Raw genomic sequence first — 71,769 nt, 5'->3', positions numbered from 1 at the left:
GAGCCACTCTAGCGCCTGGGGCAGAGGCCAAGGAGCCATCCCCTGCACCCAGGCCATCTTTTGCTCCAATGGAGCCTCGGCTGCGGGAGGGGAAGAGAGAGACAAAGAGGAAGGAGAGGGGGAGGGGTGGAGAAGCAGATGGGCACCTCTCCTGTGTGCCCTGGCCGGGAATCGAACCCGGGACTTCCGCACGCCAGGCCGACGCTCTACCACTGAGCCAACCAGCCAGGGCCCCATGTTCTTATATATTGGTAACTGAGGTCACAAGGAGGGCATGTGTGTGAACTGAAGTTGACTGCCTTGGGACCAGTGTACCTGAACTGCTTTAAAAAGAACGTCTTTATTGAGATAATTAACATACCATCCAAGTCACCCACTTAACATGTACAAGGCAATGGTTTTTCTAAGTATATTTACAGAGTTGTGCAAGCATCACCACAATCAATTTTACAGCATTTGTATCACCCTAGAAAGGAACCTCACACCAGTTTCTTTTTGAATAATGAAAAAAATTTGATATGATATGGTGATAGTTGCTCAACCTATCTGTACTTCATTTCTTTTTATTATGAACTAATCTATTATGTGGTTAAATCATATTTTATTCATTCGTCAGTTGATGGATATTTGTGTGCTTTTACGTTTTGGCAATTAGAATAATGAGTGCTACTGTGAACATTTGTGTAGACACATTCTCAGTTCTCTTAGGTAATATACCTAGGAATGGAATTGCTGGGTCATGTCACTATTTGAGGAACTAACTGCCAGACTATTTTCCAAAGTGGTTTACCATTTTACATTCCCACTAGTGATGTTTTCAGGTTTTTCCACGTGAGCCCCCCCCCCCCCCCCTTTTTTTGACAGAGAGAGATGAGAAGTATCAATTCTTGGTTGTGGCACGTTAGCTGTTCATTGATTGCTTTCTCATATGTGCCTTGACCGGGTGTGAGGGGGGCTACAGCAGAGTGAGTGACCCCTTGCTCAAGCTAGCGACCTTGGGCTTCAAGCCAGTGAACTTTGGGCTCAAGCCAGTGACCCTGCGCTCAAGCTGGCAACTTCCGGATTTTGAACCTGGGTCCTCTGTGTCCCAGTCCAATGCTATATCCACTGCGCCACCTCCTGGTTAGGCCGCAATGAGCCCTTTTGAATGAAGGCTTAATTAAATCATTCCCCCAGCCCTGACTGGATTGCTCCATTGGTTGGAGTGCCGTCCTGATGGGTAAAGGTTGCCAGTTTAGATCCCTGGTCTGGGCACATTGATGTTTCTGTCTCTTTCTCTCCCCTCCTTTCTCTTAAAAAAAAAAATCAAAAAATAAAATAAAGGAATAAATAATCCCCCCAAATAATTAAGTCATGGACTTTTCTGGAGTATAGGGAACTGTGAGAGACCAGATTTCCAGCTCTGCTACTTCCCAAATTAATTTAGGACAAGTGCTTGGCTTGGTCATCATTAGAGGGAAGTTTGGACTAAAATCTAGTCCTTGTGGGGAGATCCAGGGTGCTGTTAGCATACCATTTCCTGTTGCCACATAATTAAGTGTAAGTAGGAGTTAAACTAGCATGGAAATACTAATTTTGAGTTCTCAGATACCTTATTCTCTGAATGAAGGTTCAGGTGAAGCCTAGCTTCTCTTGGCATTAATCTTAGGAGCCAGCAGATGAGGAAGAAGTTTCTTAGCCAACTTCCTACATGGCTCACACTCCTGCCTGCTCCTCCCCTCCCCCTTATTTATTCTTCTACATTCAGTAGAAGAATGTAGCCAGCAGCCTGCTGAGCTTTATTTCCCTGTCTACACTTTTTTTTTTTTTTTTTTTGTGGCAGAGACAGAGAGTCAGAGAGAGGGACAGACAGGAAGGGAGAGAGATGAGAAGCATCAATTCTTCGTTGCAGCTCCTTAGTTGTTCATTGATTGATTTCTCATATGTGCCTTGACCGGAGGGCTACAGCAGACCCAGCGATCCCTTGCTTGAGCCAGCGACCTTGGGTTCAAGCTGGTGAGCCTTGCTCAAACTAGATGAGCCCGCACTCAAGCTGGCCTCCTCGGGGTCTCGAATTTGGGTCCTCCACGTCCCAGTCCGATGCTCTGTCCACTGCGCCACCACCTGGTCAGGCTCCCTATCTACACTTTTAACATTTTCCCCATTTGTGATTCTTCCAGTTACTGTTGCCAATACCTATGCCTGTATGGGGCTAGACAGGATTGAGGAGAAACTGCCCATTCTGAATCAGCCAACAAACCAGGTGAGCTTGGGACAAGATTGCTGAGGCTTCCCCCCTTCCTCATTTTCATGTTCCATCTGTTTAGCATAACTGGTTCCCACGTGGTGTTCACTAAATGCAGAGGTGGTATACAGAACCTTTCCCTACTTGGTGTCTGAGAACACATCCAGGAAGATGGAGGAACATACATGTCTGCTTATAACAGCCTGACAGATTTAATATCTGTTTACCTCATTTGCTCCTCCATCAACCCTTGAGTGGTAGCAGATGGGGCAAATATACTTGATAAGGAAATTGAGCCTCATCAATTCTTAGTGACTTGCCCAGGACCTAAAGCTATAGAGTGAAAGGGCTAGAGAGTGAAAGAAGAATTCTTTAACTTTTCAATCATGCTGCCTTAGTTAAAACCTTAAATATGTATTTATGCCTTTATTTCTCACCAGCCAAGTGGTCTGCTTTTCTACTTGTAGGTTGTTGCCAATGCCAAAGGTGCTGTGACTGGGGCAAAAGATGCTGTGGCGACCACTGTGACTGGGGCCAAGGATTCTGTGGCCAGCACGATCACCGGGGTGATGGATAAAACCAAAGGAGCAGTGACTGGCAGTGTGGAGAAGACCAAGACCGTGGTCAATGGCAGCATTAACACAGTCATGGGGAGTCGGGTGATGCAGCTGGTGAGCAGTGGAGTAGACAATGCGCTCACCACATCAGAGCTGCTGGTAGACCAGTACCTCCCTCTCACTGAGAAAGAACTTGGTAAGTGGATGTTTGTCTTGAAATAATGTTGCATATCTTTTTTTTTTTTTTTTTGAAAGATTTTATTTATTTATTATAGAGGGGGGGGGGAGAGAGAATGAGGAGAGAGAGAGAGAAGGGGGAGGAGCAGGAAGCATCAACTCCCACATGTGCCTTGACCAGGCAAGCCCAGGGTTTCGAACCGGCGACCTCAGCGTTTCCAGGTTGACGCTTTATCCACTGCGCCACCACAGATCAGGCCAATGTTGCATATCTTAAAGCAACTTTGTGTGTGTGTATATGTGTGAGTGACAGAGACAGAGTGAGACAGAGAGAGGGCCAGATAGGGACAGACAGATCGGAAGGGAGAGAGATGAGAAGCATCAATTCTTCGTTGTGGCACCTTAGTTTCTCATTGATTGCTTTCTCATATGTGCCTTGACCAGGGGGCTACAGCAGACCAAGTGACCCCTTGCTCAAGCCAGCGACCTTGGGCTCAAGCTGGTAAGCCACACTCTAACCAGATGAACCCACACTCAAGCTCCGTGTCCCAGTCTAATGCTCTTTCCACTGTGCCACTGCCTGGTCAGGTTTAAAGCAACCTTTTAAATCAGCTTTCATTGGCCTGACCTGTGGTGGTGCAGTGGGATAAAGCGTCGACCTGGAACACTGAGGTTGCCGGTTCGAAACCTTGGGCTTGCCTGGTCAAGGCACATATGGGAGTTGATGCTTCCTGCTCCTCCCCCTTCTCTCTCTCTCTCTCTCTCTCTCACTCCTCTCTCTCTAAAAAATCAATAAATAAAATATTTTAAATCAGCTTTCATTGAGATATACCTTATTGATTAAAAAATTCACCATTTTCATACTAAATTTACAGTTGCACAACCATCACCTTAGTCCTGTTTTTGGATATGTCTGTCACCCTAAGAGATCCTTCATGCCTGAATCTCCATTATGTCTCTCAGACAATCATTAATCTTTTTATCTTTATAGAGTTTCTTTCTTAAAACAATCTTAAGTTTCACATTGAATTATACACAGTAAGTTTTGAAACTTAAGGAGAAATTAGCCTAGAGAAATATTTTCTACAAATGGATAGTCCTCAGTGGGCTGCTTTACAGAAGCATTAAACATTTAGGGGCTGCTATATTCCAGTACTGTGTTTCCCAAGAAGCTCGCTCGAGTGGGAAGCGACATGTGTAGGTGAACCTGTCAGATGCAGTGATATGTTCTGGGTAGTCAAGCCGTGCAGTAGACATGAGCTGTCTTAGGGAAATGAGTGCATAATTAATTGGTAGGTGGGTGAGTACAATCGACAAAATCAAGATCCAAGTTAGAGTCCAGGGCTTGTTACTTATATCTCTGATCCCTTATGTTTTGGGGTTTTTTTTTGTCCCTTATTTCTAACTTCAGAAAAAGAAGCAAAAAAAGTTGAAGGATTTGACACTGTTCAGAAGCCAAGTTATTATATTAGGCTGGGATCTCTGTCTACCAAGCTCCGCTCCCGTGCCTACCAGCAGGCTCTCAACAGGGTGAAGGAAACTAAGCAAAAAAGCCAAGAGACCATTTCCCAGCTCCATTCCACTGTTAGCCTGGTGAGTGAAAGTTCATTTAAAGGTATCTGAAGTGTGTTCATTTACCACAAGGGATGTGAGTAAATGTGATTATAAAATCCAAGAACTGTAATTTTACTTTATGAACAACTCAATAGGAAAATGAGCAAAGAATATACAGACAGCTCACAGAAAAGGAAGTGTAAATAGCTGCAATATATGAAGTGATGTTAATCTTACTCTGAGGGGTCAAATTACAGATGCCTCTCTTTTTCTAATGCATTGAGCAAGTGTGATGCTGTGGGCAGTGGTGGAGAGGAAGGTGTACTTGGACTTCTGGAAGATGTGAGGGACGATTCTAAGGTTATAAGCATACCTATTCCTTGGCAGTTTTAGAAATTTATCCCACAGATATGTGTGGTTGTTTAGAGTTGCAAAAGACTCTAAACAGTGCATATCAACTAATAGGGAATGAATTAAATTGATGTATCACAAAAGGCTATTGTGTAGCCATTAAAGATTGCCAAGTTACAGAACTGAAAGTACTCTACTGCCATTCCTGGAAGGGGAAATGGGCAGCTGACAACAGGGAAGAGGAATTTTTTTTTTTTTTTTCATTTTTCTGAAGCTGGAAACAGGGAGAGACAGTCAGACAGACTCCCGCATGCGCCCGACCGGGATCCACCCGGCACGCCCACCATGGGGCGGCGCTCTGCCCACCAGGGGGCGATGCTCTGCCCATCCTGGGCGTCGCCATATTGCGACCAGAGCCACTCTAGCGCCTGGGGCAGAGGCCGAGGAGCCATCCCCAGTGCCCGGGCCATCTTTGCTCCAATGGAGCCTTGCCTGCGGGAGGGGAAGAGAGAGACAGAGAGGAAAGCGCGGCGGAGGGGTGGAGAAGCAAATGGGCGCTTCTCCTGTGTGCCCTGGCCGGGAATCGAACCCGGGTCCTCCGCACGCTAGGCCGACGCTCTACCGCTGAGCCAACCGGCCAGGGCCGGGAAGAGGAATTTTTAATTTCTTTCTTTGTAATTTTTTTTTTTTAACTTTAGTAAGAGGAGTGGAGGCAGAGAGACAGACTCCTGCATGCACTCTGACCAGGATCTACCCGACAGGCCCACTGGGGCAATGCTCTGCCCTTCTGGGGCTGTTGCTCTGTTGCTCAGCAACTGAGTCATTTTTTTAGTGCCTGAGGTAGAGGCCATGGAGCCATCATCAGCGCCCTAGGCCAACTCGCTCGAACCAATCGAGCCATGGCTGTAGGAGGAGAAGAGAGAGAGACAAAGAAGAGGGAGGGGGAGGAGAGGGGAAAAGGAAGGGGTGGAGAAGCAGGTGGTCACTTCTCCTATGTGCCCTGGCCGAGAATCCAACCTAGGACAGCCACATGCTGGGCCAACACCCTACCACTGAGCCAACCAGCCAGGGTGTAATTTTTTCTTATATTTTACATATAAATATTAAATTTCAATTGCCTTACTTAAGCTAAACTGAAGGTAAATTTGGAGGAGACAGTGGTTTGATAGTTCAATAGAGGCAGTGAAGAACTAGGATTACTTGATAATAATAATGACAGCAGGGATTGCTCTCCTTAAGCTCTTGAGGATATTCTTGGCTTTTATGATCTATGACTTACATCATAGATCTGAGAACAGGCTGACACAAATGTCTGACTAGTTCCCTTGTTTTGTTTCAATGTGCTCTAGATTGAATATGCCAGGGAGAATGTGCACAGCGCCAACCAGAGACTTCAGGATGCTCAGGATAAGCTGTATCTCTCCTGGCTGGAGTGGAAGAGAAGCATTGGCTATGATGACACTGATGAATCCCACTGTGCTGAGGTAAGACGGCCGGGTTGCAGCCATCCACAGCCGTTTCTGAACAAGCCAGCCAGCCTTTTATTTCAATTTTCCTGTTATTCCTCTTAAAATACTCTTCAGCGAAAGTTTGAACAGAAAAGCAAAACTGCAGTCACTTTAACAACCTATTTGTTTGACCTGCGATGGCGCAGTGGGTAAAAGCATCAACCTGGAATGCTGAGGTCGCCGGTTCGAATCCCCAGGCTTGCCTGGTCAAGGCACATATGGGTGGTGATGCTTACTGCTCCTCCTCCCCTTCTCTCTGCCTCTCCTCTCTCTAAAATGAATAAATCTAAAAATAATAATAATAATAAAACAAATAAAACAATAACCTACTGATATGCATATTGCCCCTAATAGGATACTGTAATGAGAATCATGGGCCTTTCAGTACAGATTAACAGGGACATAGGCGTTTTTATTGTCATGGTGTTTTTGACAGCGTAAAAAATGAGTTACGAGACTATAGGAAAAGTACCTAACTTGGTCTTGGGGTGAGGGTGGGTGAGTCAGATGACTTCCTGGAGGAGATGAGTGTTAAAGTGGGACTGAATGGGAGAATAAACTAGATGAAAGGTCAGTAAGGGCACTAACATTCCAGACAGAAGAAATTGCATGTTGTAGTCCTTGAAAGTGATTCTTTAGGTTCCAAAAGCTAGTATACATGTCAATGAAATGTGAATAAAAATACTGCTGTGCTCAGGGTTGTTACGAGGATTTTTAAAAGTTGGAAGAACCCATATATATGGTGGACACATAACCAGCTTATTGTAATTGAAGTAATTCATACATAGCATTGTTGGGTTCACTCCTAATTTTAAACTTGTTTTATTTTTAGCACATTGAGTCACGTACTCTTGCTATTGCCCGAAACCTGACTCAGCAGCTGCAGACCACGTGCTCCACCCTCCTGTCCAACATCCAAGGGTTACCGCAGAACATTCAAGATCAGGCCAGTCACTTGGCGGTGACGGCTGGAGACATCTATTCAGTGTTCCGCAATGCTGCCTCCTTTAAAGAAGTGTCTGATGGCTTCCTCACTTCTAGCAAGGGACAGCTGCAGAAAATGAAGGAATCTTTAGATGATGTGATGGATTATCTTGTTAACAACACACCCCTCAACTGGCTGGTAGGTCCCTTTTATCCTCAGATAACCGAGTCTCAGAATACTCAGGACCGAGGTACAGAGGACACAACCAGCCAGGAGGCCCAGAAATCTGAGCACAAAACATACTAGTGTTGTCCCTGTCACCAGTACATGGTGCAGCCAGCCAGATGACAGCCACCTTCTGTTACGTTGAAATTAACCTGCTAGACAACTCTGGGGAAACAGCTAGTTAGGAAGAAGTTCCCTTCATTATTGTCATTTCCAACTGGATTAAAATCTTTAAAGATTAGCAGATGAGTTCTTTTGTTTACCTGGCTGGTAAGAAAAGAATGATATGCCAGAGCCTAGTTAGAGGTCACAAAAAGTTACATTGCATTGATGTCTCATTCTGTTGCCGCTGTTGCTGTCTGTCTGTATTAAATAAAAACCCCTTCATGTGGGCTGTCACATGAGCTGGTGTCGGCTCCAGTTTGGTCTGAGCAGGCCTCATCATTGGTTTGTCTCATAATGCATGCTTGTACAACTTTCATTTCATTTTTTTTTTTAATTCCCATAAAGGAATGCCTCCTGTGAGTTCAATAAAATTCACTGCATAATAGATCGGTTTTATGCTGTGTATTCCATGTGCTTTGTGTGTTGCTTTCATAGAGCTGCTTGACCTGTGTGACAAGGTTATTATTAATACACATACATGAATTCCGGTTGGCTTGTTAGAGGGAATTTGACAGTGTAGTAACATCGGAAGACTAATGTCAAAAATGGAATGTTTGATGATAGGGTCAGGTTTTAAATAACTGAAAAGCTAATGTGCATATAAAGATTTTTTTTTTTTATTGTATTTTTCTGAAGCTGGAAACGGGGAGAGACAGTCAGACAGACTCCTGCATGCGCCCGACCGGGATCCACCCGGCACGCCCACCAGGGGCGACACTCTGCCCATCAGGGGGTGATGCTCTGCCCCTCCGGGGCGTCGCTCTGCCGTGACCAGAGCCACTCTAGCGCCTGGGGCAAAGGCCAAGGAGCCATCCCCAGAGCCCGGGCCATCTTTGCTCCAATGGAGCCTTGGCTGTGGGAGGGGAAGAGAGAGACAGAGAGGAAGGAGGGGGGGGGGGTTGGAGAAGCAAATGGGCGCTTCTCCTATGTGCCCTGGCCGGGAATCGAACCCGGGTCCCCCGCACGCCAGGCCGACGCTCTACCGCTGAGCCAACCGGCCAGGGCCTGTGCATATAAAGATTTTACTGGGTGAGAGTTGCCTTCATGTGCCCATTTACTGGCCTCCTTGAAAAGTGGGTTTTCAAGGCAGTAGAGGACATGACTGATTACCTTGCTGAAAAGGAATCAAAGCTGAAGGTGAGCAAGTAAGTGACTGTCTGCATTAGTCTCACTAAAGGCAGGTGGCATGTCTCGCCAGCCGGCTGTTTAAACCGTGACCCCTGGAGTGAGGATGTTCAGTGTCCAGGTTCAGGTGGACTAACTTACTGTGTTGTCACTGACTTTGGCGAGAAAGTCACTAACAGTTGTTGGTAAGAAACCTTTAGAATATCTCATGAGAATAATCAAAAGTAAGACTTTGGACCCCTTGTAGAAAAGGGTTCGTCTTACCTCTGGCCTGAGGTGTTCAAACTTTTAGTCCCTTCAATGTTGGTCATTTACTTCGGAAATATCATAAATCTTATTTAAAAAGCTTTAGTATGTTAAACTGTTTCAAAAACAATCTTAGAATTTGTGAAATAGAACCACATGCCTCTGCCTGTCCTTACTAAAAGGTTAGCAAGGCTGCCCTTCAGCAGAACCAAAGTCTAAATCTAAGTTGTCTCTTCTCTATCCCAGTTCACCTCTTTGTCCCATGAAAACAAGGAAGCATATACCTTTACATGCACTGGTGTGAGTCTTATCAAAACTAAGTTATAGCCTGACCAGGCGGTGGCACAGTGGATAGAGCGTCGAACTGGGATGTCAAGGACCCAGGTTCGAGACCCCGAGGTCACCAGCTTGAGCGCGGGCTCATTTGATTTGAGCAGAAGCTCACCAGCTTGGACCCAAGGTCGCTGACTCGAGCAAAGGGTAACTTGGTCTGCTGAAGGCCCGCGGTCAAGGCACATATGCAAAAGCAGTGAACAACTAAGGCTTTGCAATGTGCAACGAAAAACTAGTGATTGATGCTTCTCACCTCTTCGTTCCTGTCTGTCTGTCCCTGTCTATCCCCCCACCCCCGTCTCTAAAAAAAACAAAACTAAGTTATAGAGCTAAGTTATAGAGCTAACTTTCCCCCTTGAGGTAACTCCAGGACTCAGTAAACAGGTGAGTTGAATTGAAGGGAAGGGACTCACTGAGATTCTAAGGAGCTTCTGGTTTCTGGGAAGGTGGGACTATAAACTGTCCTGATGTATGGGCTTCAGGAATAGAGCCTGCTCATTTGCTTGCCTGGCTGCCTGCACCCAGGGATGGCGTTTTCTAGAGCCTCTAAAACTTTTTTTTGTGTGTGTATTTTTCTGAAGTTGGAAACGGGGAGGCAGTCAGACAGACTCCCGCATGAGCCCGACCGGGATCCACCCGGCATGCGCACCAGTGGGCGATGCTCTGCCCATCTGGGGCGTTGTTCTGTCGCAACCAGAGCCATTCTAGTGCCTGAGGCAGAGGCCATGAGCCATCCTCAGTGCCCGGGCCAACTTTGCTCAATGGAGACTTGGCTGCGGGAGGGGAAGAGAGAGACAGAGAGGAAGGAGAGGGGGAGGAGTGGAGAAGCAGATGGGCGCTTCTCCTGTGTGCCCTGGCGGGGAATCGAACCCAGGACTCCTGCACGCCAGGCCGACGCTCTACCACTGAGCCAACCCGCCAGGGCTAGAGCCTCTAAGACTTTTTACTTTAGTTCAAATTGAACAGCACCCTGCTCCTCTGCCTCAAAATTCCAAGGCTGGTATTCTGTGGTTTATTTTAATTGGTTGAAAAATTAATATACTATAGCATTCTTTTTTTAATTAATTTTTTATTGAATTTATCAGGGTGACATTAATAAAATTATATAGGTTTCAGGTGTACAATTCTATTATAGCTTTCTCACTTGAACATAACCTTTTGCATTTCCCCATCATAAAAGTTATAGTGCCAACTGAATTGTTTGTGAAAAGATGTTTCAAAGCTATTCTTTGTGAGCAAGACAGTATAAAGGAAAGCTCTCAGCATCTGAAAAAACACCACTAGTCTTTGCTTTTTGCTGTGAGCTACACACACTGGTGGTGGTTTTGTCTGTCTTTGTGTCTCAAGTTTGTGCCTAAATGCGTTTCACTCTATTGTCAACATGTCTCAAAATTTGTGGTGGTCTTGCAACTTAAATTTTATTGTATAAACTGGCAATTTTGGTTTAACAGACTTTTTCCCAAGAAGGACAATATTTTTGAGGAAACAAGCTAAGCCTAGCACAGTAACTACGGCAGGTTTTAAACATTTAGCTGGTGTGTTGTGTCAGAATGTTTGAGGATGTGTTTTCCTTTGCATGTAATAATAATGTGGCCTTTATGGTTAATTCTGGGTGAAAAAAATCAAAGGAATGTGTTGTACTAGCCATTAATCTCTTAGCCTTAGTTTTCTCATCTATCATAAAATTAGTGATGCCTCAACAGATGGAAGTGATATGTTTCAGGATGGGCTGTCTTTTTCTATTTTTGCAGTAGAGGCATGGGGACACCATCTGGGAGACAGTGACGAGTATCTTTAACTTCCTAGTTCAGGTGTATGTACTATAAGGTCATGATTAGTAAAATATTTCCAGGGCATTATCAGTATTGAAAACCAAAAAAATAAAATAAAAAAGGAAAAACTAAAATTTGGTTTGCCTGAGATATATCTTTTAGAATATCATTTAGCTCATGGAAGTGATAGTGAGGGAAGGAGAAAGAAGGAGCAGGGTAGATATTTGTGCGTGTATCTCTCAGGTCTGGAGGGATGGAGAGGAGGGCCTCTTGCCAACCTGACCTTCCTGAGCTCTCATGGACTTGGGGGACTGGGTCAGTTGGGCCTTGGTTCTGATCCAGTTTCAGGAGTGAGCAAGCACTGAGGCCTGCAAGGATGATGGTCTTGTAAGATGTCCCTGCTCTATAACCAAAGTATTGCTTATATCTCAAAATGTGGCACCTTCATGCCATAGGTATCCACCACCCCAGAAGGTATCCGATATGTCCACAGTAACCATTTGGTAAGGAAAAGATACTGAATCATCCCACTGTTGAGTATTTAAGTTTCTAGTCTAACCTGTAGCAGCCCACTTCATCTGAATGATGATAAAAACTGGAAAGGTAATAGCATCAAACTATTCAGAAAGAAGAAGTTTTGTCAGGCATAAGGTCAGCTTAAGCCCAAGACATATTTTCTCATGTCTTCCCTGTTCTTCTTGCTTACCTTTTGAGATTCTGATGCCATTCGCCCATGTTTTAGAAGTTACTGATTCCTCAAAGAAATGGTGTCAACTGGACCCTCACTGGGATAGGCCCAGGTTATAATTTTAGTGCTGGTGAGGGTTGAAGCCTTCTTTTCTTTCTTTTTAAATTATTTTTTTCCTTTTTTAATTTATTTTTCTTGGGTGAAGCCTTCTTGATCACCGTCCAGCTGGGGCTGAGCTGAGCTGGGAGGTAGGGGTGGGGTACTCAAGTGGAAAAGGCTGGAAAGGAAACATCCTCAGTTGGTGCTGAGGTGGTGAGAAGCCAGCAGCCTATTGAGTTTGACTGTGAGATTGCCAAATAATATAATACATCTTTAGATTGATTGTCAGTAGGATGACTAAATGAAATGATAGGAAGGCAGTGTGAAAGGAAATGTTTGGAGGAGGGGGTACAGAATTGCCTGGGATTCTTCCATGCTTGATGTCCTTAAACTAGGCTTACAGAAATAAAATAATAAAGTGGGCTTGCAAATTAGAGAGAAATGGATTATAATGTGATGAAAGACTTTGAATCTCATAGGGGAGTCTAGTCTTGATGAAGAATGAACGTTCTAGGTTATTTATCTTGGTGATGGTTTTATGAAAGTGCTGTTTTAGAGAGCCATATCAAAGATACTAAAGCCATATCATAATATGTACATTTTGGGCTAACACTGAAAATATCTAGTTGGTGCATTCACTTGTTAGAGACAATGTGAATACGTAGGTAGTTACATTACTATATATACCTGCATTAAAAAATGATTCAGTTCAATATTTGAGTTTATAATAGTATAAGGCATTACTCTGCCTTGCTGAGAATGTAAATACTAGACACTGTCCTCAAAAGACTTATAAAAGTCTTAGGGGAAAATTATTGAACACTCAAGAAATATCCTGGTATAGAAATCTATTTGTCCTTTACTTTTAACAGCCCCAGGTAGCTAATTTTTAAATTCCCTGACTTTATTACAAAACCAGCTTGCAAAATATAACATTTTAGTAATAGGCTGTACAGACCAACAATTTGAGTTTTAAGTTTTATTGACTTAAGTGAAAGAGAACACTAACAAGTTTTTATCTCCTCTGAGGGGGAATAAAGTTCTGATGTCTTCTAGAACTTAATAAAGTAGTGAATTGACTTTTCATTATTAATTGACATTTTACCAAAGTAATAAATAGATTAAATGGTACTTTTGTGTAAGTATTAGTGATGAAAAATAGTTACCATTTAAATTGTTTTTATTTTTCTTGGGTATTGATGTATATACCTAGGAGTGGATTGCTCATGGGTCATATGGTCACTCTATTTTTAAATATATTTATTTATTGACTTGAGAGAGAGAGAGGAACATCAATTTGTTGTTCTACTTAATTATGCACTCATTGGTTGCTTCTTGTATGTGCCTGACTGGGGATTGAACCCACAACTTTGGCCTATCAGGCTGATTACCTAACCAGCTGAACTAAGCAGCCAGGGTTGTTGATTACTCTGTGTTTATTTGAGGAACTGCTAGACTATTTTCCAAAGAGGCTGCAGCATTTATATTCCCACCAGGGTATGAGGATTTTTATTTCTCCATATCTTCATCAACACTTGTTATTTGACTTTTTGATTCTAGCTAACCTTTGAAATTATAAATGAAAAAGAGTAGATATTGAGGCCCTGACCAGTTAACTCAGTGGGTTAGAACGCCATCCCGAAACACCAAGGTCGCAGGTTCGACCCCCAGTCAGGGCACATATGGGAAGTGACCAGTGTGTGTACAACTAGGGGAACAGCAATGAATGCTTCTCTCTCTCTCTCCCTTCCTCTCTCCCACTTCCTCTCTGTCTCTCTAAAGTCAATCAATAAAGAGTAGATGTTGAATAGTGAGAATCAAGCACCTTTCTTTTTTTTTATTGTCTACACAGGTTAGAGCAGAGGAAAACTCAGCTAAGAGTAGCTAGTGTATCAGATTGACTCCCTTATATAAAGTGGTTTGATCAGCATGGATAAAACCATATCATCTTCCCCAGCCCTCTCTGTCCATGCCAGGGATTATTAACTGAAAAGACTAACAAAACGCAGATTCCTGGGTTCTACCACCAGAGCTTCTGGTTAGTAGGTCTGGAGATAGTACCAGGCTTCTGCACTTTTAAAAAGCACTACTCCCACCCTCACGAAAAAAAAAAGTCCCTAGTGATTCTATTGCAGGTGACCCACTCTCCACACTTTGAGAAACAAAGAAAATAGGAAACAAATGCTGTGAACTTGAAACAAAAATAGGGATTCCTTCTCTCCAAACAAGACCCTCTGTGTGGGCTCCATAAAATGTCTCATTTTATAAAGACCTGCTCTTAATATATCTGCTTAATTGAATCAAATACACAGGAGTTAGTGTTGATTAATTGAATGTTGTGCAATGAGTACCAAGAATCACTTTAATTTTGTTGTGATAATGCCAACCCATTTCCTAGGCTAACAGTTCTAACCACCTCCACAGACTTTCTAGCTAAGGACAAAACATTGTTGCAAGAGAGTGTTCCTATTGTAGGGTAGAAGGTGTGCCCCACTCAAATTGTATCAAATTGTTCAGGTAAAGGATAAAGAGAGAGTAAAGCAGAACCAATATGCTACCAACCCTCTAACTTGCAAGCACATAATCGAGCTGCATATGCAAACTATTATGAATGGCGAGAGGTTTTTGTTAAAATCAAACCCTCAATGGGGTTAGTCTTATGTATTTCATGTTAGAGTTAATCATTACCTCTTGCATGATCCTTTCTTTTATGGCGCTATTCATAAGAATACCTTTTATATAAACAAACTAAAATTTTAGTGTTTTTTTTTTATTATTTCTTCAATAATTTTACCTTCTATTTCAAAATAAACCAGTTGTCATGATTCTATGTCAAGTTTACCAGCATTGCATACATACTCATCTTTACTAGGCAAGTCAAATTCCCACAGATTAATGTTTTTATTTCTGTAGTAGTAGCTTCAACTATCCAGGCACCACGACCACCACCAGCCTACTTGATGCAAATTTGAAAATGCCACCTTATCCTTAATGTGTCATGCCAACTTCTGGAAAGTCATAATAAATATGCAAATCAATGAAGTCTGATAGTAAAGGTGCCCATTGTGATTGCATGGTGAAAACCCTACGAAATATACACAGGGTCCAGGGAATCCTAGCATGGTCACTTGGTTCTCTTGAAAAGAATGTGTTGCTGGTTTCCTGTTTTTTTCAGGGAGACACTGCAGTTATTGCATTAGTTGCATTGTAAACATCTGATTCTGAGTTTGGCCTCCATCACTAATGGGCATTCACAGCAAGGGACTTCTACATTCATTCAATAGTTGTTCTGATCAATGAAAAAGGATTTATATTATAAATTTGTGAAATGATTTCTGCCACATTTCTAGATTGTCAGGCACAACAACTACATTTAAAACTCACCATGGAAACTTGATAGACTGGCTACCTGCTAGCTGCCCCACCCTCACCTAGTTCCTTTACTGCCCACAGGTAGGCTCTGAATTTAATAGAAATTAGACCCTCTGAATCATTTTGAACATATGGAAGGTGAATTATCATATGGCTCTCCTAAGTCATCTTGGGGACTAGAGCTACTTTTTTTGGTGGTCGAGGTAAAGGAAACTTTAGTGTGAAAATTTCAACCTCTGCAAAGAACTCTACTTTAGGCCAACAGTTGCCTGGTACATAGGGAGCTTTAAAAGTTTTGGGGTGTGGTGGTATTTAAGGAACTAATGAGAAAAGCTGTTGTTTATTGAGCACCTCTTACAAACTAGGTTCATCCTACCCTTATTCTTCACCTGCAACCAAATCAGTTAGGTATTTTCTTCACTTGAGAGGTGAGAGAAAAGGTAGAAAAGAGATAGGTGACAGAGTAGGGATTTAGCGCAATGTCTTACTGATGTCAGAGTTTGTATCTTTTCTCTATTCGAGCACTCCAGGCCTTTGCTAGAACAACACTGTAGCTTGTTTTTTTGTTTGAGGCCCAGAAAATCCTACTGCCCATATCTTCTGGTATTGTAGCTTCTTGCTCTATTTTACATTTATTTAAAAACAAATAAAGTGGTATTGGATGTTAAAATATACATTTACTAGAAATAGTTCAGGATAGAGAGCTAAGCAAGGTAAACTTTTAACTTAAAAAGTCTAAAATTAGCCTGACCTGTGGTGGCGCAGTGGATAAAGCGTTGGCCTGGAAATGCTGAGGTCGCCGGTTCAAAACCCTGGGCTTGCCTGGTCAAGGCACATATGGGAGTTGATGCTTCCAGCTCCTCCCCCTTCTCTCTCTCTGTCTCTCCTCTCTATGTCTCTCCCTCTCCTCTCTAAAATGAATAAATAAAAATTTAAAAAAATAATTCTCTCCATACTAAAAAAAAAAAAAGTCTAAAATTACAATTGTTGACTTGCCTGGCTGATGTTCTAAATTCACATATATAAATATTGCTGGCTTTTGTGGATGCCGGGCTGTATATTATCTTTGCAAAGTAAACATTCATGAGTAGCTAGAATGCAGTTTGATCTCCCCAAACTTAAAGGCACAGGAACAAATGGTGGAAATTTGTGCCTCAAACCAGACAATCCTCTGGGCACCTGGTTCTTAGGAAAAAGTGCAGTGAAGGCTACAGTCAGGTAGGGGATCCCAATGACCAACACAAAATTCTTGTCTGTTTTTTGTTTGTTCATTTGTTTGTTTTATACTATTTCAAAAATTGAGGTAAAATATGGATAGCATCAAATTTACCATTTTAGGCATTCTTAAGTAGACAATTCAGTGTCGTTAACTATATTCACAATGTTGTACAACCATCAGCACTATGCATTTTCAGAACTTTATCCTCACCCCAAGTAATAAAGTTTATACCCATTCAACAATAACTCCTCATTTTCCCTCTCCCTCTGTTTTATGATGGATTTTCTTAGTTAGTTGTTTTGCCTCTGTTAAGCAGTAAGATAATTTTTTCCCTCTGCTTTCAAGATTCCAGACCTTAGAAATTTATTATACCTTACTGGCCTGACCTGTGGTGGCACAGTGAATAAAGCATCAACCTGGAATGCTGACATTGCCAGTTCAAAACCCTGGGCTTGCCCTGTCAAGGCACATATGGGAGTTGATGCTTCCAGTTCCTCCCCCCTTCTCTCTCTCCCTCTTTCTCTTCTCTCTAAAATGAATAAAATCTTAAAAAGAAAAGAAATTTATTATACCCTACTTATTTTCTGCTTCTAATCTGCTTTTGGCTAAGAAATGTTACTTCAGTTATCACAATTGTATGTAAAGTAAGAATTAATAAAATGTCTTTTTTTTTTTTTTTTTTGAGGTTGTCAATAGTTTTTTTTATAAATAAATTTTTATTAATTTTAATGGGGTGACATCAATAAATCAGGGTACATATATTGAAAGAAAACATGTCCAGGTTATCTTGTCATTCAATTCTGTTGCATACCCATCACCCAAAGTCAGATTGTCCTCCGTCACCTTCTATCTAGTTTTCTTTGTGCCCCTCCCTAATAGAACTTCTTATCCCTAAAAACTTTCCAATGAAGAAAAGAGCTAAGATTTTGATGGCTATTTCACCTATTAAAGGAACTTTTGCTTCCTAAGTTCCTAGACATTTCCAAGGGGTTTACATTATTAGAAGTCAGGCTTATAAAAAAAGTGGGTCATTATTATTTTTAAGAGAATAATAGATTAATAGATACATGAACAACCAGAAATGCTTTATATCTTGTATTTTCAAAAGATTTAATTTAATATGTCCACCACTAGTCAGTTTCCATTTAAAGAGAAGTTTCCTTAGTGCTTTTATTGTATGAATGAATGTGAGGAATAAGACTATAAGTGCCTTGTCAGAGAACACTAGTGTGGACAAAGTAAGGTTCACCCTCATGCAATAGGTAATGTCTCTCTCTATGAGCTCACCTGACCCGAGAGCTTACTTTATTAGTGTTTGTTTTAATATCCAAGATTCTTCTTTTACAGGTATTTGATTTCACTGTCATAGACTTGACATCTGAGACTGATGAAATTCCAGATATTATAGCTTTGGAAGAAGAGGATGGATCAGATCATTCACATGCTAATAACCCTGAGTCTTCTCAGGGTGAAATGTTGAAAAACTAACAAGAAAATACTTCTTTGGCTGAATACAAAATTTGAGTCACATTAAACTTCATGTTTGCACATGTGTTTAATCTTGTGCCTTTGGAGATTAATCTATTGAGGGTTAGTCTATTTTTTGATTACTTGGTCTTAATAGTAATGAAACATTGTTCTAAACTTTGAGATCCTAGTTTTTTGTCTTATATCACTTAATATAATCCTTCAAAGTTTAATCATTGAAATGCCTATAATAAAAATTGGTCTGTATAATCTTGAATCATTGTGCCTGTGTTTGTACTGATATAGCAAACAATGTGTGTGTATGTGTGTTTTGTTTTGTTTTACCTCACAGGATACATTTCTACTTCTTCTGGTAACAGAACCTTTGTGACTTTTTTGGCGGGATTGGGAGAGTTGTCTCAGTGGATATGCTGGTCAAGGTGTTTTTGCTTTCCCCTAGTCTAGGAGTGGGTATATGATTAAAAACAGATCAACCAGGAGGAAGAATATCATGATGGGTAGAAGCTTAGACTCTGTGTTCTAACCTTGGCTCTGCCACTTACCATCTGTGTGTCCTTAAACAAGTTACTTAATTTCTGTGTACTTCAATTTCTTCAACTGTAAAATGGGGTAATAGTAGGTTTTTCATGAAGAAACAATGAATTAACATATGTGAAAAGCCTAGAGCAATGCCTGGCACAGAGCAGCATTACTTATGTATTAGTTAAGTAAGTTGTAGAAACAATGGCCAGCCCAGTAGTGATAAGTATTTCTAGTGTCAGATTGTAGTTTTGAAATACCTTTTCCCATTAAAAGAAATTAGGGCTTCTTGGAGAAATGGCTGGTTTCAGGTCTGAGGAAATGTACAAAATGAGCTTTGAACTTCTTTGTATTCCAGGTAGCAAGGAAACCAATTTGAAGAGGTTCCCATTGACCCAAGATGGGACTTCAATTAGGATAATTTCAATAGATTAAACCCCATCAAATGTGAACCTCATAAAATATTCAAATATATCATTTTATTATTTTATTTATATTTTTAAGTGAGAGGAGGGGAGATAATGAGACAGACTCCCACATGTCCCTACTGGGATCCATGTGGCAACCCTGTCTGGGGCAAATGCTCTGCCCATCTGGGGCCATGCTTTCAATGAAACTATTTTTAGCTACTGAGGCGAAGGCTCCATGGAGCCATCCTCAGCACCAGGACCAACACACATGAATCAATATCAATCAAGCCATGGCTGTGGGAGGAGAAGAGAGAGTGAAAGAAGGGGTAGCAGAAGGGGAGAAGCAGAGGGTCGCTTTTCCTGTGGGCCCTGACTGGGAATTGAACCTGGGACTTCCACACACTGGGTTGATGCTCTACCACTGAGACAACCAGCCAGGGCCTCAAATATGGTCACTTTCAGGGAATGATAGCAAACCAAATCAATTCTTTATCTTGAAAACTGGTAAATAAAGGGATAGAATCAAGAATTTAGCCTTCCTTATGTCTTTACCACTAAATAAACAAATAGTAAATGAGGGAAAGCTTCTCTCATAAAAGTATTCCCACTAACAAATAAAAAGTAAATGATACCTTAGTCAGTTTGAGCTACTATAATAAAGTACTTTAGATTGAGTGGTTTAAACAACAAACTTTCACAGTTCTGGAGGCTGAAAGTTTGAAATCAGGGTGCCAGAATGTTCTGTTGGGTTTTGGTGAGGGTCTCCTTCCAGGGTGCAGAAAGTCAGCTTCCCTTTGTTTCCTCCCACGGTGAAAAGAGCAGAGAAATGAGGGACAGTCTCTTGTGACTTTTTTTTTTAATTTTTATTTATTTTTTACAGAGACAGAGTGAGTTAGAGAGAGGGATAGACAGGAACGGAGAGAGATGAGAAGCATCGATCATTAGTTTTTCATTGCGCGTTGCAACACCTTAGTTGTTCATTGATTGCTGTCTCATATGTGCCTTGACCACGGGCCTTCAGCAGACTGAGTAGCCCCTTGCTGGAGCCAGCAACCTTGGGTTCAAGCTGGTGGGCTTTTCCTCAAACCAGATGAGCCCGCACTCCAGCTGGAGACGTTGGGGTCTCGAACCCGGGTCCTCTGCATCCCAGTCCAACGCTCTATCCACTGCGCCACCGCCTGGTCAGGCTCTTGTGACTTTTATAAGGGCAGTAATCTCATTAAGCAGGGTTCCATCCTTATGACCTCATATAATCCTAATTACTTCCCACAGGCCCCACCTTTTAATTATCATCACATTGAGGAGTGGGTTTTTTTTTTGTTTTTTTTTTCATTTTTCTGAAGCTAGAAACAGGGAGAGACAGTCAGACAGACTCCCGCATGCGCCCGACCGGGATCCACCCGGCACGCCCACCAGGGGCGACGCTCTGCCCACCAGGGGGCGATGCTCTGCCCATCCTGGGCGTCGCCATGTTGCGACCAGAGCCACCCTAGCGCCTGGGGCAGAGGCCACAGAGCCATCCCCAGCGCCCGGGCCATCTTTGCTCCAATGGAGCCTTGGCTGCGGGAGGGGAAGAGAGAGACAGAGAGGGAAAGCGCGGCGGAGGGGAGGAGAAGCAAATGGGCGCCTCTCCTGTGTGCCCTGGCCGGGAATCGAACCCGGGTCCTCCACACGCTAGGCCGACGCTCTACCGCTGAGCCAACCGGCCAGGGCCGGGTTTTTTTTTTTATAAATACATTTTTATTTTAATGGGGTGACATCAATAAATCAGGGTACATATATTCAAACATGTCCAGGTTATCTTGTCATTCAATTCTGTTGCATGCCCATCACCCAAAGAGAGATTGTCCTCCATCACCTTCTATCTAGTTTTCCTTGTGCCCCTCCCCCCCCCTCTCCCTCCTTCCCTCCCCCCGCCCCTATAACCACCACACTCTTGTCCATGTCTCTTAGTCTCGTTTTTATGTCCCACCAATGTATGGAATCCTGCAGTTCTTGTTTTTTTTTCTGATTTACTTATTTCACTCCGTATAATGTTATCAAGATCCCACCATTTTGTTGTAAGTGATCCGATGTCATCATTTCTTATGGCTGAATAGTATACCATGGTGTATATGTGAGGAGGATTGGGGTTTTAACATAAAGATCTGGAGGGGGAGTGGGCACAATCACAAAATTTATAACAAATGATAAACTAGATTTTTAGCATTTTGCAATTCCCACGGAATCAATGAATCTAGGTATTTAGCATTAATAACTGCCAATGGCATAAACAGAAATATGTTCTGTCTGACAAAGAGCATACACTAACCATTACCTAATCTTTAAAAAAATTTAAATTACATTTACTAGAGTGACACTAGAGTGGTAAAAAAGATCATACAGGTTTCAAGTGACCATTTCTATGATACATGATCTGTACATTGCATTGTGTGCTCACCACCCAAAGTTAAATCATCTTCCATCACCATATATTTGACCCCTTTACCCTTTATTACCTTCCACTTTCTTCTGTCTGGTAACTACTACACTCTTGTCCTTGCCTATCAATTTCAGTTTTTTTAAAAAGTGTTTATTTTATTGATTTTAGAGAGAGAGGTAGGGAAAAAGAGAGAGAGACAGAAATATTGATATATTCCTGTATGTGCCCTGACCAGGGATTGAACTGACAACCTCTGCGCTTCGAGAGGATGCTGCAACAAAGCTATCCAGCCAGTGAACTTTATATCCCATATATGGGTGAAATCATATGGTTCTTAGCTTCTTCTGACTCCTTTTAATTAACAGAATATTCTCAAGGTCCATTCATTTTGTCGCAAATGGCAGTATTTCATCTTTTCTTATGGCTGAGTAGTATTCCATTGTATATATGTCCCACATCTTCTTAATCCAATCATCTATCAAAGGACACTTCAGTTGTCTCCATCTTTTGGCCACTGTGAATAACGCTGTGATGAACATGAGGTGCATATATCTTTGTGAATATATGATTTCAAAAATTTCAGGTAGATATGCAGAAGAGGAATTGCTGGGGCATATGGTGACTCTATTCTTCATTTTTAAAATTGACTTTATTGAGATGACATTGGTTAACAAAATTATATACATTGGTTCCAGGTGTACCATTCCATAACACATCATTTGTACATCGCACTGTGCATTCACCACCCTAATATTCTTAATTTTTGAGGAACCTCTACTGTTTTCCACAGCGGTTGTACCACTTTACATTCATGTTCCCACCAGCAGTGAATGAGGGTCTCTTTTTCTCCAAAACCTCTCCAACACTTGTTATTGCTTGCCTTGTTGACAGTAGCCATTTTAACAGGTGTGAGGTGGTATTTCATTGTAGTTTTGATTTGCATGTCCCTAATACCTAGTGAAGGTGATATCTTTTTACATATACATACTTGTGGGTCATTTGTATATTTTCTTGGGAGAAGTGTCTGTTCAAGTTTTTTATTTTATTTTTTTTTAGTCTTCGTGTATATGAATGAGGGACAGAAGGGAGAGAAATAAGAAGGATCTTTGTTGTGACACCTTAGTTGTTCATTGATTGCCTTTGCATATGTGCCAGTGACCCCTTGCTCAAGCCAGAAACCTTGGGCTCAAGCCAGTGACCTGAGGCTTCAAGCCAGCGACCTTGGGCTTCAAGCCAGCAACCTTGGGCCTCAAAACAGCAACCAAAGGGTCATGTCTATGATCCCACCCTCAAGCCAGCAACCTCGTGCTCATGCTGGTGAGCCCATGCTCAAGCCAGCAACCTCGAGGTTTTGAACCTGGGTCCTTTGCATCCTAGGACAACACTCTAACCCAGTCGTCCCCAAACTACGGCCCACGGGCCGCATGCAGCCCCCTAAGGCCATTTATCCGGGCCCCGCTGCACTTCCAGAAGGGGCACCTCTTTCATTGGTGGTCAGTGAGAGGAGCACTGTATGTGGTGGCCCTCCAGCGGTCTGAGGGACAGTGAACTGGCCTCCTGTGTAAAAAGTTTGGGGACCTCTGCTCTAACCATTGCTCCACTGCCTAGTCAGGCAGCAAAGATAATCTTTTACAAGGTAAGTTATAGACCTGAGGTCTGACTACCTACCATGACCTTCCCCATTAGGAATTTATGATCAAGTCACCCTGTGAAGATACTTTTGGTTAGATTTATTACAGAGCCCCCTTTGTACCCACACTTTCCTGTCCTGAGTGGTAGTTGTAAGGACATATATGTATAATACTATTTCAAGTTATTTAAAAGAAACAAATTGGACAACCTGGGATATAAATCTTGAGTGGAGTGGCAAATGGACCTATCATTCCCTGATCTTTATTCTCTGGCCTTTTCATTTTTTATGCTACTCAATATCCATCTAAAAAAACTCTGTTGAAGTAAGTTTTGCTGTTTACAACCAAAGAATGTTAACTGATACACATGGCCTTGGCAAGTTACCATTATCCTTGAGATGGGTATGGATATATATTTTTCATGATGGAAGGTATTTTTGTTTGTATACCGATAACAAGAATTGATAGGACAGAGTACAGCAGTGGTTTTCAACTTTTTACACTTGGGGATTGATGAAAATAATAGAATTATTTTGGGGACCAGTAAGACATACGCAAATTCAACTAAGATCATTGGGTCTATAATCTTCATATAACATCAAGGTGGTTAACTCTTTCACGGACCCACATTATTTCTGGTGGCCATCCACAGACAAAAGGTTGAAAAATCCGGGAGTAGAGAGTAAACACTGGAGCAAACTCCTTGAGTAGGAGAAAAGGAGTATTATCCATCAAATAAGTGAAAGGACTGGCCTTATGCCTTTGGAAAAAATATTTAGGCAGATTTGGTAAATTGTTGATGGAACTTAATTTTTGGGGGCATCTATTAACTAAGAACAAAGGACATCATTGAGAGTGAGGAGAGAAAGGTAGGTTTTGGAAGTTTGGGGAGAAAGAAGATATGAATAATTGTGTGGAAAGGAGATTTGGGAAAAATAGTAGGGTGGATAGGCCTAAGAGCCCACTTGAGTTATCATAAATTTTGAGTGATGCCAGGAATCACAATTGTGGTTAGCTGCTAAGCTGCAAGTGTAGAATAGGCTGAGAACTGAATTTAATAGATTTGGGTTCTGCAAGACAAATTTAGCAAAGAGAAAAAGGGGTCAGGATGCTGAGAAAGTCAAGGAACTGAGACTAAGGCATTGGAAAGGTCAACTACATAGATATTGAAATCACCAAAAATTATCCCAGGAGTAATGTTGGAGGATCAGAATTAAGCACTAAACCTTCTCAGAATGAAGTCCAGTACCCCAAAGATCTTACACATGACTGTCACAAAGGAAGAGTTGAAGGTGATGGCATCAAGGAGCTAGTGGTTTTAGTGAGGCAGTAAGTTGTCAGAGGTGGCAATGAGAAATACGTAGGATACCCACCCCATTTTGAGGCTGTGCTGTATATGAGATGTGTTAGAGAAAAGTCATTGTTTTAGAGGGCTGCTTAGGGGAGAGCTAGATTTCTTAGAGAGAGATGAAAGAAACATTCAGCATTTGAGGATATACAGTATAATAATACACTGTAGCAGGAAGCGGCCCGACTGAGGATAGACACTCAGATAACTTTATTAGAGGAAAAGAGAATTTATTAAAAGCCAGCAGAGCATGCAGGATTAGTAGCTCAGAGACACGTGCTCCCGAAGTTGACTTTATTACAGGTTATATACCTTTACAGTATCTAAGCAATGGCATGTGATTTCTTCGTTTAAAGCAGGGGTCCCCAAACTTTTTACACAGGGGTCCAGTTCACTGTCCCTCAGACCGTTGGAGGGCCGGACTATAAAATAACTATGAACAAATTCCTATGCACACTGCACATATTTTAAAGTAAAAAAACAAAACGGGAACAAATACAATATTTAAAATAAAGAATAAGTAAATTTAAATCAGCAAACTGACCAGTATTTCAATGGGAACTATGCACCTCTCACTGAGCATCAATGAAAGAGGTGCCCCTTCCCGAAGTGCAGTGGGCAGACAAATGGCCTCAGGGGGCTGCATGCGGCCCCAGGCCCATAGTTTGGAGACCCCTGGTTTAAGGGTTTCCAGGACTCAAGGAGCAGGGAGGGAAAGTTTCAGTAGGGTCAGCAAGTGGGTAGGGGTTTCCAGATCACTGGTCAGAGTTACATACAGATCCTGCTATTCTCGCTTTGTATCTATTATAAGTGACTCCAAGCACCCATTTAGAGGACTATGGGATTTAGCTAATTCGGTTACCCCTGCTGGCTCCTTTCCCTTTAATTCTTTTCCTTTCTTCCTTCTCAGGAAAGAGGGGGCCTGCCCCTCCTTCCTCAACACATGAGACTCAGAGGTTAGGTGATTTCTTCACCATCACACAGCTAGTGAGGCTAGCTAAGGATGGATCCTGGTGCTTTTTCTACTACACGGAGCCACAGTCCTCTACTTTACCTTTAATCTGACATAACAGATCTATAGGAATAAAAAGGAACACGGAAGCCTTCATACAGAAAGCGCAAAGGAATAACAGCTGAAGCTACGGCTTGCCATCACGCAAGCGCAAGAAAGATCGCTGGTCACGTAATGCGCTGTGGGTCTTGTAGTTTCTTGGCTGGGCAGGGCGGGAAGGGACGGAGGGAAGAGCGCATTGCATGGCGGGAGTTATAGTCGCCAGTGGAATTCCCTCCTCTTCCGGAAGCCAGGCGGCGCGCGCATACGCTCTGCGGGAAGCGCGGGAGGCTCGGTTTGAGGAGGCTAAGGTGGCTGTTATGTTATGATACTGTTAGAGGCCCCATTTCCTTGAGACTTGGAGGCCATTCGAGGCGAAATGGCTCCGGGCTAGAGAGGACCAGGCATTGGCAACGCAGGGGCCACGGCGACCTCAGGCTGCCTGCACGAAAGGAGCCTGAGGGTCCTCTGAGTGTTTGGGCCTTTGTTTTCTTCTGCAGTGACACTGCCTGCCGCGGAGATGAGCTTCTCCTGGGTCACTTCCTTCGAGAAGGAGCATCTTTGGATGTACCTGCAGACGCTCGGCTTCGAGCCAGCTCCAGCCATCACTGCCTGCGGGAAGATCGTGTCACACACGCACCTCGGAGTGTAAGGCGGCTCCCGGGGCGGGTAGGCTGAGCCTGGGGACGCGCGGATGACCCGCCCTTTTTGCGGACCTGGCAAGTTCATGAATCGAGAAATCGAGTGGCACTGCAGCCCAGGCACTTGCTGCAGAGCCTCTGCTCCCGGTGGCTGCCAGCCTGATGGCACAGACTAACAGTTACGGGACCATGCCGGCAGCGCTGTAGGGAAGTCGAGTCTGCATTTGGAGCAAAATTGGAGGGGCAGTTTAATCCGCTTTGGTGGTAAAGCTGCGTGGTCTGTTTGAAATCGAAGGAGGCGTGCAAGTCGGTAGCGGGGGGACGTGAGAACAGTATATGCAAATGCCTTTAGTTTATAATTTTAAACTTTTTGAATTAGCACATTTAGCAAAAAAAAAAAAAAAAAAAAACCAAAAAAAACACCCAACCCAGAAGGGTGTTAAGGTGAAAAGTAAAAGCCCCGGGCCATTTGGTACCGGTCCGCAGAGAAAGAATAAATAACTTACATTATTTCTGTCTTATTTATATTTAAGTCTGAACGATGTTTTCTTTTTTAAAAAAATGACCAGGTTCCCTCTGTTACATCCGTCTAAGACTCACTCTTGACGCTTGTCTTGGTCACGTGATACATTTATCCCTCCCACCCTAAAGGCCGGTCTGTGAAAATACTTTCTGACATTAAACCGGTCCGTAGCCCAAAAAAGGTTGGGGACCACTGCCCCACAGCACAGTCTTATTTTCTCTGTTCTGTCAAAGACATTTAAAGCTTCTTCAGGCTTCCACTGAGAATGGTTCCCATTGCCACTGCATCCTCCTCTCTGGTGTTTTACAAATCATAGTTATCACAGTTTTTTTCTGTTCTGGTTTGTTCAATTGTAATCTGGCTTTTGTCTTTGAAAATTAGTAAAGTCTGTTAAGTTCTGGTCCAGTGATGACTTTTTCTTCTTCTTATTTTTCCAATGCTATCATTGTTCCTCCCCCCAGTCTTCAGAGTAATTTCAGTGAGTTATTATTTTTTTTTATTTTTATTTTTTTTGTATTTTTCTGAAGTTGGAAATGGGGAGGCAGTCAGACAGATTCCGGCACCTCGGACTGGGATCCACCTGGCACGCCCACCAGGGGGCGATGCTCTGCCCACCAGGGGGCGATGCTCTGCCCATCCAGGGTGTTGCTCTGTTGCAACCAGAGCCATTCTAGCGCCTGAGGCAGAGGTCATAGAGCCATCCTCAGAGCCTGGGCCATCAGTGAGTTATTTGGAAACAGATGTCCCTTTTGAAATGCATTAAGCATGAATGTGGCAACAAATTTATTTTGAAAAATATTTTAATTTTTCATTCATTTATGTCATATATGGTAACTGTCATTCTTTTGGTGTGTAGTTTCATGATTTTCTAGTTTCTGGGAGCATGTGTTGTGTAATCTCTTTCTTTTAAACATACACTTAATATATGATCAAGAAATTTTATTCCTATGCATTTGTCCAAAGGACTTGCATTACAGAGAATTGATTAGAGGGAGACTCAGGGCATTGGAGTTTGGTAGGCCTAAACTAAGGTGGCAGTGGGAATGAAGAGAAGGTCATTCATTCATTTGTTTACTCAGCAAATACTAGTTGAAAACAGTATTTGACCTGGCTATACAGTGGTGAACAGAATACACAGACTTACTTTATAGAGTTTTAGTCTAGTGGGTGAGCAACTATCTTCAACAGCTATCTTATTAAAAATAAGCGTCAAAGAGAAGAAACAGCCTGACCCGTGGTGGTGCAGTGGATAAAGCGTCGACCTGGAAATGCTGAGGTCGCCGGTTCGAAACCCTGGGCTTGCCTGGTCAAGGCACATATGGGAGTTGATGCTTCCAGCTCCTCCCCCCCTTCTCTATCTCTGTCTCTCCTCTCTCTCTGTCTCTCCCTCTCCTCTCTAAAAATGAATAAATAAAAAAGAGAAGAAACAGGATATTCTGTGAAGAAAATACCAAGTTTGTAGGATAAGGAGGTAAGATTTGTTTGTTGAGGAATAGAAACATTCCAGGGACAATGAGTTGTTTGACATATGGATAAGTTGGGAACTTTAAATATATTTTTGTGGATTTAAAAAATTTATTAATATAAAATAGTTAACATCCAGTGTTATATTAGTTTTAGGTGCATAACATAATGATTCAACATTTACATACCTTACAAAGTGATCAACACAACAATTCCAGAAACCATCTGTCACTGTACATAGTTATAGTGTGGGAACTTTAATATTAAATGTATTTTTTAAAATCTCAAGATGTTGGCTTTATGTGTTCATAAAAGGATACTCACATCTATTTGTCATTCTTTCCAGTGACTCACAGTCCACTTTTTCATTTCCTAATTCCTAATCCAGTTTCTTTTTAGAATCTGAAAACAAGAATTACCTAAGTGAGATATTCCTTCAGATCATTGTTGAGAATGTATTTAACATGAAAATATTTCAGGTCTCTAGTCTAAATGTTAAAACTGTTTTATAGTATAATCTCAGATATATTTTATTAAGTTCTAATGAGTTTTTGTTTCCCTCTTTATTATTATGTCTTCAGTTCCTTCTGCGACTTTTCCTTTATACTTCACCACTAGGATTTTGAACTATGCCAAGTTTGACTTATTTTGCTTTGGGAATTGCCAAAGTCAAGCTTAAAATCTTGCAGGTGGGCCATGCAGCAGTGTGGTTTCTGAGGTGGACCCTCTCTGTCAGTAGGTTGCTGCCCTAGGTGAAGTCCAGAAAACTCTTCCTTCTAGTCTCTGCAGTCCCCAAAACCTGAATTTCCCATTTCCTAGCAGACACCCTGGTCCTGGCAGGGGTGTGAGGAGAGGACATGGAACCTAGAGCAGTGGCTGATAACCCAGGCCTAGAAGTTGATTTACAGCTGTCTGACATTTCTTACAAGGTTTAGGGTTTTTTGTCTTTTGTTTTCTTACATACTGTATTTTTTAAGGTTTTTGTCTTGATTAGTTAGGGAAAGCAGAACAATTAAACTCTAAGGGCTTGCTAGAATTACATTTTAAGGATGATTCTAGGAATAAAATATAATAGTAAAGACTCTACACTCTGGGGTCAAATGACATATTTCAAATCATTGCTTTTCCATTCTTTGTTATGGGATTTTGGACAAATTATCTATTCTCTCTCAAGTTTAAATTTCTTCATCTGTATAATGAGGGTAATCAAATTGCTTTTTACTAACATAAGGATCAAATAAAATAATCCTTGTTAAAGTAGCTAACACAGTACTTAACTTCGTGATTGTGGTAAAAATTAGGTGACTTACTGCCTGTAAAAGGCTTAAATTCATACTTGGAAATAATAAACAAATGTTAGCTATTTGGTTGTCATTCAGTAAATGTTGGTGTCATCTTCATCATATCATAGGCCATGCATGGCATTCTCTCCACCTAATTAGCTTTTTTTTTTGTAGAATGTTCTCATTGTAATACAGGAAGTTTTCTTCTATTTGATCTGTATTTTCAGAATCAGAAATAAAACCTGTAGGTTTTTCTTAATTGGTTATAAAAGTATATGAATGAGAAAAATTAATTTGCCTTGACCTCTTAAAGAAAATGAAAAATATTAATTTGTGTCAAACTCTTATACAGCTTCTGGTGATATTTAGTTTTATTAACCATTTTCCTTTTTGTTCTCTGCTTCTATTTCTTTTTAAACCATTAGAAACATGTTTGACAAGTTGAACCGTGATGCCTTTCAAATAGTTTCTTATTTCTTGTTTCAAACCCTAGACCAGTCTCTCACCAAAGAAGTGTTCAAGTAAGTAAAAGTTATTTAATTTTCTTTTTCTTCATAGTCATTCTCAAATTTGAAAAGGGGCTATACCTTGATACAAACCAGATTTTCAACTTTAGCCTTCCAGTATTATTTTGAATGGATGTCACAAAAATCAGATTTGAGACTTAAAATTCAGTGCTTAACTTGTATAAATCTGAGTGATTTTTCTTTGGTACTCATCTTAAAATCATTGTATACTTCCTAAATAACTTAAATTTTGTTGTAGCACCTTAGTTGGTCATTGATTGCTTTCTCATATATATGCCTTGACCATATATGCTTCAGCAGAGCAAGTGATCCCTTGCTTAAGGCAGCAACCTTGGGCTCAAGCCAAGTGACCTTTGGGCTCAAGCCAGCGACCATGAGGTCATGTCTATGATTCTATGCTCAAGTCAGTGACCCTATGCTCAAGCTGGTGGGCCTGCACTCAAGCTGGATGAGCCCATGCTCAAGCTGGCGACCTCAGGGTTTCGAACCTGGGTCCTCTGCATCCCAGTCCAATGTTCTTCCCACTGCTCCACCACCTGGTCAGGCTTTTCTTTCACTTAAAAAGAAATTTATTGCCTGACCTGTGGTAACGCAGTGGACGCAGTGGATAAAGCGTCGACCTGGAATGCTGAGGTCGCCGGTTCGAAACCCCAGGCTTGCATGGTCAAGGCACATATGGCAGTTGATGCTTCCAGCTCCTCCCCCTGTTCTCTCTCTCTCTCTCTCTCTCTCTCTCTCTCTCCCCCCCTCCTCTTTAATAAAAATGAATAAATAAAATAAAAATTAAAAAAAGAAATGTTCCCTATTTAAAAAAAAAGAATTTATTGATTTTAGTGAGAAAAAAAGGGAGAGAGAGAGATAGGAATAGCACTCTGTTCCTGTATGTCAGTGGTTCTCAACCTTTCTAATGCCGTGACCCCGCAATACAGTTCCTCATGTTGCGGTGACCCCAAACCAAAAAATAATTTTGGTGACTACTTCATAACTGTAATTTTGCTACGGTTATGATTCGGAATGTAAATACCTGATATGCATTATGTATTTTCCGATGGCTTTAGGCGACCCCGCTGGGGTCGCGACCCACAGGTTGAGAACTGCTGCTCTATATGTTCTGACTTGGGATGGACCTGGCAACCGCTGAGCTTCAGGATGATGCTCCAACCAACTGAGCTATCCAGCCAGGGCTAATTTTTTTTATTAATATAGCTTCTATGATATACTATAGAAATTTAAAAAACATGAAACCCTAAACAAATACCTTAGAATAAAAATTTAGATAAAACATTATTAGAAGAAAGCAATAGGTAAATTTTGTCTGCTATTTTGAACTAAATCTGAGGCAAAGCTTTTCTCTTTTAATGCTTTTATATCTTATCCATAAAATGGCATCTACTGACTATGATGTAGGATATATATATTTAGGCATCAGAAGCTCTCATGCCATTTATTTTCATGTGTTCTTCATGTACAACCATTAATGTTTCTCTATTTCTTCCAGGCTTACCATACTACTTTATTTAAACCATTTTTATTTGTTAGTCCAGTGAATCCATTGAGAGTGTTCTCATCTTTACCTGATTTTTAGTAATTTTAATAATTACTTTATTATATATGTATATATATATATATATATTCACTGGTTATTTATGTGAAACTGAACTCAATCCTATAGATATTTATAAAGAAAAAGACCCAATTTCTTTCTTTTTTTTTTTTTTTTTTTATATTTTTCTGAAACTGGAAAGGGGGAGAGACAGACAGACTCTCGCATGCGCCAGACCGGGATCCACCTGGCATGCCCACCAGGGGGCGAGGCTCCGCCTATCAGGGGCCATGCTCTGCCCCTCCAGGGCGTCGCTCTGTTGCGACCAGAGCCACTCCAGCGCCTGGGGCAGAGGCCAAGGAGCCATCCCCAGCGCCCGGGCCATCTTTGCTCCAATGGAGCCTCAGCTGCGGGAGGGGAAGAGAGAGACAGAGAGGAAGGAGAGGGGGAGGGGTGGAGAAGCAGATGGGCGCCTCTCCTGTGTGCCCTGGCCGGGAATCGAACCCGGGACCTCTGCACGCCAGGCCGACGCTCTACCACTAAGACCCAATTTCTTATAGGTTGGTGTCTCGTTAGTTGAAATCTATGAATATTAGCCTTGATTTATTTAGCATTATTGTTCTTAGTATAGGAGATAAATTTGATGTTTTTAATTTTTGCTGAGTTTGTCTTTTTGTTCATAATTTTAATGTTTTTATTTTCATTTTAAGACTTTGTTGGCCTCCATTTGACCAAAAAAGTGATACTGAATTCCGGAAACATTGCTGTGAATGGTTAAAACAAATTTCTGTAAGTATTTCTGGAAATTAAAACTTTAAGAGGTTAAAACTACATTAATTTTTTTCCGGGTTTTATTGAGGTACAATTGTGTATTACTTTTCTAGAGGCTTTTTTTAAGGCTTTTATGCTAATAATATAAGTAAGAACATATTAATCAGAATAATACTTTTTATGGGTTTTGAATGGGATTCTGTATATTTCTAGAAAATCAGCTTTGCTGGATAGGTGCATTGGAAATAGGTTTTTTAGTTTCTTAGAGTTTATATCATAGGTTTTTTTTAAAAAAAATTTTTCATTGATTTGAGAGAGAGGAAGGGAGAGAGGGGAAGGGAAAGAGAGAGAGAGAGAGAGAGAGAGAGAAGCATTAATTCACTGTTTCACCTAGTTCTGCTTACTTGTGCACTCATTGGTGGCTTCTTGAATGCGCAGGGTTGGTACTCTTACTACTGATCAGCCTGCCTAGGGCTATCAAAGTTTTTTGTTTTGTTTTGTTTTTCCTGTATTTTTCTGAAGTGAGAAGTGGGGAGGCATAGAGACAGACTCCTACATGCACCCAACCGGGATCCACCCGGCATGCCCACCAGGGGGCAATGCTTTTTTGTAACCAGAGCCACTCTAGTGCCTGAGGTGGAGGCCATGGAGCCATCCTCAGTGCCTGGGCCAACTTTGCTCCAATGGAACCTTGGCTGCAGGAGGGGAAGAGAGAGAGAGAGAGAGAGAGAGAGAGAGAGGAAGGAGAGGGGGAGGGGTGGAGAAGCAGATGGGCGCTTCTCCTGTGTGCCCTGGCTGGGAATTGAACCCAGGACATCCACATGCTGAGCTGATACTCTACCACTGAACCAACCGGCCAGGACCTATCACAGTTTTTATTTAAAGAAAACTTTTTTGACCATGATTATTTTAGCTTGTGTCCCCAAATAGTGTCAATAATTATGGCTTTATATTGTAATTTTTTTGTGACCAAATCAACAATTTAAAAAGATTCAAAGATTTTCCCTGAGGTCCTGGCCAGGTAGTTCAGTTGTTAGCATATCTCCTAATATGCTGAGGTTGCAAGTTAGATCCCTGGTCAGGGTACCTATAGGAAATAGCCAGTGATGGCATGAATGAATAGAACAATGGCATGAGTGAGTGGCTCAGTGAGGGGATGTTTCTCTCTCTCTCTCTCTCTCTCTCTCTCTCTGTCTCCCTTCCTCTCTCTCAAAAAAATTTTAAAAAGCGGGAAGACCACAAATTTTCCAGGTTTTTTCCTTGCCCACAAATACTATATATAGGGTAGGGCAAAAGTAGGTTTATAATTCTTCATAAGGAAAATAATACAATTCTAAGTGCTGTAAGAATAAACTGTTTTATGTACTCACAACTATAAAACTTTTACCAAAAATCCCCCCCCCCCCAAATTAATTGCCCTAGCTGGGTAGGTCAGTTGGTAGACCATCGTCCTGATATGCCAGTGTTGTGATTTCGACCCCTGGTTAGGGCACATACAAGAATCAATCAATGAATGCATAAATAATAGGAAAAATAAGTTGAAGTCTCTCTCTCTCAAATCAATAAAAAAAAAAGATTCAAAAATTCAATGTTCGGTTCAAAGGGAATAATCTTTATCAATCTTATGCTTCAAATACAGTATGATGTGTATATAAAGGTTATTATTAATAAGGTTTTCAAACTATCTTATTTCTTTTTTTATAGGCTGAATGTGGAGGTAGCTTTCCTCAAGTTTTTGGTTCACTATTTCTTTCTCCTGGTGGTCCTAAGTTTATTCATCTGATGTATCATTTTGCAAGATTTGTTGTGATAAGATATATAAAAACCCATTCTAAAGGTAAGTTAAATTTATAGTAGGACTTTTCGCTTTGTTTCTTAAGTATTTGTTATTCGCAGTTTGTTAATTATCAAGAGATTTTAACAAAGCAAGGTAGGATAATAACATTAAAGTAACTGCAAAAGGCAAATAGTTAATATTTTACTAGAACTGTAGTTTGAAATTCTCTCATACTGAACATAAGTAACAACTCAAATTATTTTATTATATTCTAATACAGGGGTTGGGAAGCATTTTCTATATAAGGCCAGATAGAATTGATAAATATTTTAGACTTTGTGGCCCACACAGGGTCTCTGTCACTTATACCTCTCTGTGTATATGTGTGTGTGGTTTTTTTATTTTTAATTTTGTGTGTGTGTGTGTGTGTGTGTGTGTGAGAGAGAGAGAGAGACAGAGAGACAGAGAGTCAGAGAGAGGGACAGCAGACAGGGACAGACAGACAGACAGGAAGGGAGAGAGATGAGAAACATCAACATTTCACTGCAGTTCCCCAGTTGTTCATCGATTGATCTCCCACATGTGCCTCGACCGGGGGTGGGGGTGGGGTGGGAGGGTGGGGGGGGGGCTACAGCAGACCGAGTGACTCCCTGCTCGAGCCAGCGACCTTGGGTCCAAGCTGGTGAGCTTTGCTCAAACCAGATGAGCTTGTTCTCAAGCTGGCGACCTCAGGGTCTCGAACCTGTGTCCTCCACATCCCAGTCTATCCACTGCGCCACCGCCTGGTCAAGCGTGTGTGTTTTTTAATACAACCCTTTAAAAATGTAGAAAGTATTCCTAAATTTTTGATCTCAGATAAACAGCCAATGGGCTACCTTAGACCTGCTGATTATAGTTAGCCTCTAATATATTGTATTAAATATTGTATTGAGTTTGTTTGAGATTTATTTTGACTACTGGTAATGTGTGGGAATTTTTGTTACAAATTGCTGTTTTTAAGAGATTTGCTCTATTTGCTAATTCATAGAAACAACATACTGGATTTTTAAGCTGAGACTTAAAAGAATGGATTTGTAGTTTATTAAGTACAGTTGTTCCTCGCCATATTGTGGTTCACTTTTTGCAGTCTCACTGTATTGCAGATTTTTAAATTGTATATATCTAATTTTGTATCATGGATTTTTTGGTATAAAAAATCGCAGGATTTTGCAGTATATAGGTATTTTTATATGTGTTATTTTAATTAGTTTTGCGATAAAATAAGCATTTTCTAGCCTAAAAAACTAAATACAATATTAACATTAATTAAAACATATATAAGAATATTAAATCAAAATAAAGCCTTAAAAATATATAAATAATAAAATAAATATAATCTTGCTACTTTGTGGATTTTCACCTATCATGAGGGATCTAGAACCTAACCTCCGTGATAGACGAGGTACCACTGCTGCTCTGCTTAATTGGTGTATACTCATAAAACATGGACAGGCCTCAGGCCTGACCAGGTGGTGTCACAGTGGTTAAAGCTTCAGCCTGGGATGCAGAGGACCCAGGTTCAAAACCTGAGGTTGCTGGCTTGAGTGCGGGCTCATTTGGCTTTAGCGTGGGCTCATCCAGCTTGAGCATGGGCTCACCAACTTGAGCGCAGGGTTGCTGGCTTGAGCTGTGGGATCATAGACAGGACCCCATGGTCACTGGCTTGAGCCCAAAGGTTGCTGGCTTGAAGCCAATGTCACTGGCTTGAGTAAGGGGTCACTCACTCTGCTGGAGCCCTCTGCCTTGTTAAGTCATATATGAGAAAGCATTCAATGAACAACTAAGGTGCCACAATGAAAAATTGATGCTTCTTATCTCTCTCCCTTCCTGTCTGTCTCTCTCTGTCTCTCTCTCTCTCTATCTCCATCTCTCTTCCTAAAAGAAATAAAAAAAAAACATGGACAGGAAAATACAGAAAATTATGCAATAAACCGCATCCATCTTCCAATTTCTAAAGGCAACCATTGCTGACATTTTGGTTAATTTTTTTTTGTTTACATATATATTTACATGTTTTAATTATTTTGAATGGGTAATATTTTTCATGATTTAAAAATCAAAAGGTTGAAAATTTATCTTCTACCTCTGTTTTTTTTTTTCTTTTGTTTTGTATTTTTCTGAAGCTGGAAACGGGGAGGCAGTCAGACAGACTCCCACATGCGCCCAACCAGGATCTACCCTGCACGCCCACCAGGGGGCGATGCTCTGCCCACGGGGGGGCGATGCTCTGCCCATCTGGGGCGTTGCTCTGTTGCAACCAGGTCCACTCTAGCGCTTGAGGCAGAGGCCACAGAGCCATCCTCAGTGCCCGGGCCAACTTTGCTCCAATGGAGCCTTGGCTGCGGGAGGGGAAGAGGGAGACAGAGAGGAAGGAGAGGGGGAGGGGTGGAGAAGCAGATGGACGCTTCTCCTGTGTGCCCTGGCTGGGAATTGAACCCGGGACTCCTGCACGCCAGGCCGACGCTCTACCACTGAGCCAACCAGCCAGGGCCTTGTGTTTGGTGTTTTTTTTATTTATTTTATTTATTTTTTATTTTTTTATTTTTCCGAAGCTGGAAACGGGGAGGCAGTCAGATAGACTCCCACATGTGCCCGACTGGGATCCACCCGGCATGCCCACTAGGGGGCGATGCTTTGCCCCTCTGGGGCGTCGCTCTGTTGCATCCAGAGCCATTCTAGCGCCTGAGGCAGAGGCCACAGAGCCATCCCCAGCGCCCGGGCCATCTTTGCTCCAATGGAGCCTCGCTGCGGGAGGGGAAGAGAGAGACAGAGAGGAAGGAGAGGGGGAGGGGTGGAGAAGCAGATGGGCGCCTCTCCTGTGTGCCCTGGCCGGGAATCGAACCCGGGACTCCTGCACGCCAGGCCGACGCTCTACCGCTGAGCCAACTGGCCAGGGCCTGGTGTTTTTTTTTTTGAGAACAAATTTATTTTTTCAGAATTCTGGAGTCCCAAAGTCTAATACCAAGGTGCCGGCAGGATGATTTTTGATGAGGCTTCTTTTCCTGTCTGGTAGATAGTCACCTTCTTGCTGTGTCCTCACATGGCTGGAGTGAGACAGAGGGTACTCCACCTCTGTTCTTTAACTACCTAGTTTCTCTTCTTAGAAGCAACCAATGTAATTGTAATACAAGCATGTGTGTATTTTTTAAACATTAAATGGTGACATACGTCTGGTTTTGAATCTTGTGTTTTTCATGTAACAGTACATATTAGAGATCATCCTATGTCAGTTCATAGAGCTTCCTTATTCTCATTCTCTCTCCTTAGAATGCATATTTGAATGGATGTGTCATAATCAATCTTCTGCTAATGGATGTTCAGCTTTTTATCCTAATCCTTTGCTATAAAAACAGGGCTACAGTGACAAACTTTATAAATATGGTATAATTCTTGAAAAATTATTTCTTGGTCAAAGAAATATTGCATTTGCTATTTGCTATTATTACCAGATTATTTTCTGTGGAGACTGGACAGCTTATATCAGTAGTGTTTGTGATGGAGAGTGTTTGTTTTCCTAAAGGCTCACTGACATGTATAGTTAGACATTTTTATCTTTTCAGTCTGATAGTTAAAGTGCAATCTCAGGGTGGTTGTAATTTGTACTTCTTTTATTATGTACTTAGTTATATTGAAAATTGTTCATATATTTAAGAGCAACTTATACTTCTTTTGTACTGTTTATATCCTTTGTCCATTTTTCTCTTCTGCCATTTTCTTTTTCATTTGTAGGAACTTTTTATTTTTCCTTCTTTATGATGTAACATGTAAACCCTTTTTCTAGTTTATCTCTTATGCATGATTTTTAAAAAAACATGCATGTGATTCTGCATTATAGGCATTTGCATATTTTAAATTTAATGTAAGATAAGCATTTTGCCAGTTTTTCTACTAGTAGGTGATCTACTCCAATTATTTGTAACCCAAACTGTCTTATATGAAATATGTGTGCTTGGATTTAGCAAGAGTTTATTGTACATATGCTTCTAAGCATGGGTTGTCCTATTTCTGGTTTAAAGCAATTCCATTCAGAATGTTCAGTGTCTAATGATTTCATTTAGTGAACTCATCCATCCCATGCTAAATATTTGGAAATCGTGGTGGTTTTTGGAGTTAATTCTAGGACCTGGATTAGTAATGTTAAGTGTAATGTGGGGTCCCTGTTTTCCAGAATATCCACCTTTATTGTACTGAGCCATCTAAAAGTAGGATTTATCGCATTATTAAAGGTAAAAAACCTGGTCTCTGCAATGTTTGGATAGATTGATCTCAGGGTCTGCTTCAAATATTAATTAGTAACATAGCCAAGAATTACTTGAGAAATGGAGACTTTTTTAAAATTTAATTTATTGTGTTTACACACTTTTTTTTATTTGGTCCTGTCCTGTTACTAGGAAGAAAAGTAAGCTTATGGCAGAAATACAGGTGATGTGATCTTATCTCATATCTTGTAGTATATTTTCTTCCTTTGTTGTTAAAAGATCTTGTTAAGAATTTGTTCATATATGACAGTGTATTTGTTCTTGGATATAACAAGCTGTGATAAGAATTATTTTGGGCCTGACCAAGCAGTAGCACAGTGGATAGAGCGTCGGACTGGGGTGTGTAGGACCCAGGTTTGAGACCCTGAGGTCACTAGCTTGAGGGCTCATCTGGTTTGAGAAAAGCTCACCAGCTTGGACCCAAGGTCGCTGGCTTGAGCAAGGGGTTACTCCGTCTGTTGAAGGCCCATGGTCAAGGCACATGTGAGAAAGCAGTCAATGAACAGCTAAGGTGTCGCCACAAAAAACTGATGATTGATGCTTCTTATCTCTCTCCGTTCCTGTCTGTCTGTCCCTATCTATCCCTCTCTCTGTCTCTGTAAAAAAAAAAAGATTTATTTTCGGCAGATGGACTCTAAAAGGTTTTAATTGTGTGAAACAACTCAACTTCAGATATCTTTTTAAAGTTGCCTACTTTAAAAATAGGTCATCCTTGCTTATGTGGAAATTAGTTGTATCTTTTTATGTATGTGGTATGTCAGCTTTTAAGGAGTTGTTATATAGGGTTATTAATCTCTTTAAAAATTTAATAATTAGTAAATAATTATTGAAAATTAATAATAATAAAATCCAACCTTTAAAATACTTAATAGCTTATAAGTCTAAATTTTCTATGATTTTGTGTTCCGTATAGATTCATCCAAACATTTTGCAGAGACGTTTAATGTAAAGCCACAAGATTTACACAAGTGCATTGCCAGGTCCCATGTAGCACGTAACAGATTTTTAAAAATTTTACAAAGAGAAGATTTTGTTTTACAAAAGTATCAGGAAAATTCACAGTAAGTAATAGTTTGATAGTCAGAAAATGAAGATTTGTTTCTATTTATACAAATGTCACTAGTATACCTTCAATGGTAATAATCCATGCTTACTTCAAAATTCTTTTGCTGTTATCTTTCCATTTTAAAACCAGATAACTTCTGAGTAAAATGTTTTAAACTTTATGTATACTGTAAATGAAAGTTTAGAGGAAAGGAAAAGATCACTTTAGTTTAAAATTTTAATTTGCTTTTTTCTTTTTTTAACATGGAAGTATAGCCTGACCAGGTGGTGACGCAGTGGATAAAGCGTCGGATTGGGATGCGGGGACCCAGGTTCAAGACCCCTAGGTCACCAGCTTGAGCACGGGCTCATCTGGTTTGAGCAAAGCTCACCAGCTTGGACCCAAGGTCGCGCTGGCTTGAGCAAGGGGTTACTCAGTCTGTTGTAGCCTCCCAGTCAAGGCACATATGAGAAAGCAATCAATGAACAACCAAGGTGTCACAATGAAAAACTAATGATTGATGCTTCTCATCTCTCTCCGTTCCTGTCTGTCTGTCTCTATATATCCCTCTCTCTAACTCTCTCTCTGTCTCTGTAAAAACAAACAAACAAAAAACCAAAAAACCCCATGAAAGTATATTTTTAAGCTGCGTAGTGTTCATTCTGTTTTGTATGTTTTTTTATCTTTAATATTTCATTCTGTAAATTTTTCATGTTGCCATAGTGTGTGATGTTAATGTCTGCTTAATAGTTTTTTGAGTATCTATTAAATAGATACCATAGTGTATTGCTGTTAATGTCTACTTAATAGTTGGTTGAGTATTAAATAGATATTCTTCCAAGTAGGTGTTTCATAGTTTCTTTAACCACTTTGTACTCTTTTATGTTTAGGGCCATCTGTTCAGTAAATTTGTTTTTGAGTTACTTCTGTGTGCCAGATACTGTTTAGGCACTGATCCTACAGTATTAAACAAGATAGACAAGGTCCTTACTCTTAAAAGTAGATTGTGTCTAATTTCTTACTATTATTAACAACCCTAGTAAGATAACTTTTTAAATGCTGTGTGCTCTATTATAAATGCTACAAGGTCCCACACTATTTATTACCTTAAAATTACAATGTTGCTTGTCTGTCTTAGATAACATTGAAACATCCCCTTAGGTATGTGAGATAAGGATAAGAGAACAAAGTAGTCTTACTGACCTCCAACATTTTTACTTGAAGTTAGAGAGTATGCATTGCCAAGAATCCTTGGTTCATCTCATTAGCAGCCTGCATGTTAAATCTTACAACTCTAAAAGGGAGTGTAGAGTCCTTTAGCTGGCTACTGGGGGTATTTGGAAGAATAGTCCTCAGAGGCCTGGAGCAAAGATATGAAATGGGGAAAATATTAAAGTAACTGTACTGTTTAATTGTAATGGAATTACAGACAGTTACTGACTTACAGTGGTTAGACTTAAGATTTTTTGACTTAGAATGGTGTGAAAGCCTTATGCATTCACTAGAAACCATACTTTGAATTTTGATCTTTTCCTGGGCTAGTGATATGTGGTACGATACAATGTAGTACTGGCACTCTGCAGTAGAGTACAACTGATACTCTACAGTGTACTCTATTGCCAGTGTTTTTTGGATATTGTGTTTTTGTATCCCATCATGTTTACAGAATGCCCATCTGTGACTCTTCTGGTGAGAAGAAGGGTAAGGCAGTTCATCTTGAGATAAGACTCAAGGTAAATTCCCAACTGTAGGCTAATGTAAGTGTTCTGAGCACATTTAAGGTAGTCTTTGCTAAGCTGTGATGCTTAGTAGGTTAGATCAGCAGTTTCAACTGTTTTCATCTCATGGCACACATAAACTAAGTACTAAAATTCTGTAGCACACCAAAATATTTTTTTGCTGATTTGACCAAAAAAAACATAGGTATAATGTTGGTTCACACCAGATGGCTATTGTGTTTGTTGTCATCTTTTTATTTGACAATCTAAGGGAAACAAGGTCAGTGCCTCTGACTAGTCAGGTATTGCATGTTGTTTTTCTTTTTTTAAAGAATGTGTGTCCTCAAGGAGCTCACAGTTTTATAAATTTTTATTTATTTTTTTATTTATTCATTTTAGAGTGGAGAGGGAGAGAGAGAGAGAGAGAGAGAGAGAGAGAGAGAGAGGAGAGACAGAGAGAGAAGAGACAGAGAGAGAGAAGGAGGGAGGAGCTGGAAGCATCAACTCCCATATGTGCCTTGACCAGGCAAGCCCAGGGTTTCGAACCAGCGACCTCAGCATTTCCAGGTCGATGCTTTATCCACTGCACCACCACAGGTCAGGCGCATGTTGTTTTTCTTTACGGAGACAGGGAGGGAATCAGAGAAAGGGATAGAGTCAGAGAGAGGGATAGACAGGGACAGACAGACAGGAAAGGAGAGATGAGAAGCATCGATCATTAGTTTTTCGTTGTGCAGTACGACACCTTTGTTGTTCATTGATTGCTTTCTCATATGTGCCTTGACTGGGAGGCTGTAGCCGACCGAGTAACCCCTTGCTCGAGCCAGCAACCTTGGGTCCAAGCTGGTGGCTTTTGCTCAAACCAGATGAGCCCGCGCTCAAGCTGGCGACCTCGGGGTCTCGAACCTGGGTCCTCCGCATCCCAGTCTGACGCTCTATCCACTGCATCACTGCCTGGTCAGGCTGTATTGCATGTTTTAAAAGTTCTTGTGGTACACTGGCTGAAAATCGCTGGGTTAGGTGTAATAAATGCAGTTTTGACTTATGATATTCAACCTCTGATGGGTATTGGCATGTGACTCCCATTGTAAGTAGAGGAATATCTGCATAGTCATTATTTTGTATGTTTTCTTGCAGATTATCAGTTAAAGAAGTACGGAATTTGAGATCAGAATATACAGAACAGCAAAACCAATTAAAAACGTAAGTACATTTAGAGCTGAAAGTTGCCTTACATATTAGTTTAGCTCCTCCATTTTATAGGTAAGGAAACTGAGAGTTCCAGAAACAAAAATAGTGTATCAGTAGTTAGATGATGATAGGTGTGCCTAGGTCGGCAAACCACAGCTCGCGAGCCACATGAGGCTCTTTGGCCCCTTGAGTGTGGCTCTTCCACAAAATACCATGGGTGAGTGCTACCTCGATAAGGAATGTACCTACCTATATAGTTTAAGTTTAAAAAATTTGGCTCTCAAAAGAAATTTCAATCGTTGTACGGTTGATATTTGGCTCTGTTGACTAATGAGTTTACTGACCACTGGTAGAGTATAATTCTGATTCCTACTCCAGTTCTCTTAACAAACTACTACTTTGAGCTAGAATTTTATTTTTGTTTAATTGGAATGTTAGTGGGTGAGTTTGCAGATCAATTAGCTCTTTGGATGGTAAATTACCATGTGATTTTTAAAATGACTAATGAAATTATTTAATTTTTAACTAGAATGGAACCTTATGATGACCAAAGTGATATACAAGAGAAAATTCATAAGGTGAGGCAACTTTTGAAGAGAGAAATGTTATCTCTGTCATTTCTTTTTGTAGCAGTTACTATTATTTTACTCATTATAAGTGTTATGTATATAAAGGTATCAACAGGGTGTCTCTAAAATATTTGAATATGACGGGAAAATTAGCTTATAATTTCCAAGTCTAACTATATGCAAAAGCAGCTTTAAATATGATTAATTTAAAGTCTTTCGTGTCAGCAAGACAAGTTTAGTTTGATTGTAACTTAATCAGTAGATCAGTAGTATTTATATAAAAATAAAGTATATTTACTGAAGGGAGATGGTAGGTATGAAAGAGAAATGAGAAGCTAAATTGAGGCTGGCTTGGTAGTAGAGTGTAATCTGGCTGACATAAATAGTCTGAGGCTTTGATGTGGGGTAGGAGTGCTTTCTTAGGCCTCCTTTGTGTTTAGGTGGTATCTCTTAAGTCTTTCTGATTTTGTGATCACCATGTTGCTTTATTTTGCCTTCTCTGGCACTTTGTCACTGAAAAGGGGACTGCTGTCCTCAGGAAGTAATTAATTTAGTGAATATTTATTGATTATCTGCCATATGCCAGGTGTTCTTCTAGATAGTAGAGCTACTATAGCAGTAACCAAAACTGGCCAAGTTATTTTTTTTTTATGGAGATTCTGGTTTAGTGAATGTAAATATTCTTATTACTGAATGCAGTATCTTTGTTTGTAAATTTAATGGGTAGGTCTGAAACCTATTAAATGTTTCACAGAAATTTCTTATGAGTTTGGTCAATATTATTGTTTCAACTTTGGGTGATTGACAAAATCTCTAGACTAGATCTTTTTTGTGTGTGTGGCAGAGACAGAGAGTCAAAGAGAGGGACAGACAGACAGGAAGAGAGAGAGATGAGAAACATCAATTCTTTGTTGTGGTTCCTTAGTTGTTTATTGATTGATTTCTCATATGTGCCTTGACTGGGGGGATATAGCAGACCGAGTGACCCCTTGCTCAAGCCAGCGACCTTGGGCTCAAGCTGGTGAGCTTTGCTCAAACCAGATGAGCCTGCGCTCAAGCTGGCGACCTCGGGGTCTGGAACCTGGGTCCTCGGCATCCCAGTCCGACGCTTTATCCACTGTGCCACTGCCTGGTCAGGTGCTAGACTGGATCTTAGTAAGTACACCAAGGAAATGTTATCCTATGAAACTACTGGACTACCCACCACTCTTCCTTTGGGGACAACTTTATCTTATATCATGGGAAGACAGACACCAGCATAGAGATAATTTTTGTATTCCCCCACTTCTCTCCCACTTTTGTAAATTCTATTGAGGCATAACATAAGAAAAGTATAAAAATTATAAATGTATATAGTGTGACAAAATTTTCCAAAGTGACACACCCAAGTAAACATCATCTAGTTTAAGGAATAGATGTTACCAGCATCCCAGGAGTCTCAAGCTCCCTTTCATTTACAGCCATCTCCCTTCTCACACTGAAGATTAGTTTTGCCTATTCTTTAACGTTATATAAATTGGAGTATATAGAATATAGTCTTTTGTGTTTGACTTCTTTTACTCATGTTTTATCCAAGCGTTTGTGTATATAGTTGTAGTGTGTTCATTCTCATTGCTACATAGTGTTCTGTGAATACACTCTAGAGTACTTTTTACTATAGTTCAGTGATTTTCAACCATTGTGCCAAAAGAGGCACACTGGTTTTCCTGCGAGAATTTTTAAAACAAGCAATACCTGACTATTTGGCTAGAGGCACTGGCCTCTTTTCTCTTAACTTGTTAAACAGAAAAATGACAATAGCTAACACAACAATAGTCATCTGGTGTGAATGAATCAAAATTATACCAATTTTAATTTTTTGTCAGATCTGCAAAAAATACATTTTTTAGTGTGCCACAGATATTTAGTAATTAGTTTGTGTGTCATGAAATTAAAAAGGTTGAAAATTGCTGCTCTAGGTAGACCTTTGGGTTGACTGCATTTTTCTTTCTTTTTTTTTTTTTTTATAAATTTTTATTAATGTTAATGGGGTGACATCAATAAATCAGGGTACATGTATTCAAAGAAAACATGTCCAGATTATCTTGTCATTCAATTATGTTGCATACCCATCACCCAAAGTCAGATTGTCCTCCGTCACCTTTTATCTAGTTTCTTTGTGCCCTCTCTCCCCCTCCCCCTCTCCTCCTTCCCTCCTGCTCCCCTCCCTCCCCCCCACCCCTGGTAACCACCACACTCTTGTCCATGTCTCTTAGTCTCGTTTTTATGTCCCACCAATGTATGGAATCATGTAGTTCTTGTTTTTTTCTGATTTACTAATTTCACTCGTATAATGTTATCAAGATCCCACCATTTTGTTGTAAATGATCCGATGTCATCATTTCTTATGGCTGAGTAGTATTCCATAGTGTATATGTGCCACATCTTCTTTATCCAGTCTTCTATTGAAGGGCTTTTTGGTTTCCATGTCTTGGCCACTGTGAACAATGCTGCAATGAACATGGGGCTGCATGTGTCTTTACGTATCAATGTTTCTGACTTTTTGGGGTATATACCCAGTAGAAGGATTGCTGGGTCATAAGGTAGTTCTATTTTCAGTTTTTTGAGGAACCACCATGCTTTCTTCCATAATGGTTGCACTACTTTACAGTCCCACCAACAGTGAATGAAGGTTCCTTTTTCTCCACAGCCTCTCCAGCATTTGCTATTACCCGTCTTGTTGATAATAGCTAATCTAACAGGTGTGAGGTGGTATCGCATTGTAGTTTTGATTTGCATTTCTCTAATGACTAAAGAAGATGAGCATCTTTTCATATATCTGTTGGCCATTTGTATTTCTTCCTGGGAGAAGTGTCTGTTCATGTCCTCTTCCCATTTTTTCATTGGATTGTTTGTTTGTTGTTGAGTTTTATAAGTTCTTTGTAAATTTTGGATATTAGGCTCTTATCTGAGCTGTTTGAAAATATCATTTCCATTTAGTTGGCTGTCTGTTTATTTTGTTGTCAGTTTCTCTTGCTGAGCAAAAACTTTTTAGTCTGATGTAGTCCCATTCATTTATCTTTGCCTTCACTTCTCTTGCCTTTGGTTGACTGCATTTTTTGATGCTTTTTAAGAAGCATGGTTTCTCAACTTTCAACTTTTTAAAACATGAGTGACTCTTACAATTAACACATAGTCTTTTTTTTTCTTTTTTCATGAAAATCTTGAGTTACTTCTCTTTGAAAAATCTTCATTGGGTTGTCAGCATGTTAGAATACAGGAAATACTAGTTGCATCTTAGTTGTGTAAGGTTTCTTAGATATTTTTTGAAGATCATAGTGGACTAAGTTCTGAGAAATTTTTAGTTTTAAAACTGTGTTGGAGATACTTCGTTACTGTGTGCCAAAACACTTGAATTTGCCTCAAGAAGAGATACCAGCTGCATACTGTATTGCGTGCATATTGGGATTTTAGGATTATACTAATGACAAGTGAAGGATTAAAGCAGCTTCAGAGATGTTTAGAATATTTGATAACCCTTTGAAAATGTTAAAAAAATGAATAAATAAAAGGAACTAATTGAATTAGGGAATCAAAATTCTAAATTATTTTTTTAATTTTACTTTGTTGAATTTTAAATTTTACTTTGTTAAATATTTCAGGCATTTTGCCCTGTTGAATTTCATCTTCCTCTTTGAGATGCTTGGCAATAACAGGGTTAATAAACATTTTCTGGTTTGCTATATATGAGTTATAAACCTCTAGTTCTTGAAAAGGTTAATTTAAGGGTCAGCATAGAGATACAACTTAAAGATATCTAAATATATATTCATTGCAAAACATTACCTTTTCTAAATGCTATGTGCACATAATTTATTCTTTTTTTTTTTTTTTTTTTTTTTTTAGAGAGAGAGAGGGATAGATGGACAGATAGGAACGGAGAGAGATTAGAAGCATCAGTCATTAGTTTTTCGTTGCACGTTGCAACACCTTAGTTGTTCATTGATTGCTTTCTTATATGTGCCTTGACCGCGGGCCTTCAGCAGACCGAGTAACCCCTTGCTGGGGCCAGCAACCTTGGGTTCAAGCTGGTGGGCTTTTTGCTCAAACCAGATGAGCCCGCGCTCAATCTGTCGACCTCGGGGTCACGAACCCGGGTCCTCTGCATCCCAGTCCAATGCTCTATCCACTGCGCCACCGCCTGGTCAGGCTGTGCACATAATTTATTAAAGAGCTTAATAAATATTTTTCTACCTTAAAAAAATGAAACTCTATTGGAAACACTGCCAGTTCTTTTAGATTATTAAAATACAGTTAATTTTCTCACCAGAAACCATTCCAGGAATACTTCATTTATTCTTGGAAGTGAGCATGTATTTGTGTTTTGTATTTCTTTAATGTGTGCAGATTATGTATAGACGTTAATATTTTGTTTGTTTTCAAAGGTTCGGTCTTTGTGGGCTTCAGTGAATGAAACACTCCTGTTTTTGGAAAAAGAGAGAGAAGTTGTTAGTTCAGTTCTTAGTCTTGCTGACCAGTATACTTTAGATGGAACTAATGTTGCTATCAATGTTCCAAGGCTCTTACTTGATAAAATTGAGAAACAAATTTGTCAGGTAAGCATTTGATATTAAAGGAACTTTTGAGAAAACTCCCTTCACGTACTTATTTTATATATTACATGTTGTTTTCTTTTACAGTGTTTTTCTACTGTTTTCAGAATTTGTTTTTGAGTATATCTAGTAAAACTTTCATAAAGAAGGGTACTGGCAAAGCTGTACATCTTTTTCCATCAACTTTTATTAATTGTACCTTGTGTGGTGTTACATCATCTATAGGGTAGAGAGTATGAAGTTACTTAGGAAAATAATTTCATGCTTATTAGTTCTTTATAAATTTTCAAATAATGTACCAGTGATCTCCTGATTGCTAAATGACTTCTTAAAAATTCTTTATCTTCTCTAGTTTCTGTTTCATCTTGATGTTACTAATATATATATATATATATTTTGTATTTTTCTGAAGCTGGAAACGAGGAGAGACAGTCAGACTCCCGCATGCGCCCGACCGGGATCCACCCGGCACGCCCACCAGGGGACGATGCTCTGCCCCTCTGGGGTGTCGCTCTGTCGCGACCAGAGCCACTCTAGCGCCTGGGGCAGAGGCCAAGGAGCCATCCCCAGCGCCTGGGCCATCTTTGCTCCAATGGAACCTCGGCTGCGGGAGGGGAAGAGAGAGACAGAGAGGAAGGAGAAGGGGAGGGGTGGAGAAACAGATGGGCGCTTCTCCTGTGTGCCCTGGCCGGGAATCGAACCTGGGACTTCTGCACACCAGGCCGATGCTCTACCACTGAGCCAACCGGTCAGGGCCATGTGTTACTAATATTTTAAAGTCTTTTCCTCTTTTGGCTTTTGTGATCTCAGTGTCTCTGCTCTCCTATGGTTTTTCAGATTGCTGTTCTCATTTTTACTACTGATTTCTTTTTCTCTGCCTGACTTTTAAATGAAAGTGTTCCCATGGTTTTTTTCTTTAATGTCCCCTTTTCTTTCCCGCATTACAAATTCATATGTATTTTCTTAACCAATTCCATGGCTTTATCAGCTCTCTATATGTTAATATTCTCAAATTGGTATTTCTAGTCTCTCCTTTAACCTAAACTACCTCAAATTATTTTCACTTGGTTATGGGACACTTCCATCTGGAAAGCTTACTTTTTTTTTTTTAAGTAAACTTGCAGTTTATTAAGCATCTACTATATGCCAAGTATTGATTATTGTACAGGGGCTCCAAAAGTAAAATATTGTTATGACCTCAAAGAGCTTTCACTATAGTAGGTAACATGACAGGTACTTTAAATTCAGAGCACATAAAAATTAGGATCTGCCAACTCAAGAATCGTAGAAGGACTAAGCAGGTGATGTATATAAATGAAGGATGTGAATTGTACGTAACAATTGGGGTAAAGTAGGAAGTTATGAGATCTTTGGAGAAGTAGTACTTTTTATGTGAAATCTGATTATAAAAATATTGATGGCCCTGGCCAGGTAGCTCAGTTGGTTAGAGCGTTGTCTCAGTTTGTAGGTGCTATCAGTTGGCAACTTTGTAAAAACATGAATTCATAATTTTCCTTCAAATCTGCTCTTTCTCAATCTTTATTTTGCTTACATTTATTTGCATTTTTTTATTCTAATTTTCAACTTTTCTTTTTAGAGAGAGGAAGGGAGGATGAAAAGCAAGGAGGTAGAGAGAGAGAGAGAGAGAGAGAGAGAGAGAAACATCAACTTGTTGCTCCACCTAATTGTGCACCCATTGATTGCTTTGTATACGTGCCCTGTGCCCTGACTGGAGCTTGAACCAATGACCTCAGGATCGAACTGGGGACCTCAGTGCTCTGGGACAACACTCTTAACCACTGTAACCACTGTACCACTGGCCAAGGCTTGTTTTCAACTATTTACATAACAAAAATTGTAGCATGGCATGTTAATTCTTCCACAACAGTTTACTTTGGACCACGATTATTACATAGTGTTATTTTGGGGGTAAACATTTGACTTTTTTCATTCTTCTTTTAAGTAACCTTTTTAATATAGTAAAACATAAATATATTTATGTACCAGTTTATTATGTTAAGAACCTATAGTTTACCTTTTTTTATTTTTCTCTCTGAATCTTTAGCTGCACATAGGAAATGTTTATGAGTCTGGGGAATTGAACCTGTTAACAGTTATTCAGTTACTAAATGAAGTCTTGAAAGTAATGAGATATGAATGTGGTCAGGCTGACCAAGCAAGACTGACAATTGACCTTCACTTCCTTGAAAAAGAGACCAAATTTCAGAGAGAAAGATTATTGGATCTGAAGCATATGAGGTATTCTAGTAAGATTCTCTGTTATTTTATTGGGGGATGATTCTCAGCACAACTCATGTAGTTAACATCTCTTTGCTTTGGCAAACAAGTGTGAAAATTTTACTAGTACTCAAAAACCTTATGTCATCAACTCTCAGAGAGACACATGAAATAGGAAGGAAAATTAATGTAGGTTTTTTTTTTTTTTTTGATCTGGAATATATTATATGCCCTGAGTGATAATCCTTTATGAAATAATTTTAACTTTTCTATAAATTTTCATCCTACTAGTAAAACTAGGGCTTGGAGCAGTTTTTCATTTGAGCAGAGTGACTGAGAGGTATGGACTGGCTTTAGGAATGGACAGACTGGGAGTAGAATTTTGGCTTGAGTTCAGAATAAGGAAAAAAATAGTATTTTAAAGATAAATGGAGTAATAGATGTGTCATTGCTTTCTGTCTTAAAAGGTATTTTAGGTTCTGAGGGTTTAGTGAGAGTTTATTCAATTTATATGTGCAGTATTGGTTGAGCTTTCAGTTATATTTCTTTTTCTACAGACTTCTTAAATTTTACTTAATACTTTTATTATATATTCCTATTTTGAATAAAATTATTTTAATGTTATTACAGCCATAAATTAAAAGAAGATCTTACAACTATAACACATTCTATTGTTGAAAAAGAAGGAGAATGGCATAAAAAGTGGAAAGAAATTCTTAGTCTGTCTCCTTTCAGTCTAGTTAAAGGTCGGACTACAGTAAGTAATATTTGTTGACTTGCATTTTGCCGCCTTTAAAAATTTTTTTTTATTTTTCAGTTACAGTTGACATACAATATTATATTAGTTTCAGGTATACAACATAGTGTTTAGACATTTATATATATAACTTATGAGGTGATCATGCTGATAAATCTAGTACCTATCTGACACCATACATAGTTATTACAATATTATTGACTGTATTCTCTATGCCAGCGATGTTCAACCAGTGTGCTGTAAGAATTTTTAAAATATGCAATACCTGACTGTTTAGTCAGTGGCACTGACCTCTTTTCCCTTAAATTGTCATATAAAAAAATGACCACAGTCAACCCAACAATAGACGTCCAGTGTGAATGAATCAAAATTATACCTATTTTTGTCAGATTGGCAAAAAATAAAATACATTTTGTGGTGTGCTGCAGAATTTCAGTAATTAGTTTATGTGTGCCTTGAGATGAAAAAGGTTGAAAATTGCTACTATGCTGTACTTTGCATCCCCATGCCTATTTTGTAACTACTAATTTGTACTTAATTCCTTTTCCTTTTTCACCCATTATCCCTGGTCCCCACATCAAAATGTTCTCTGTATTTATGAGTTTGTTTCTGTTTTGTTTGTTCATTTATTTTGTTTTTCAGATTACACATATAAGTGAAATCATATGGTAATTGTCTTTGTCTGACTTATTTTACTTAACATAATACCCTCTACGTCCATTCATGTTCTTGCAAATAGCAAGATTTCATTATTTTTTATGGCTGAGTCATATTCCATTGTATATATGCAGCACTTCTTTATCCATTCATCTATTGAAAGACACTTAGGTTGCTTCCATATCTTGGCTATTGTATATAATGCTACAGTGAACACATGGATGCGTATGTCTTTTTGAATTAGTATTTTAGATTTCTTCAGACAAGTACCCAGAAATGGAACTTCTGGGTCCTTCTTTGTCTCTTGTTATAGCCTTTGTTTTAAAGTCTATCTTGTCTGGTTTAAGTATTCTATACCAGCCTTTTTTTGTTGTTGCTTCTATTTTCATGAAGTATCTTTTTCCATCCCTTTACTTTCAGTCTGTGTATGTTTTTTGATCTGAAGTGAGTCTCTTGTAGGCAGCATATGGAAGGGTCTTTTTTTCTTGTCCATTCAACCACCCTTTGTGATCGGAGCATTTTAACTGTTTACTTTTAAAGTAACTACTGATAGATAACGTAGGTATTGCCATGTTATTATTTATATTTTTTATCTTTTTTTTAAAGAAGTTCATTTAACATTTCTTGTTACACTGGTTTGGTGGTGATGAACTCCTTTAGCTTTTTCTTGTCTGGGATTGATTTGCATTTTGGAAAGTAGTTTAATAGATATAAGGCAGTCTCTTGATTTATCTTGTTATGAATGACCTAGAAATGTATTTTTGTCATCTTTGCATTTGAGCCTAAAGTTCAAATGTTTGGTTTCTGTAATTCTTTTAAGTACATGTGAGAATATTCATCAAATGGCTGTTGTGATTTATAGTTAGTATTGTTAGATTCAAAGGATTGTATTAAAAAATGAGATTTTCTTGAATTAGATACTGTGTTTGAGATGTAGCTGAAGGATAAAGTAATCTCTTTGTTTTTAATATTGTACTCCTTGTTTTAAAAATAATTATAGGATAACTTATATGCATAGTAATTCTGTCTTTGTTGCAATCATCTATTCATAGATTAACAGTCTTGATATGTGGTAGTGAATAAAATGTGTATATTTCAAAATTATGAATTCTCTATTTTAAGGCTGTGGATCTTTTACCACCTATGTCCCCTCTTTCATTTGATCCTGCCTCAGAAGAAGTATATGCAAGAAGTATTCTTTTGCAGTATCCTGCTTCACTACCAGGTTTGTTGTTTTTTCTTTTTTAAACTTCCCTCTTATCAATATTTGTCACTATAATAACTGTTCCTTTACATTCTTTTTCTCTCCAATTATTATTATTATTATTTTTTTTTACAGAGAGAGAGCAAGAGTCAGAGAGAGGGATAGATAGGGACAGACAGACAGGAACGAAGAGAGATGAGAAGCATCAATCATCAGTTTTTCATTGCGACACCTTAGTTGTTCATTGATTGCTTTCTCATATGTGCCTTGACCGTGGGGCAACAGCAGACCAAGTAACCCCTTGCTCAAGCCAGCGACCCTGGATCCAAACTGGTGAGCTTTGCTCAAACCAGATGAGCCCGCACTCAAGCTGGTGACCTTGGGGTCTCGAACCTGGGTCTCCCGCATCCCAGTCCAACATTCTATGCACTGCGCCACTGCCTGGTCAGGTGCAATTATTTTTTTATTGTGATGAATTGCACATCATTTCACTGTTGTAAAATGTACATCTCAGTGGCATATTCACAAAATTGGTGCAACTATTAGCACTGTCAAGTTCCAGAGTATTTTCTTTTTCCTTTTTTCTTTTTTTTGAGAGAGAGAGAGAGAACGAGAGAGAAGGACAGACAGGAAGGAGAGAGATGAGAAGCATCAACTCATAGTTGCGGCACCTTAGTTCATTGATTGCTTCTCATATGTGCCTTGACTGGGGTGGGGATTGAGAGGCTCCAGCTGAGCCAGTGACCCCTTGCTCAAGCCAGCGACCTTGGGCTTCAAGCCAGCAACCTTTAAAGCTTAAGCCAGTGACCATGGGGTCATGTCTGTGATCCTACGCTTAGACCCGTGACCCCGTGCTCAAGCTGGATGAGTCTGCGCTCAAGCTGGTGACTTTGGGGTTTTGAACTTTGATCCTCAGCCTCCCAGGCTAACACACTATCCACTGTGCCACTTCCTGGTCAGGCCAGAGTATTTTTATTACCTCAAATAGAAATCCCGTAACCATTAACTCGCCATTTTCACCTTGTCCAATTTCTTTATTTTTTATTTTTTATTTTTATTTTTTTGTATTTTTCTGAAGCTGGAAACGGGGAGAGACAGTCAGACAGACTCCCGCATGCGCCCGACCGGGATCCACCCGGCATGTCCACCAGGGGGCAACGCTCTGCCCATCAGGGGGCTATTCTCTGCCCCTTTGGGGGGTCGCTCTGTTGCGACCAGAGCCACTCTAGTGCCTGAGGCAGAGGCCACAGAGCCATCCTCAGCACCCGGGCCATCTTTGCTCCAATGGAGCCTCGGCTGCGGGAGGGGAAGAGAGAGACAGAGAGGAAAGAGAGGGGGAGGGATGGAGAACAGATGGGCGCTTCTCCTGTGTGCCCTGGCCTGGAATCGAACCTGGGACTTCTGCACACCAGGCCGATGCTCTACCACTGAGCCAACTGGCCAGGGCCACCTTGTCCAATTTCTAACAACCACTAATGTACTTCATGTCTTTATGCATTTGCCTTTTCTGGAGATGTTGTATAAATGGAGTCATACCACATGAAGCTTTTTGTGTCTGGCTACTCTCACTTGTGTAATTTTCCATTTGCACAGTGCTTTCAAGGTTCATTCAAGTTGTAGCATGTATTAGTACTTCATTACTTTTTTTCTTTTCTTTTTTTTTGCGAGAGAGACACACACAGACAGGAAGGGAGAGAGATGAGAAGCATCAACTCATAGTTGTGTCACTTTAGTTGTTCATTGATTGCTTCTCATATGTGTTTTGACCACTTTATATGTTTAGGTTTACCAATATGCTAATTTTTTTTTAATCAATATTACTTCTTTTCTTCTTTTTCCTTTTGAGAAATATATCTTGAAGTGTATCTTTACTTTTATCATTGGACCCTGAATATTAGAATCTCTTAGTCTTTCTGGGAAATGTCATTATTTTCACTGATAGTTTGACTGGATATAGTATTCTAAAATAGACACCTATTTTTCCTTAGTTCTTTGATGTTATGATCTTATTGCTCTCTGCTTTCTGTATTTCTGAGACATTTGCTGTTGGTCTCATTGTCATTGATTTGCTGGTAATTAGTTTTTGATGTCTGGTTGCTCTGAAGACTTTTATTTATTTATTTTTGTATTATGCAGTTTCACTGAGATGTGTCTAAATGTAGATTTATTTTTATTTTGCCTATTTGGGACCTGTGTGTACTTACTTAATCTGATTGCTCATATCTTTTTTTAGTTCTGAAAACTTGTTTGCTAATATCTCTTCTAATATTGCTCCTCTCATTCTTTTGAGTCTTTCCTTTTGTAAGTCCTATTGCTGAGACTTCTAATTCTGTCCTTCGTATATCTTAATTTCTCATTCATATTTGTAACCTTTTTGTAACTGTGGGCTGCATTCTGGGTATTTTGGATCTCATGGTTCACCAATTGTCTCGTTAGTCAGGTTTAATTTCTTTTGACCTTTCCATTTAATATTTAGTTTTCATGAATGTACTTTTCATTTGCTTGTTTTTCAAAACTTCCTGTTCTTCATGCTGTCATATTTCATTGTTTCCTGTTTTATTTATTTTTCTAATGATTTAAAATACAGTGATTTTATTTTTGTCAATTTTTCTCCTATCTCTGTGTTTCAGGTACTTCTGCTCCTATGTTCTCTGCTTACTAATTTTCATGGTGGTTTGTTTCTTGTTGACTATAAACTCAACTCTGACTATGGTCAGTGGGTCTTCCCCCCCTTGGAGGAGTCATGTGGGCCCTGGATTGTAGAAGGGTCTCTATAGTTGGTCCCCTAAGCTAGGCCAGTTAGTGTCTTTGGTTTGGGATTCCTACAAATAGCAAGTAGAAGTTTGGATTTCACACCTTCTTTTGAGTAGGCTGGGTTTTTAATTTTCTTCCTTTCTTCCTCTTTCCCCCTTCTCTTCCCCTCCCTCCCTCTCTCCCTCCCTTCCCCTTCTTTCTTTCCTCCCTCCCTCCCTCCCTCTCTCCCTCCCTCCCTCCCTCCCTTCCCCTTCTTCCTTCCCTCCCTCCCTCCCTCCCTCCCCCTTCTTCCTTTCTTCCCTCCCTCCCTCCTTCCCTCCCTCCCTCCTTCCCTCCCTCTCTCCCTCCCTCCATCCTTCCTTCACTCCTTCACTCCTTCACTCCCTTACTCCCTTCCTTTTTCTTTTATTTCTTTTCCCTCCCTCAAGGACTCTAGATAGACAGAAAGCTTCTCTGCTACTTTCCTGGTCCAGCTGGCAAGATTTTAAAGATTTTTTTTAAAATTAAAAAAAAAAATTTAAATTGATTTTAGAGCAGTGAGAAAGAGAAGAGGGGAGGAGAGGAGCAAAAAGCATTAATAGTTGCTTCTCATATTTGCCTCAACTGGGCAAGCCTGGGGTTTTTTCTTTTTTTTAAGTGAGAGGAGGGGGGGAGATAGACTCCCACATGTGCCCCAACCGGGATCCACCTGGTAACCCCCATCTGGGACTGATGCTTGAATCCTTAGGGCCTGGGGGCCGATGCTCAAACGTATTGATCTACTGGCTGTGAGAGAGGAAGAGAGAAGGGTTAGAAGGAGGGGAAGAGAAGTAGATGGTCGCTTCTCATGTGTGCCCTGACTGAGGATCGAACCCAGGATGTCCACACACTGGGCCGACGCTCTGTTCATTAAGCCAACTGGCCAGGGTTTACCCACAGGGTTTCAAACTGGCGACCTCAGTGCTCCAGGCTGACACTCTATCCACCGTGCCACCACAGGTCAGGCCAGCTGGCAAATTTTTGCAATGCCCCTTTTTAGGGGATGAGCAGCCTTTACAGTGAGTGTCCTGCCTTATAGCAGTCTCTCAGCCCCCAGCCTGAGTGACCTGAGATGATATTTCTTCTTACCGTGTGGGCATCATGTCTCCAGTGTCCAGTCCCCAGAGCCTGCCTCACTGAACCTTCATTTCTCACTGTGGGCGTACCGTGCTGGTCATGCTTTCTATCTTTGGTTCTGGCATGATTTTCATTTTTTTGTGGGCATTCTTTTTTCTTTTTCTTACCTTTTATTTAGCAGTTCTAGTGTGTTTATGCTAGGAGTCAGTGTCTGTTTCATCTTGGTTTGCTTTGTAGTGGTGAATTCAGTTTTGTTTTTACCCCCTAAGTCCCTATTTTGTCTGTCTCCTCCTTTGCTATCCTCACATCTTAAGTGCTATCGTTTAGTTTTTATTCTTAGATGGGGGGACCACAGGTTTATTGGGGTCTTTTGCATGCACATTCATGGCATCACACGACAATGGCACAGTTACTCGATACACGCAAGGTGGCCTCTCCCGCAGCTGGAGCCCAGAGGCATTGGGGTGCAGTCTTCTTCCTTGTGGTTCAGACTCAGCTGGGTACCTTCCTCTTGGGCAGCTGAAGGAGAAGGCTGCTGGGGTGGTGGGACCCAAAGCCTAGAAAGGGGCAAGTGAGCAGGCGAGTCTGGGGAGGGATGGGTGGAGGGGTCACCACCCTTACTTCTGGACTGCAGCATCAACAGCGGTTTCAGCCCCTTCGTCTGGCTGGCCTTGCGGAGCTCCCTGGCCAGGAACATTTCCTCCATGATTGTGTAACCGTTGTAGAAGTTGAACAGGTCCAGTTCACAGATGTCATGGAAATATTTGTTGAAGACCTCCACGGAGTTGTGGATGGCCTCCAGGCGGGCCAGGTTGTTGTCACTGAGTTCTACACAGATGTAGAGAAGAGGCCAGCATAGTATTGGTAAATGATCTTAAAGTTCTGGAGCTCCACAAAGTTGTTGCGTTTGGCATTTCAGACAGTGACCATGGTGTGCACGTCCTCGATCAACTTTTGTTTCTCATCATCATCAAAGTGCATATACCACTTGGCCGGGCGCATTTTGCCTGTCCTGTTCTGGATGAGGATGAACTGGATTATGGCAACTGGGTGGCTCCAGCTCTGGAAGCTGTTGGGGGAGCCAGGGCTAGATTGTCATTTCTTGCCTGTAATCGTGTTCTGACTAGTTGCTCTGCCACTAATGTTCTGTCTATTTCCTATTACGGATGGTTCTCGGTGGTCTTTCTGTAGTGTAAATATCCTTTTTATCTCCAGGTATAATACACATCAGTGACTTTCTATCACCCATCACCTTTAAGAAGAGAAAAAGGAAAAAGCTCTAGATCAGGGGTCTCAAACTCGCGGCCCGCCGAACAATTTTGTGCGGCCCGCAGACTAATCCACGAAGTTCAAAATATTTTGGATAAAATTAAGTAAGCCTAGGGGCCTACTTGTATTTTTCATTTCTCTAGCATCCTAGCTAGATATTAGCTTAGTTAACAGCAGTTGTGATGCGAACTACAGTTTCTGGTCGTTTTGTGACACTGAGTAAACTGCATGTACGATTGTGCTTGTTGTACTGATTTTTTTTTGTTTTCAACTGCAGTGAGAAAATGTTGCGTAACAGTTGCCTTTTGTAGACCTAGTGCGGCCCGCCGAACAGCTGTGATCTTGCTCTGCGGCCCACATGCTGAGTTGAGTTTGAGACCCCTGCTCTAGATGCTAATTTACTTAGCAACTTTTACCTTACACACTTTCTTACATACCAGAACAAATGTGCGTCAACTGTGCCTACTACCATCAGATGGTGTTTATAGTTGTGGTGATTATCTTTGTCTATGGCTGTCTACTAAGTTTGTGGTATATTTGTGTTTGTCCTCATTTTTGGAATATTTATAAATCTCATTCACTCAGTAGCTGCAAAAGCATAGGGATTGAAAATGTTAATAAGGCAACATACTATTATGATGGATTAAGGAAAACCTTACTAGTATGCATTGGCTTGTTATGTAGTAGTACTTTGGACATGTATAGTCTTTAGAATCTAACATGTTGAAAGAAGAGGAATCCCTGGAATATTATCCTCTGTAATCTAGCAATGCTTTCTTCATCAGTTTCATGTCTTACCATGCTCTCATGCCTTCTTCATGTTTCCCTAGTCTGGGCCAGATGCATTTCTGCTTCCTTGCATTCTGTATATACTTCTGTCATAATACTGTAGCAATATACCTACTCATCAATAGTTGTTTTTTTTGTACTAACTCCTTGAAGGCAGGTCTCCATCTTCTGTTTCTTTCTTCCATTGTTAGTACAGTAGTGAGACAGTTCCTCAATGACATGTTGAAAAGTAAGTACATAGGTTGACTAATGTCATAGATGCTGGGTTGGAATATGCTAAGAATTATATTTTTTTGGCTTTGCTGGTTTATATGATAATTGGGTGATCTGTGTACTTAAACATGAAGCATAGCTATATAATGTGGATAAATGTGGATGATACCTTTTAGAAACAGTATGAACTATTAATCCTTTTAGAAAAGGCTATTAATAGATATTTTCTATTACTGTCCTGCCTATCACTTTATATTTAACAGTTGACTAATTGTCTTTTCTTATTAGCATTTATATTATTTTGACTTTGTTTTCTTCTATTAGAGAGGTTGAGAATTTCAAGAGGCCCACGAATATTAGAATGTAAAACACAATTAAAGAGTAATTGATTTTTTTTTTCTTTAGATATACCTAAGCAGCATGACCAAGAAAATGATTGCAGAAGAGCCAGTGATGTACTGGGAACTGCATATAACCTAGCCAACAGGTAAAACAAATTGATTTTCATACTGGCTTTTCCCCCCTTTATTAATTTTAGTCTCATCTTTAGCCAGTTTCCAAGCTTCTCTACTGTGGGATAGTTCCTAATTTTCTTTTTATTTTAAAAATTTAAAAAAAAATTATTGATTTTTAGAGAGAGGAGAAGAGAGAAAGAGGAGGGGGAAGCCGGAAGCATGAACTCAGTAGTTGCTTCCTGTATGTACCTTGACGAGGCAAGCCGAGGGTTTTGAATCAGTGACCTCAGTGTTCCAGGTCATTGCTTTATCTACTGCACTACCACAGATCAGGCCATAATTTTCTTTTTTTAAGCAGACAGTATTTTTTCACTGCAAATCTACATTTTCAGGGGAGAGTCAGCATTTCTGATACATGGGCATTTATTTTTTCTTTTTTTGTATCAAAATGTTGGGATTCATGGGAGTCATCTAATTTTTGAAGAAAACAACATATAGAAATTATCTAATGTAAGTTTGGGAATTTTTGTCTTTTTTTGTCTGTGAACTTCTTTGAAACCACTTGTAGCTATTGACTAAATCCAAGGTTGAGAGACCTTTGAGATGATCTCCTCAGTAGTTCTGTGTTCTGTAGCTCCCTCTGGTGCTGTGGATTGAATCTAATTCATTCAGCCTGTTGGTATTCCAAGGTGTCCCACTTCAACCTGAGCAGCTCGCTCTTTTATCTGTATTTTATGTTGGGGTTTTCATTTGCCATTTGATAAAAAGATCTCAATTCTTTAAAAAAAGGAAAGGCTAGGCCGTGGCTGGGTTGTTCAGTGGGTAAAGTGCTGACCTGGCATGCAGAAGTCGGGGGTTTGACCCCTGGACAGGGCATGTATGATAAGCAGTCAGTGAGTACACAACTAAATGAAACAACTAAGTGAAACGAGTTGCTGCTTCTCTCTCTCTCCCTCTCTCTCCCTCTTCTTTACTCTCCCTCCCTTTTCCCTGCCTGTGTCTCCCTCCCTCCCTCTCTTTCTCTCTTTTCTCTCGAATTAATGGAAAAATTAAAAAAGAAAAAGAAGAGGAAGGCTTTTGATAAAATCAAATCCTAAAAATTTAACGGGAAAAAATTGAACCTACTTAATTTGCTGTAACTTCTTTCAGGAGTATTCTTATTTAATGCCTGTTTTTTCTGTTACCCATTTTGGCCCTTAAAAACTGATGCCAGATTATATAAGCAAAAATGTTCAAACTGAATGTATGTTATTCATTTGGGATAATTTGTTTTTTATTGAAATTTAGAAGTACTAAATAGCAAACAAATACAGATATACTAAACATATATATTTTTTTATTATTATTTTTTCTGAATACTCTTTACCGTAAATAGGTGTCTTTCAGTCCAAGTTTCCCATGTAAATTAGACACACATATGGAAACAATTCTTAGGAAAATCTAAAAGAAAATTATAAATTTAAAATAAATTGAGGCTCTCTTTATTATATATATTCTTAATAAGTTGAAACACCTTAACAAGGGTCAAACTTATTTACACAGTAGTCCCTTCTTATTGGTAGTTTCAGTTACCTACACTCACATTTCGAAGATATTAAATGGAAAATTCCGGGAAATAAATAATTCATAGTTTTAAGTATTAGTGCGTGATTTTGAGTAGTGGGGTGAAATCTTGGGCCGTCTGGCTCTGTTTTTGCCCAGGATGTGAATTGTCCCTTCATCCAGCTTATCTACGCTGTATATGCTGCACAGCCATTAGTAGCTGTCTGGATCATTGGATCAGCTGTTGTGGTATTGCAGTTCTTGTGTTCAGATGACCCTTATTTTACTTATTAACGGCCCCAAAGTGCAAGAGTAGAGATGCCAAAGCTGTAAAATGCTTCCTTTATGTGAAAAGGTATGTGTATACTATATCTGTATATAACATATAGTAAATACAGGGTTTGGGTCTATTTGTAGTTTCAGGCATCTACGGAGGGTCTTGGAATGTGTCCCCTGTAGATAAGGTGGGGATACTATTGTATGTGATATTAAACTATTGGTAGTTTCCTCTGTAGTAATTTTCACAGGAGGTCAGGACTACTTGTGGAAGAATTATATTTTTATTTTTAGATCTGGATATGATGTTGATTTTTTGAGTACATAATGAAATCTTCTGTGAATACCTGATATTGAAGAAATAAAGTTGCTGGGCTTGTGCATTTTAGTCCCTTATCACAATTGTTCTTAAAGCATGCTGGCGGGGAATGGCTAGTGCTTCCCAATCTTAATCATGTTTTTGGTTTCTCTTTCCATGAGTGAGCAAATTAAATATTTTGATTAAAGTCTTGCTGGACTAAAGATTGATGGAGTTAATAGATTAGTTCATAAATCAGATCTTATTTATGAACTCCATTGAACCTCAAGATTCTTTCTCGAAGTAGAATGTTGTATCAGAATTCTGCGGTAGCCAGCCAGAAGTAGTCTCCCCCCACAATTTAATTCAAATGAAACCTCTTAATATGGGGAAAAGAAATTGTATTAAATATGTTTTGGTTTTCATATTTGTGCTTTTCTAAGCTCCTGGATCTTTTAGTTATCTTTTGATACTTTAATTATAAGTTGGGATTTTTGAAGGGAGGTAGGGGAAGGCTTTTGGTGATGAGGGATAAATGCTTAATGGAATATGAAATAATATTAGTACTTGATAACAGAAGGCAGTGTTGTTACTGAGATGTGGAAATAAACGTCAGAATTCTTGACTGTAAATGGTATTTTATAATAAAACATTTTATTAGTAATGTGTAATGTGGGTACACTGCACTTAAAAAATACTGGTTTTTTTGCATGTAGGTCAGCTATTATACTAAATATTTTATTTGTACATATTGGCAACACCTTTTATCAGTATCAGTGTAGTTAACTGGGAAATTCATGTGTGGATATGATCAATGCTGTTCAATTAAAAACATGGAAGAATGTAGTTTTTAGAGTAAGTGTGTTAGGTAGCCCTTTCGCATGGAGTTGTCGTTCACAAGTGCTAAAATGTAAGTAGTGTTCTCCGTAAATCTCATGGCTGGTTTTCATCAGAGTGATTGACAGAGGCTTCGCCATATTTAAAGCCAGAATTCAGTGATTGGTGATGTCTTTGCTCTACACTGTGGACCCTAACTTTCTATGCAATGGTTTCTGAAAGGGGATTATTTCTAGTGGTGGTGATGCAGTTCTTTTTAGACCTTTGACCGCTGTAGTTTCTCCTTTATTGAATTTCAAAGATAGGGCAGTGTGATCTTGAATTTCTGTCAACTGAACATCCTTAGTCTTAGAAATTGAATTCCAATATCATATCTTTCTTTTTTTTTTTTACAACTGTTTATTATTTCTGTTAATCGTAGATTGTAACAACAGCAAATAAAAATGAAAAATTATTCGCTAAAATTTCTACCAAGTCGCTTTTCAGATTTTTCCTCAAGTTCTTTTTAGGCTTTCTTTACAATCATAAATTTAGTTTTAATCAAAGCATAGTCATATTCTAAAATACAAAAATTTCTAAACATTAACATAGTACAAGTGCAGTTTTTTTAGTATGTTTACTTAACATTATATTATTTTTACTTATAATGGTTTTGTAACATTTTATATCTTTTTAGATAGGCTTTTCTAAAAATTTTTATTATAGAAAGCATGGCACCTCCCCTCCCCCACCCCCATCCCCCTTTGGAAGTGCTTTCTCCTTAGGATAAATTCCCACAACAGGATCAACACCCTTTCTTTTGATGTTACAGTAGCAGGATTTCATGGGCCTCCATTTTGTTATGGCAAGTAGATAGAGAGTAAGTGCTGAGCCAGGGCTGCTTTGAAGTTGTTTTAGATTGAGATGTTGACAGTGCTAATTGCATGTTGTCAATTCAGAAATGAGAGAGAAGATATAGAATATACTTCTATTTTTCTCCTATTATGAGGCTCTGCAAGAATGATTCAAGTAGAAAAATTTGATGGTTTTATCTGTAGAACCTCATCCTCAAGTGACATTTATTCATAGATGATTAGTCAATCTGTCAAATCAGTTACAAATAAGTATTGCAATACCAAGCACCAGGGGAAATAGCCTTTGGAAAGACACAGTGTTTGTCCTCAAGGAGCTCACCATCTTGTGATGGCATCCTAGTGGCCTTGTTGTATAGGTTGCTGCCCCTGCTTCACAGGGCTTTTAATCATTTTAATGTTGAGTTTTTAGAAAAATTAAAGTAAAGTAGAAGTAGATTTTTAATTTTTTTTGCCTTTGCTATCTAGATTATATCCTGTTGAGGTAAAGCTGAAGCTTGAACAATTTTTGTGATTTTGAATTGTTTGGAAGATAGATGATAATTCTAACAAGGGCATATTTGAAAAGTTTGGATAAGTATATTTGTTATTTCATAAAATATTTACAAAGCTATTAATTTTATACTTCTGGCCATTATGAACTGAAAATAAAGACATAGTTGATGTTGAAAAATGGTCTCTGGCCTGACCTGTGGTGGCGCAGTGGGATAAAGCGTTGACCTGGAACATTGAGGTTGCTGGTTCGAAACCCTGGGCTTGCCTGGTCAAGGCACATATGGGAGTTGATGCTTCCTGCTCCTCTCTCTCTCTCTCTCTCTCTCTCTCTCTCCCCTCTCTCTAAAAATCAATAAATAAAATATTTAAAAAAAAAAAAAAAATGGTCTCTGGTAGTCTTGCCTTTCATATTACCTAGCATGGAAAAGCTTTTAACCACAAGCAGACCCAGTCCGTGACTGAATTTGAAAGTTCTTTCAAGATGAAGATAAATGGTGAAAGTTATCATTGCTTTCAAGGCTTTAGAAATTTAATAACTTATGAAGTGATGCATAAAGTTTTTATGTTTATTCAAAGGGGCAAGAGAATTTGAGAGATTAAGGAATATTATATATACAATGCAGCAAACTGAATAAATAAACATGATTATTGTAGCAGTAACATATTTGCTATAGAGAAAAATTCATCATAACAAATACTGATTTTAGACCTTGAAATATCCAAAGAATCTTATAAGAAAGTCTCTGCTACAATGAAATTCAGTGATTTGAAGATGGAGGGCATTGTAATAATGCAATTTTAATTAATTGAATTTTGAATTTGTTCTGACCCTGTACTCAAGTTTTTGAGTGTTCCTCAAGTCATTTAGCCCTTGTAAAACATGCTGTTGATTTAAGATATATAGCAGGTAAGGCAAATATTCATAATTTGGGAGGCTGATACACAAATTGGGCTAAAGTACTGCTCTAATTGTCACTACACCTCCCTAGAATAAACTGCCTTTTGATGACCGGGACGAATTGAGTGAAATCGTAACGGACAGATACGGGGCAGACAGTTTTTTTAGACTATTCAGATACATAAAGTGAATGGGATGTTTTCACACTCATAACTTGGATTTGTTATCTTTTTTCCTCTTAGCTCTGTTTCTTTCCCATTGCAGCCAGCTTCTTTATCAGATACAAGCAATGTCACAGTATTTGAAAAGGTACATTTAAAGATAATTTTAAACTAATTCTGATTATACTAACATGAAAAAATACTTATTTTTGTTGATACTGCAATTAAATTAAAATTTTATTTTTACATTTCCCAGTATTTGCACATTATGTACTATTTCTAATTACCTATTTTAAATGGGAATATTGGAATTATTTAATTGTGCCAGGGAACATGTAATTTCACAGTAATGTTAATAAACTTTTATAGATTTGTGATAACTTAAGAACCGCTAGTGAAAATCAGTCCTGGTTATTAAGGTTTTAATATTATGTGTCTGTCTTCTTTAGGACATAAAGATGAGAACATCTAGAGAGAAAAATGAAACAGTTTCTAAGAAAACACCAGAATACGAAGGGGAAGACTCTCTATTATCAAGTATTGCAAACAATACAGAGAGTCGTGCATTTGGAGGACTTCAACCTGTTAAAAAAATTGATCCATTTCAAAAAGAGCAAGATCATCTGGCAGAAGAGGTTAGAAAAAGATTGTAACAAGTATACTGAAATATCTATTATTTTCTCTATAGTGTTGTGATTAAAATTAAAGCACAGTTAATTATTTATTTACTGGGGGAAATTTGGGAAAAGGAGGTCACAGATAATAAAAATCATGGTTAAAGCAAAATTGGTTCCAAAAGTAGTAATAGAATTCATATGAACTTATGTAGTGAAGTAGCTCTTGGTTTAGAACTCATGTCCCATCCTATAAATATCCAAAAGTATAAAAATAATATATGTATTTTTGGAGTTAACTATTACATGTCAATTGGGTATATATTCAATATATCCAATAATTATACCCTATTAAAATACTTCATGAATGTTGTCTCTTGCTTAGCTGAGCTTCCTTTTTTTTTTTTAATATTAGAAGAAAAATTGCAATATCATATTATCACTGATCTATGGTTTTTGTCCCACTTTCTAAGTATTTTAAAAATAATTAAGTGCATCACTGTTCATAATCGAGTTTTTCCTAACCAGCCCCGTACCTTAATGTTGTTCTACTTTTTATTGGCAAGTGACCACATAGTACTGTTTTGCTCAGTAGTATGATGAAGTCAGTTTACACAAATTAAATGCTCAAGTCCTTCTCTAATGTTTTTTTATTACATATCCCACAGTATCTCTTACCATTGTTTGAATTTGGATAAACAGCCAGAAAATAAATCAGCCACTCTATTTGTAATAGACTGAAAGAAAAATTTGGTTTACTACATACTGCTTCAGATATTGGAGTTGCCGCCTTTATTTCATATGATCAAAGTAAAGAATATTTTCAGAATTAAAAAGCTGGATGTCAGACATGTTTCTTGTTTATAACATGAGAAGGTTGAGGCAGTTTTATGGTCTTTAAATATTTTTAAAACTCTAAATTTATATTATTTTCTGTGTTAGTTGATTACACTAAAGAAAAGATGGTCTGTCTTTTTTTTCCTTGATATTGAAAGGCACATTTTCTGGTTAAAGGCATTTGTAGTGGCATGGAATGGGATGGAATAGATGAGGAAAGTCATAAAATGTCATAAAACTCTGAAAATAAAGAAATGAATTTTATTTAATAGTGTTTGTGACAAATATTTAGTGTTTGAATTCCAAAAAGCCCTCTGTTTTCATGGAGGGAAGCTAAATGCGGGTCAATTTGATTATGGTTGTTGGAAATTTATTTTTTAGGTATTTCAAGGGGCAGATATTTTAATTTGCATTATTTTCTGATTTTATTCACTTTTAATTAATAGAGAAGGCTATTTTCATATTGTATATTTTTCTCTATGTTAGAATGTATCTGTCTTGTTCACTAATTTGTATTTGTTAATGAGGTTTCTGGAAGAGATGTTGTCTGAGTGCATTCTATTTTTTGATGTCAGTGTTACTGTACACATGGTTTATAATTAAAATCAGCTTGCTTTAAAACTAGTCATTTTAGCAGATACAGAGTTATTAAGCTCAATGGTATGCAGATAGTAGTTTAGTTTTAGGCCACTGTGTAGTCAGAACTACCCTCCAAATCTTCCTATTTGTAAAAGATTCTTTTCTTCTTTTATAATGGAATATCCATTTAAAATGAGGGAGGAAACAGTTTTGTGTTTGATTTCACCTGATTGGATTGTGCCTACATAGTCTGTAGGGAGTATCTGGGAGCTACACTGTTAAGCTTACTTTGGTGCCGTCTGCAATGGGAAGGACTGCTGACTGAGAAGTGTTTTCTATTATCAGGGCTTTTGTTGCATTCTACCAGTGGGCTTAATTTTGGGGTAACTTGCTTTTTCTTTCTTGTTTTAGGTTGCAAGAACAGTGTTATCTGATTCACCACCACAGCCCTCTATGGGAAAAGAACTAAAATTAGAGGAACTAATTGAGTCTTTAGTTTCTAACCCATTCTTAACAAGGAGCCAAATTCCTCGAACTCCAGAAAACTTGAGTAAGTTAATAATGCTTTTTATCACTCCTTTTTCTTTTTTTTTTTTTTTTAAAGATACTACTATTAGAACCATGGTCTGACAGATCTTCTGGAAGCTCATTTAAAAACTTCTGTCTTTAAGTTTAGTGGCAGTGGCTCCTTGTTTTGAGACAGGGACTGCTATTCCGTGTGGGCATTCTCACTTATATGCAGTCCTCTCCAGCAGTATCATTTCGCCCTTATACTGTACAATTTTGCTTTTTGTTTTACTTGGCTTTTTCCTGGAAAATATTTTAGTTGATTACTTAAAAAATATTCCTCTGCCTCCACATCTGATCTGTGATCGTTTATAGAGGGTGTGATTTCCTAGTCAACACCATCAGCAGCACCAGCCAAAGACTGCGTGTTCAGAGATCTTTTCTACCCTCCCTAAGCTAGCCAGATGCCCAATCCTTTTTTCTTACAACCTGTAATTTGTGTAGGTAAAGTTCTGATATTGTCCTTATGTCGGCACATCATCCTGATTGAGTGAGTAAATACAGTTTTCATTTTGCTGCTAGAGATGACATTCAAATTTAAATTGCTTCAATTCAGGTTGAACCTAGCCACAGCCTGATGGTGGTCGGTGAACTGCAGCCTATGAACCAAATATGGCTGACCTTTGTGTTTTTGTAAGTTAAATATTGAACACAGCCTTGCTCATTTGTTGACATATTGTTTATGGCTGTTTTCATGCTATAACGGTAGAGTTGAATAGTTGCCACAGACCAGATGGTTTGCAAAGTCTAAATTATTACTATATGGCACTTTATGGAAAAAGTTTGCTGAACCCCAGTCAAAATATCTTTTTAATACGTGCAGTTTATATGTGCTATGTGAAAGTACTGTATATGCACATTTCAGGAACAGCTTTTGTTATTTGTGATCAGTTGGAGATGGTATTCTTTGATCTTGTTGGGCTTTGGTATGTTGTGGAGCTTTGTTACCCAACCAGCTTTTATCTATGGAGTATATACTCAATCAGTAGCTTTATCTTAAGAACTAGAAATGAAATGTTTAATTGCATGCTGTGCTTGGGAATATTAATAAATTGTGTCCCCCCCTTTATTTAGTCAGTGATATTAGGAACTCATGGAGAAAAGCTGTTGAAATGGAAGATAACAGAAGTATAGAACCAATTCAAATGGATTCTGAACTTAGAGAAGGATTGGCAGAATCCTCACCCGTGTTGCATAATCAAAGAGAATTTAGCACGACCAGTTGTTTCTCAACAACCACTGTATCTGATGATAGCCCTTCTCATTTGCCTGAAGAAAAAGTTGTTTCAGATTGCCTCAAGTGTGTGCCTCAGAAACATGTGACCAGTCACATAAGTGAACCAACCATACAATCAGACATGTTAAAGAAGAAAATATGTTGTAAGCAAGATGTGGAGCATACTGCTTTACAGAACAAGCTTCTAGAAACTAGCCGAATAAAGACATTCTCCCCTGTTGTAAACAATAGGAGAGCTGTGATAGGTAGGAATGAAGGTGGTGAGTATATGAAAGGATCGGACTACTTACAGGCTTCTTACAAAGATTCTTCTGTGCATAAAAGCATGTTATGGAACTCTTTTCAGATCTCAAGTGGAAATAACTCCAGCAGTTTTAAGGATAGTGATTTTGGCATATTACACGAAACTCTTCCAGAAGAAGTTTGCCACTTAAGTTTTAATAGCTCCAGTAGTACAGAGGCCAATTTTAAAATGGAACCAAATAATCCTATGCACAGTAGCATTTTTCCAGAAGATGTGGGAGAAGGACAGACTACTCCAAAATCAGACTCCAGATTTCAGGCTATTTGCAGTAGATACGAGGCTCTTAAGAAATCTCTTACCAAGACAAGGGAAGAAACTTACCTCTCTAATTCTGAAACACCTGAAAGACACAAACCAGAATTGAGCCCTACTCCTCAAAACACGCAAACGGATGATATGCTTAACTTTTTGGACACTCAGGATTTTCACACTGACTGTACAAAACCATCTTTGCGCATGTCCTTTGGTGAAAGAAAACGGTCTGTTTCACCACTCATTAAGTTTTCTCCCGTGTGGAACAAAGATTAAGGACCACAGTACCATGTAGTCTTGGAGAACCTCTGCCTAATTTAAAAAGTAAGCTTAAATAGACCTGTGTACGTTAACGTGTTGAAGTTTTCTCTCAAGTTCTTATAAAACTAGTACACAATGAATGCTACATGATCTTTGTTAATGTGACAAAATAGGCTCCTTATTCTTCTGGCTAGGATGAGAACACTATTATGGGTACTTTCAGAATCTCCAGTGATGTGTATATAGTTTACAATTAATATGGGACAGATTTGGAAAACAAAACCAAAAACCTAAAACCTGTTACTTTTGTAATACAAACTACTGAAAGTAAATTTTGTCAATCTTGGCTAGTTAGGATAAGAATTCTAAAAACATTGAGAAACAATTTAAATATCATTTTTTTTTAAGTGAGGGAGAAAGAAAGAGAGAAAGAGAGACAGGGACAGACAGACAGTAAGGGAGAGAGATGAGAAGCATCAACTCTTAGTTGTTGCATTTTAGTTGTTCATTGATTTCTTTCTCACATGTACTTTGACCTGGGCCAGGGGCTCTAGCTGAGCCAGTGATCCCTTGCTCAGGCCAGCAAGCTTGAGCTTCAAGCCAGCAGCCTTTGGGCTCAAGTCACTGACCATGGGGTCATGTCTGTGATCCCATGCTCAAGCCAGTGGCCCTGTGCTCAAGCTGGTGAACCTGCACTTAAGCCAGCAACCTCGGGTTTAGAACCTGGGTTCTCAGTGTCCCAGGCTGATGCTCTATCCACTGCACTAAGGCCTAGTCAGTCTAAATATAATTTTTGTAATAATATCTGTGATTTGCTTTGAAATAAATTTGGGGTTGGGGTGATAAAATAAGTTAGGTCAGTGTATTTAACCCTTTGAGTAGTGAGTTTTCTTTTCATGCTTGCTGACCCCTGGGAGTGAGTTTTTTTTTCAAAAAATGAAATTAGTTCCAATTACAGTTTTATTAACTTAAAATCATGTTTGTTTGATAACCAATTTATGGAAACAAGTAGAACATATATTGGCCTTTTTTTAAATGTTGCCTTACACATTAAAAAAATTTTTTTTGTTAATCATACTCTGAATGGTCAGGAGGCACGAGGATGTACATGAATGTTCGTACTACTAAAACGCTTATTTCCTAGGGTTGCCATAACAAAGTACCATAACCTGGGTAGCTTAAAACAGAAATTTATTCTCTGCAGACAAATTCTGGAGGCTAGAAACCAGCATCAAGGCATTGGCAAGAACCATGTTCCCTCTGAAGCCACCAGAGGGAGATCCTTCTTGCCTCTTCTAGCTTCTGGTAGCCCCTGGTGTTCTTAGCCGTGTGGCCGCATAACTCTACACTCTCTCTGCCTCCGTCTTCATGTGGCGTTCTCCCCTTGTGTGTCTATGCACTTTCTTTTTTTAATTTTATTTTTTATTTTATTTATTCATTTTTAGAGAGGAGAGAGAGAGGGAGAGAGAGAGAGAGAAAGAGAGAGACAGAGAGAGACAGAGAGAAAGAATGGGGGAGGAACTGGAAACATCAACTCTCATATGTGCCTTGACCAGGCAAGCCCAGGGTTTTGAACCGGCGACCTCAGCATTTCCAGGTCATTTTATCCACTGCACCACCACAGGTCAGACTATGCACTTTCTTTTAAGGACACCAGTCATATAGATTAAGGGCCCACCCTTAATCTAGAATGATCTCACCTTAACTGATCATATCTGCAATGACCCTGTTTCCACCAAGGCCACATTCTGAGGTCCTTGGATTTAAATGTCAACGTATCTGTTTGGGGGACACAGTTCAACCCATTAATATTATTAAATAATTATTGAATTATTGAAGCTGGGTGATAGATGCATTGGGTTAATCATAATTTTCTTAATTTTGATATAGGTTTGAAATTTTTCACCATAGAGTTAAAAATACAACTCATAAAAACCTTTTAGAACAGATACGGATCTGGTGATATTCATTATATGTCACTCTGATTTGCCCATGGTAATTAAACATTGGTATATTGAAAAGTATTCTAAGAGGGATATATTGATATTCTCTGGAGAATATCTGGAGAATACCTCAGTGAAAATAATGGTAATTTTATCATAGTTAAGTATCTGTATATGAACTTTTTACTTAATACTCCTGAAATTTGCTACTACTTGGAGTCTGTCCTATTTGATTTTTTTGTAATGTTTATCCTTTTCTCTTTTTAAAAATCAATTTGCAGAGAAATCTTGAATAAGCCTTGATGCAAAAGAATCTCCATCTGACTTAGAGATGAAGTGGTAGACCAGTTTAATTTAACTATGATGCACACTTCAATGGAAGCAAGTTGACTTAAAAACTGACTTATAATTTAAATACACATTGGAAATGTAACTTTTTCAAGGTCTAAAACGTCTTAAATAATTCCTTTTAGCCTCTTCTAATGTTTTTAGGTAAGGAGAGTGTTTTGTATTTTCTCTGTGTGTGGATATGTGAAGTATTTGGAAAGAGAACATCAAGTTATGTGAAGCCAATTTGATTTCTTTAATACTCTTATAAGCATTAAGAAAATACCAGAGTTGTAGTTTAATTTATTATGTTATAATTTCAGTTAATTTAAGGATGAGTAGTTTTTAATGTACTAAGTGGTCAACTTAATAGCCATTCAATACACTGAGCTTTCATTTTAGGAAAATAGACAACTTTTATTGTTTCTTAATGGAACATTCTAGTACTAAGCAATAAATAAATAAATAAATAAATAAATAAATAAATAAATAAATAAATGAAATAGTGCTTTGAGATGTGTAGTTAAAATGACAAAGTTTTAGTTTGGAAAGCTCTAAGCAGTCTTACTGATTATTCAAGTCGATTGATCCTGAAAAATGATGTTTGATGGAGTAAAACGCATGTGATAAGTGAAGATTGGGGCAGACTGAATTTAGTAAAAAGGGAAAAGATGGAAGATGCCTAGACATTTTTAAGGGACATGTCAA

At 39.3% G+C, this 71,769-nt stretch overlaps 2 protein-coding genes, 1 non-coding gene and 1 pseudogene across 5 annotated transcripts in view; 3 read left to right on the top strand and 1 right to left on the bottom strand.

Moving 5' to 3' along the window:
• Positions 1 to 18,284, top strand: part of PLIN2 (perilipin 2) — a 20,209-nt gene extending 1,925 nt beyond the window's left edge. Inside the window, exons 4-9 of one of the 2 annotated variants that reach the window (XM_066368231.1) lie at positions 2,160 to 2,242; positions 2,692 to 2,977; positions 4,370 to 4,551; positions 6,213 to 6,347; positions 7,204 to 7,494; positions 17,888 to 18,284. In XM_066368231.1, the coding sequence (XP_066224328.1) occupies positions 2,160 to 2,242; positions 2,692 to 2,977; positions 4,370 to 4,551; positions 6,213 to 6,347; positions 7,204 to 7,494; positions 17,888 to 18,028 (1,118 nt within the window). In that variant the 3' untranslated portion in view covers positions 18,029 to 18,284. Of the gene's footprint in view, positions 1 to 2,159; positions 2,243 to 2,691; positions 2,978 to 4,369; positions 4,552 to 6,212; positions 6,348 to 7,203; positions 8,074 to 17,887 lie in introns of those variants that run through there. The other variant, XM_066368233.1, reaches the window with a different exon arrangement.
• Positions 18,285 to 25,685: 7,401 nt separating this feature from the next.
• HAUS6 (HAUS augmin like complex subunit 6) lies at positions 25,686 to 70,422 on the top strand. 2 transcript variants are annotated; one of them, XM_066368248.1, is made up of 16 exons: positions 25,686 to 26,057; positions 29,746 to 29,841; positions 32,101 to 32,179; positions 33,866 to 33,998; positions 39,150 to 39,297; positions 42,137 to 42,202; positions 42,720 to 42,768; positions 47,184 to 47,354; positions 49,417 to 49,610; positions 50,220 to 50,346; positions 52,126 to 52,228; positions 58,733 to 58,814; positions 64,222 to 64,288; positions 64,590 to 64,775; positions 66,582 to 66,720; positions 67,812 to 70,422. In XM_066368248.1, the coding sequence occupies exons 1-16, from the start codon at positions 25,930 to 25,932 to the stop codon at positions 68,804 to 68,806; spliced, it is 2,763 nt and encodes a 920-aa protein (XP_066224345.1). In that variant the 5' UTR covers positions 25,686 to 25,929; the 3' UTR covers positions 68,807 to 70,422. The 2 variants fall into 2 exon arrangements, with proteins under 2 accessions (XP_066224345.1, XP_066224346.1); XM_066368249.1 differs by having other exon boundaries at positions 25,971 to 26,078.
• On the bottom strand, positions 56,466 to 58,134 carry LOC136393860 (AP-2 complex subunit sigma pseudogene; annotated as a pseudogene).
• Positions 64,010 to 64,140, top strand: LOC136396046 (small Cajal body-specific RNA 8). Its single transcript, XR_010749476.1, has one exon. It is a non-coding gene; the product is annotated as a small Cajal body-specific RNA 8 (non-coding RNA).
• Positions 70,423 to 71,769: the final 1,347 nt, after the last annotated feature.

This window comes from Saccopteryx leptura, chromosome 2, assembly GCF_036850995.1.
Source record: "Saccopteryx leptura isolate mSacLep1 chromosome 2, mSacLep1_pri_phased_curated, whole genome shotgun sequence".
NCBI classification, from domain to species: Eukaryota; Metazoa; Chordata; class Mammalia; order Chiroptera; family Emballonuridae; genus Saccopteryx; species Saccopteryx leptura.
The sequence above is the reverse complement of the archived record's forward strand: the minus strand, read 5'-3'. Positions and strand labels throughout refer to the sequence as shown.

Excerpts from the sequence above, each read along its gene's own strand:
- HAUS6 (XM_066368248.1), top strand. The coding sequence starts at position 25,930 with ATGAGCTTCTCCTGGGTCACTTCCTTCGAGAAGGAGCATCTTTGGATG. Across the intron at positions 49,611-50,219 it reads TTGGATCTGAAGCATATGAG|CCATAAATTAAAAGAAGATC; the intron begins GTATTCTAGTAA and ends ATGTTATTACAG. Across the intron at positions 50,347-52,125 it reads TAGTTAAAGGTCGGACTACA|GCTGTGGATCTTTTACCACC; the intron begins GTAAGTAATATT and ends CTCTATTTTAAG.